Raw genomic sequence first — 57,830 nt, forward strand, 5'->3', positions numbered from 1 at the left:
AACATCCCGTCAGAGGAAGAGAAGACAAATGTTCCTCTGATGTTCGGCGGCGGCTCCTCCCTGCTGCTGAACATCTGAGGATAAAGCAGCCGCCGTCTGGAAGGGGCAGCTGTTTCCTCCTTCACTCGTGATGTATGAGCTGGCCGGGGCAGCAAACACAGAGGTCCTCCAGAAGTTCAAGGCAGGAGGCCACAGTAGCTGCTGCCTCTGTGCTTCCGTCTCCTCTACAACCTCCAACCGGCCACACACGTGGGAGAGATTACAGCCGCGGCGGCTAATCAATAAACATCAGGACACATTCGGGGTGATGGATGCGCGTTCGCGGCCCCCCGAGTTCAGAGCATCATTAGTTGTCACGGCGCCGGCGGTGATCCATCGCCAGGCGTCAGGCGATGCCACGTGAAAGCCGACCCTGGACGGAGCGCTGCAGCCGGGTTCGCCCCTTCAACGCCGCTTCCTTTTCTCGCCCGACCCGCGACGAAGCTCCCTGGGCGAGCGAGGAGAGGATGTCTGGGTCACGGCGAGGCGTTTGACTGATGAGGGCAAGTTTTTACCAGCAGCCACACGGCAAAGCGTCCAGAGTCACGAACCATGTTGGCGATGCCTTTAAGCTCCTCCCCTTTGCCGTTTCCTGGCTTCCCCGACCTGATCTTGATGCTCTTTGCTCCTGCGTCCCACCTTCAAAGATTCAGGTGGCCTTATTTAGCCATTAGCTTTAGCTGTTAACCGCAGATGCCCGCGGGAGCTTCCCTTTAGGGAAACACGAGGGCGCCACAGCGCCCCCCTGAGGCCGCCGTGCTCCAGGAGGAGGCCTCGTTCACGACGGGACGCCGCATTGGCTTGATTTACGGGGAGGCTAACAAGGGGAGGAAACCACTTTGCTTCGCGTGCGTCCGAGGATTACGGCTGGTGGTGAATGGGAACATTCATTTGGTTCCTGAGTGCAAACTGACACTGATGCGGAGGCTCCTGAGGGGCCACGTGCACACGCCTCAGCAGGCAACGCCGCCTTATTATGTGTCAACTGCTCGAAAAACAACAATTCCCAGGATATTGGACTTGATCCAATTATGCTCGGCATTTTAAGTCAGTTTTTATTGGAAACTGAAGGTTCCTGTGTGTCTGAGGGGCAGTTTGAGTGGAAAGGCTCAGTTTGGGATAATTACATGTGATTTTTCACTCAGCTTGGTCACTGCGAAACATTCGTCAGCTCTTGAAAACGCTCCGAACGATCCCTTTAAAGAGCGTAACCGTGATTAACTCACTTAAAACTGTCTCGTCTTTTAATCGGCTTTAAGGCAGCGGCCTAATTGCTTTGAATATTTAGCTCTTCGCAGCGTTTCCAGGAAGTTTTATGAGTCTGACGTGAGGACAAATCCAGCGCTTCAGAGTTCGGCGGGTTCGCCGGAGCCTCGTCTCCAGTCAGCAGCTGCCTCCTCACAGGATCAGCTTTTAATTGTTTTTCCTCTTATCTAGCCGATATTTTTAGGGCCCTAATGATGAACACACAGATTTCGCTGGCCGAGAGTCCGCAGCTTGGTCTAATTCGAACAAGATGCCTCCTCGGGTGTCAATCCTCCACCAGTCAGTTGTTTTTCCTTCGACCGCGTTCTTCCACATCATGGAAAAATGTTAGAAATTCGCATATTAATTAGTAACAGTTTGGACTTTTGGCCGGTCGAGCTGCTCCGGCCCTGCCAGGAGGAGTCAGGGTCGGATCCCCGTTCGTCTGGTGGCGCCTTTGGTCCTGTACCTGCAGAGCGCTCAGTCCCGCTGTGTTTCTGACTCCGCCCACTCCAGGTGCACTCCACCAGTTAGAAGCCGTTAGATTCCCGATCCAGTCGTCGGAACGTGTGTGTGTTAGCATCCTCTATCAATGTGCAACCCTAAAATATGTCCCTCCCACCCCTCCACTCTCTCTCTCTGCAGTCCCTCTTGGTGGTCACTTGGGGATTCTCCAGCGTCTCTCCGACACGATACATTATCAATCACGCGGATGCCTCCACCCGAGGGACTGCCGACCCCTGGCCGACCGTTTCCTGCTCCCTCCATCACATGCGGAGAACATTCTGACAGTAACGCTGATGTGAAACCTGCCAGGGACAGGAGGCGGCGACACGTCCTGGATGCATCCGAGCTGAGGTGAAACACGTCCGACCGCCCCCCGCGGTCAGCGAGATCCCACTTCCACATGTTCCTGTCAGGCATGTGGAAATTCAACACTTTAGCCCTCATCTGCAGGAAGAAGCAGCCTGGTGCTGTTAGGGCGACGTGGAATCCTCAACTTCTTCTGCGGTCACATCTTTTTAAAACACGCACAGATGTTCTGCAGGATCTTTGAGGGGTTCTGTGAACCTGTTCCCTCACCTGAGCTCCATCACGGCTGAACAGTTACAGCCTGTCGACCCAGGTTCTGACAGCTCGTCTGGAAAACCCACAGACCTGCCTGTTCCTGAAGGCAGCACTAACCAGATCCCTCCAGCGCTGTTTTCCTGCGGTTCACTTTATATTCTGCTCCTTTTTTTCCCCTCAAATCTGTTTCAGTGGATTTGTTATTTTCATTTCACCATCCAGCTGTGCCCTTTTGATGCATCATTCAAGTTTCTTTAATTTCTTTTTTGCTAAAATAACCAAATAATGTGCACAAATGGGGCCTGAGTTTTGTGCTAACTCAGGAATCTTGCAAAATGTCACTCAGTATTTCCCGTCTGTACATAACATTTGGGTTTAAAGTCGTGCCGGTGTTTGCTTAAGCTCATGTATCTGCGCGGAAAATGTTTTCGCAGAGGTTAAATAATACCGAAGCCCAAAAAACATGACAGAGTCCCCGTAAAGTGCCGACCAGCCGTGACAGAGCTCTCAAGGAGCTTCAGCCTCTGAAAAACTGGCGCTAAAGAGCCCAAAACCATGAAGAACATGGAGTTTGGGGATTTCAGCCGAGCACCACAGAGGAAGAAAAGCGTCCCAGAGATGCTGATTCATGAAAAAAAAAGCTGGTTATTGCTGAGCTTGTCGAACAACTGATCATCCTGTGTGCCAGTCGTGAGGTTAAAACCAACAAAGCCGTGTTTTAACGAGTTGGAGATCTCCAACTTTCCAAAACATACAAAAGATGGCAGAGGAATATTTTCTCTTTAAATATTTTCTTTACAGATTTTTCTGATCACCACATTCCCTGAATCATCAGGGGCTTTCTTTTTATTTATTTATTTATTTTTTATTTTTTTTAGCTTTTTTTCACCCTAATTAATTAGCTATTTTTAAAAACTGGATTTAGCGCTTTCAAAGTGCATTTTAGCACATTAGCTTTTGGAAGTATACTAGCATGAGCTGTTAAAGATAATAAATGTGACCAACGCTAACGTGGGTCAGTAAACACGATGTTTACCTGCATCGCCTGCTCTGCTAACACAACTAGCTTCAAGACTTTGAAAATGTGGACCATCCACAGTTTTTCCTGTTTCTGTAGAATTTCTAGAGTTTTTCTTTGCTATTAAAGAAAAACAGGCTTTCATCCATCTCTCATTGTTCATCACTTCTTTTGTATCCCCTGTTTTCGCGACCCGCTCCTCTAAGCTAACTTGGCTAATGCGTGTGTGGCTCAAGATTCTCTTATCCCCTGTGGGAAACAGGAACATCATCTGTATCAACATGCTCCTTACAAACCGCACAGAGGGTGAAAGTAAAGAAAAGGCCTCTGGGTAACATAACGCAGCTGAGGGTTTACTGCGGCAGGCGCGTGCTGACAGTTGGCTGTGGAGAACCGTACCCGGGATCGTCACCAGATGTTCTCGTATGCGTGCGACGGATGGCGCCCTCGGGCACCAGAACTCATCATGGCCAAACTGGTTTGGGTAATGGTGGCCTGAGTGGGCAACCCTGTCCAGCGGAGGTCCTGAGATGACCTGTTTCCATGCTCGCTGACAGAAAAGAGGAGGCGAATGGGGCGTGATTGTACGGAAGTGAGTTTTTATGGGCTCCCGGACCTGGTGTTCAATGTGGAAAGTGACTTCCAAGCAGCGGAAAACTCTTTTTTTTTCTCCTGAAGATAAATGCACGATGTGACCTTGAGCCCCTTTCATCGCCGCCGGCCACCCTGAGGCTGTTGACACACGGCCGCCGGGGCCTCCGGATCGCACATTCACAAACAAACGCGGCTCATTTGTCTTCAGCCGCGCTCTTTTTGGTCCTTGTCAGCCTCAGCTTGTTCACACAGAACTGTTTTTCATGTAAATCCAAATTCCGACCCGTCTCCCTGTCGATCAGAGACCCAACAGGGACCACCGCGTCCCACGTGTCCCACGAGCGGACGCTCCAGATAACGTCAGGACTTTAGCTTGATAAAGGACCTGATTGCTACAGTCTTGTGCTGTTCTCCCGTCCTGGATTTCACCTTCAGGGCTGTAATTTATTGCATCAATTAACTGCTACCTTTGCTGCACGGCAATTTTGGTTTTCACTGTTTGGACAACTCGGCCTTGCAAACATAAAACAGGGGAATTTATTGGAAGCTCAAGGTGGGGACAATTATCTTTCGCCTCTGGAATGAGGCCTCACTAATCAACTGTACGGCTATTACCGAAGTGACTCCGCTCTAAAAACGACTCCCTAAGAGTCCCAAAGAGACAGCTGGAAGCCATTGTGAGAGCCTGGGCGGCGGCGGAGGGGCGGCGAACCGCCCGCGTGTGCGTCTGTGTGATTGTTTTGTTCAGAAACAGCCTTGGAGTGAGAGCGAGGGGAGATGTTGGAGATGGTCGGAGGAACCGTTTATGAGGCACTTGTTTTTCCTGGCAAGTGCAGGAGGAGACCTTGGAGGCAGCACATGTGCCACCGCTGCCGTGGCCTTTACTGGCACAGACGAGGAAAAAAAAAACACAGGTGACCTTGAAGGATGCCTGGTTTTTCCGTCGTCACCCCTCCCACGCACGCCAGCACCACCAAATCACTTCGCACTACATAAGTAATCTAATTACGCGGTGACATGTTACACCGGCTGCTGGGAAGAGCTGGCGAGGCCACAGCCTGGTCGTCTCCGCTACAGTCGGAGGGTTTGGTGAACGCTGGCGCGTCGCCCCGGGGAACGCCCCCACCAGCCTGCGCCGTAAGCCGAGACCTCTCCTCGTAAACGCCAGCTGCTGATCTGCAGCCACGAGCTGTCAGATGGCGTTAAGGCTGAGGGGCACCTGGCGGGTCCCGCCGAGGCTGCCGGGGCCAATATCGCGATTGGCCACTTCGAAACAGGGTTCTCTATTTACCCCCCCCTCAGGGGGCAAAATTAGACTGAAGCGTGGGGCGGCTGTCTGCGCTCAACCCTTGCTGGCCTCCCTGTGAAATTAATTAAGTGTAATTTTACTACTTAATGTGTTACAGTGCCTTCACCAGGGCCTGGTCGGCCGTTCTGCTGCTCAGGGTCATCAGACGGAGTTAAGCTGAACTCCTTTTGACCCCCCGTTACCTCGTCTCGCCAGCCTCCCGTCACCACGATGTCGGCGTTCACGTCCTTCTGAATGATTGCACAGAAGGAGCCAAGCGGCTACCGGAGGCGCGGCGTTGCTAGCGTCAGCGCGTCCAGTAGCAGCGCGAGCTGATGCCTGGGAGCGGCGTTTGTGTTGGACCGGCTCCACGTGGCCTCATGTTGGAGATTACAGCACATGCCCACCCAGACGGCAGCATCCAGGAGGAATGTTTTGATAAACGTGTACAGCGTTGTACAAAAGTGGTATTTGTCTTCATCTCCCGGTTGTGGACTGGCCGGTTCGGCTGCCGGCTCCTGATTGGGACCACACCGCCGCTCCCTCTCTGAAGGCGTCTACAAATTGTTCGAGCATGTCCTTATCCACCATTCGATCGGAGCCGACCTTCAGTCTGAGCTCCCGGCATGCTAATCTGTCCCTGCGGAGTGCGTCGGTTTGTGGAAGGGGACTGGAACTGTTTTTAACCCCAAGTCTCTCTGGGTACTGGTGCTATTGGGGGACATAGCATTAGCCGCGGCTGCCACGGTCTCTGCCGTGTGTGTGGCCTCCACATACCTACAGGCTGTGCTCAGGTACCTTAAATCTTCCCTCTAACATCGACCTCCTGTCAAAACAACCAGGATTCAGCGTAACGCATGAATCTCCAGTTCGGTTCAAAGGTCGTGTGAGTTTAAGCGAGACGCGGTGGCATCGCTTTCACTTTCTGAGCGAAGGGGAAAATCTGTTTTTCCATCTCTACTGGCGCGAACCTTCGATTTCGGTCGCACTTCTCAGCGGTTTCCACCCGGCAGCCGGAACCCCGATGCCGCGTCGCCCCGCAGGGAACATTCCTGCAGGTTTAACCCAAAGCCCGGCGACATGAGCGACGCCTGAAAGCAAAACCCGCGAATGCCAACGATTGGTTTCGGATTATTCCCGCCGCGAGGGTCCGAAGGCGCGGTGGTAACGCGGCGATGAGCCCCGCAGATGCTCCGGGAATCGAATGGCCCGGGCAGTAATTTTACCCCCCAGATGAAATTCTAGTCCTGCCGGTTGACTCGGTGCCCCCGCCTCAGTGTTCCATCGCCGCTGCCGCCAGTTCACCTTGGTGTAATTCAGCGCCGCCACCTTGAAGCCTCGTGGCGAGAGTCTGAGCAGACGGCGGGCGTCTGGTTTCCCGCCAGCTGCGGACCACCTGTCTCCACGGCGACGCTACGCAGACTGACCTGCTCGGGAAAAGTGTCAGGATTTATAGCGGCCGGCGCCTGATTCATGGCTGCTGTCGGGGGGGAATAAAGAACCTGCCGCCCCGCGGAGCTTTATCTGCAGCACTTTATGATGGCGAACGAGCTGCGAAGACCCTTCGCACCAGTAAGAGGCGGCGTTTCACATCGTGGGCGGACGCCATGGAGAGGTCACGTCTGCAGAGGCCGCTCGCCGCCATCAACCGTGGCCCCAGCAGCTGTTGTGGCTCTGGTGGGGGGGCGGCCGGGGGGTCTCCGAGGTCCCTGACCCTCTTTCACTTTTGTTGTATCAGACTGTTTTTCTCGGGTTCGCTTTGATAAAACGCGGCTGATTCTCTCTGTTATTTCATCGCTCAAAAGGCTGGATGATTTTTTTTAAGGAATTTGCTTATAAATCTAGTTTTCTTCTGGTTTCTTCTTCCTTCTCTGGTGAGAAGACAGCAGATCCAGGTCGACGTGTGAACCATTTCGGTTCTAAAGGGGAGCCCCTGTTGGTTCATCTTCATGGGCTCCATTATCTCCAGAGGTATCTTATCTCTTCACGGTGTTCCTACTGTAGTTATCATGGGTGAGTCCAAACGTGGCTGGTAGTGGTCAGGTGACCGGAACCGTGACCTGACGTAAATAGGAACAGATTGCAAACGGGTTTACCGGAATAATTGAATATGGACTTCACAGAGCGCTGGCTGGAAGCAGAGAAAACTCAGGTTTCTCTGTGGAATCTGGAAGGTTTACGGTCATAATTAAATCAGGTTTCATCCCTGTCTGGACAAACAGTCCAAAGATGAAGTCAGACGGTGCTACCGGCGGAATTGGGTCATTTGGTTGAACATTTCTCTGATGATGGAATAAAATCCCCAGCTGCAGTGGCAGTAAAATGAGTCATTTCAGTCAAACTGAAGCGCGTTGCTTCTTTATTGGTGTTTATAAAACACCATCGCTGTAAAATGTTGCTCATCGAGAGGAACCTTTTCCCCTGAATTCCAGAGGAAGCGATAAACAGCACATCCCAGCTGCTGCCGCTCCGTCACTTACGGCTATCTGGAAGATGTTTTAACGAGGCAAAACGTGACGTTATGAGCCTTTCTGGCACCTCCAGACGTGGAGAAACAAGAGCGTTCGAAGGTCTTTATGTGTGGAGGCATCTGTCGGTGCGTCCGGCTCCACGGGAGGAGGAGAGGAAGCCGGAGCGCTGCTGCCATGACGGATGTGAAGTCAAAGCTCCCGCAGACCACAGCGCTAAAAGGCCAGAAGGGAAACGCTTTGTTTTTATTTTTGCTACTAATCAGCATGCGGGGGCGGGGGGGGCAAAGTTCTGGCTTTGAATTCCAAGTGCAACAGGAAGAGCTGATTAGGTTTCAAAGGCGGAGAAGTGGAAATTTGTGGTCGGGATAAACGGTCAGTTTGGACGATAACGGGGAGGGAATTCGCTTGACCTCAGCCGCACGTTTAAAATGAGTTTATGGGGATGAGTTTGGGGAACAAAGACCCTCAGACCTGCGTCCCCCCGCCACTCAAGCCTCACCACGAGTGTCTCAGGAGAGGGACAAGAGTCGCTCGGACACGATAAATATCCGTGCTCGGAGCTGGAGTTTCCTGTTTCAGTGTTTCTGTAATCAGGCTGCACCAGCGTGGAGAACAACACCTTATCTCCAACACCAACACGTCTTTGACACGTAAAGCCAGCGGGAACGTTGGGTCACACAGCCCTCGCTGGACGCTGGAGGGCGTCTTCATCGAGCAGGATTTAGGTCTCAGGTCCAGATGTGGTGCCAGTTTTTCTCTGGTATCAGGTTCTTCCAGCTTCTAAGAATAGATCCACCTTAGTGTGGACAGGAGGTGTGTCAGGAGTTCTGATGGATTCCAGTTTTGGAACATTTGTGTGGTGGAAAGAATCGATTTAGCCGCTTTATCTCTGGAAAGGCCGAGTTGCACATTTTAGCCAGCGGTGTGGAGGAGGCTCGGACTTCAGCGGTGCCTTCAGAAGCACCCTCAGAATCTCTCCAAAAACATTCGGATACATCTGAAACCTGATAGGGCTGCAAATCAGGCGACAGATGTGCTTATCCGAGGTTCTGTTGCTCGCCGTTTCTCATGGGCAGGATCTATTTTTGATGGAAGCCGCGGCAGATCGGACCAGATGGGAAGTTCCCGCTCCGATCAGACAGCGAAAGCCGTTCATTTGAATGTTCGTGGGATTGAAATGTTGTCAGGTCGGATCCCAGCAGACCTTCAGTTGTGTCCCTCACACAGAATAATGAGACCCGGCTTATCTGATGGGGAAAATCTGAAAGGTCCAGCTTGATCCAAACGTGCAGGATTTACCTGCTCTGAGGAAATGAACAAGGTGCTGACAGCTCTGACACCTTCAGGCTCAAACCTTCTCAGAGGACTCATATTTCCCGCCCGTTAATGAAGCTTAATGGTGGAGTCCAGAGCCAAGAGACGGCAGCGTGGACGGCGTCCAGGACGAGGACAAACACGTCTGAGACGTCCACGTGAGAGAAGGACGTGTCAAGTGCGCACGGGCCTCTTTCTCTGAACAGAGGAAACACTCTTCTCTGGAGACCTGATCCCTCTGGGGCCTTCAGAGGGATCTTCAGACTGTAAAATGCTGATTCACGGAACGTCTCTCACAGCGTCCTTTGTCCACACGAGGCAACAGGACATGTCTTCTCATGTCCACATGTCTTCTCGCTGATCTTCTGACGTCCTGCGGCCCTGACGTGCTCCTTTGCAGGAGCAACAAGCTTCTATTTCAGGTTTGTTCGCCTTCAAAGCCTGATGAGAAGGAAAACCGGTTCCTCGTTTCTGGGAATTTTGAGACTTGGCAGCTCCAGAACGACCATCACAGCATATTTATACATCCGTGACTCACCAGCACCAGGGACTCGATGTGAGTTACGCAACATCACGGACAGGAGCAGATCCTGTTTATGGGATCGTTCAGCCCAGTTCGTGTATTCAGAGCCGGGCATGAAGCGATAGTCATGTCCACAGCCTCCATCAGGAAGCTTCAAGATGTTTCCACCCCGTCCCAACACCCGTCAGAGGAAGATCCTGCTTCAGTATCTCCACCTGCTTCCACTCCTCCCTCTGACCTCCATCAGATGAAGGAAGCTTCTTCACGTCAAACCTCTGGTGTCAGCTCTTCAAAGAGACCTTCTTCAAAGGTCCCGATGCCATCTTTGCCGCCTCGGAGTAAACGTTTCTGTTCCTCTGCAGATGCGTCCGGGCCCAGACTAAACAGGCTCCTCGGCTGTGGACGTTCCAGGTTATCGCTCTTTCCTGGGGAGGGGTAATGCAACGTTTACATGGCAGGTCCTTCAGCTCTGGCTCCCTTTACGTTTCCCACCGCTGTGAAATTGCACAGATTTAATCAGCGTCCCTCTGCGTTACAGATGTTTGAGCTCCTTCTGGATCTGCTGGGAGTCGCTGGTGCGCCTGAATTCGCTGTGGAAACATCTGCCGGGTTATAATGTGGTAAGATCCAGGATTTATACTCCGACGGAGCTCAAAAAGGTCGCAGACAAATTGAGAGTCTTCGCTTGGCTTCTGTTCTGGCAGCACAGCGATGAAACGGCGCCGCGTTGGTCCAAGCGAGAAGGTTCCAGGTTCTCCCTGTGTCTGCACGGCTTCTCCAGAAGCCTCCCACATTCAAGACATTTGGGGGGAGTTGGTGACTCCAGATGACCTTCGGTGTGAATCTGAGTGTCGTTCCAGCAAAAAGTCTCCATCTCGAGCTTGGAGGCACCTGGGAAAGGCTCCAGCTTTCCCAAAGTTCTGGAAAATGTATTCAGCTCATGCTGGTTACTTATCAGGCCCACGTTGGTGGTCCTTCACCTTCTCATCTTGGTGACCTTTCTTCTTAGACCTCAGTTGTTTTGGACCTGGACCTCTTTGTCCATCCACTTTTTTTACTTGAACACAAACAATCTGACTCTTATAGAAATTAACTCACGCGGCATTTTTCAGACGGTTCAGGAATTCCAGGCGAGCCGGACTGAGGTACTTTTTTGGCGAAGAGATGAGACGATGGGAGGAGTTTTTCCCCTGGTGGAAACACGCTGAGGGTTTTATAGTCCTGCATGAATGAGGGAAGATGTTAATGTTGATAACTGGAGTCGGACTCTGACAGAGCAGGCAAGCTCCAGCTGTGGGCGAGTCCGCCGTCCGCCACCAGGAGAGTTTTGGGAACTGAAATCGCCGTATTGCCGTGTGAAGGCAACGTGGGGAACCTCGTAACGTTGACGTGCTGGACGAGGCCCCTGCGGCAGACTTTAAGGATGCGACGCGCTGGGCTTGTAAACGATTATATGGACCATCAGGAACCCAAATCTGCGCTCAGTCAGACGGCCGCTGCCAGAGAGCGTCGGATCCTCCACCTCGTCCAAGAAACACAGGCTTGAAGGCCTCCAGCTTCCCTTCAGGTTCTCTAAAATAGATTTATTCAGTGTCAGATCCTGAGCGTCCTCCGCCTCGGCTATAGCTCGGACTTCCTAATTTGTGAGCCGTGGAGGCCGCGTCTGGCGTCCTGACATTTGAGGTTCCCGAGGCCGTGACCACCAGGGTAATCGCTCCCTCTCCTCTAAGACTGCAGCCATTGTCTGACACCGGCCGCGGTCGTAAGTCTTTGGCTAATCATGGCGAACGCATCCGCCTAGTTTATGAATCTTTGGCGCCGCCGCGTTTTGACATCATGTTTGAAAGCAGAATCTGAATTTAAAGGAGCCAAAGTGGAGGAAAACGGAGCCAAACCCAAACCGGAGCGTCCAGAATTCATTTTGTGCGCAATTGTTCTCAACAAAACTGGAGTACTGGACTGACCCGGACCGACCCTCCATCGGGCCAATCCCTGCTAATGTTCTGTTCTGTTCTGTTCTGTTCTGTTCTGGTCTAGTCCACTCTCACAACCACGTGTCTAGCGCAGGCCTCTGTGATTAGCGTAGCTTTGCGTTAGCATGTGCCTGGAAGCAGGTATCCTGGCTCCCCGCCAGATGACACGTAATTAACAGAGTGCTGTGTTTGCTTAACCCTCACACAGCCGAGCGGGGGGGGGAATCGGGTGCTGGAAGTGTTGCCGGTGATTGACAGCTGCGTCTCCGGCTAGCGCCGGCCGCCAGATGCAGATGGTCGAACCTGATTTTCGTCTGCACGTCAGCATCTGCGGAGCGTCATTAACGGAGCTCCTCGCCGATGAAGTCACGGCAGCTGTTCCGGACTTCCTGTAAAACCGGTGATCGGGGGACGAGAAGGTGAACAAAGAAGGGGCAGAATGAAGAGTGCAAGACGGGATTAAAGGGATCGCACGGAGGAGAGGATCACCTGTGGAACACCAACACCAAGGTGTCAACCCTATAAAGGAAGTTAGCTTAAACCAGGGGTGTCCAAACTTTTTGCAAAGAGGGCCAGATTTGATAACGTGAAGATGCCCGGGGACCAGTAGATCCTTCTGATGTTTTTTTAACCAGAAAAGTTACATGCAAATGTACACTATTATAAAACAATTATCATTGTGACAATTCTCTTTATTTTTCAAATGGCAGTGTAACCAAATATAAGCCGCTCAGGCAGACGTGAACAACTCTAAAAACACAATTCTGCCTTTAATTCATATCTGGAGAGTCAGATAACATTGAACACTGAACTGTATGGAATACCTTAAATTTCCATGAGTTTGATAAATCTAATGCAAAGTTGTCTGTTATCATTCAAGTTTAAAACAAGTAAATTTTGCTCTTGTCTTTTACAAGATCTACAAGAAAGGAGGAATTACATTTTAGTGATTTATTTATTCTGTTAGTGCCAGCGGGCCATAAATAATACATTGTAAGACTGAAGTTGCGGGCCGTATGAAATCTGACCGCGGGCCGTGATTGGCCCCCGGGCCGGACTTTGGACATGCCTGGCTTAGACCCAGTCCCGACTGCTAGCAAAGCAACGGCTGCAGACTGAACAGTTTCAGGCTGCTTCTGAGAAACTTCCTTGGAAATAACGTGACATCCCGTTACTGGTGCCAAGGCCATCGGAATGTGAGCGCAGCCCCAGTATTTGCCCCCCCCCCCCCCGCCAGCCCCGACCCTCACGTCTCCACCTTTTGTCCCTCTAATCTGTCAGCTGCTTGAAGGGCTTCCACCACCTCCTGGTTTGCGGTCGGAGGGCTGCAGAGTGAGCTCACTCGCCAGCCTTTTTATTTTCAGAGTCCAGATGAGGTGAAAACAGATGGTTACCCCCCTCGCAGTGAAAGGAGGCGGAGCCCGCCATGACTCAGCACCCCCAAGTCCAGGTTCTGGTGGAGGTCGGGAGGAGTGGGGGGGGGGGGGGACTACCCCACAGAGGAACACCGGGGGATCAAATGTTGCGCAGAAGAGAGACTTTTTTAATTAAAATGTTCATCTCGGTCTGTTTTGGAAACTCTTGGAGTCGCTTTGAGTCGACACGGTTCTGTTTTGTCAGTCGGGGATTCGTTTGATGATGAACTCCGTCAAAAGTGCCAAATCTTTTGATTTTCATGCTATTTGTGATAAGCGCCTGGACATGCTAATGACGTCCTGAGAGATGGACGCAGAAATGGGAGAGATGGTGTCCACGTTTGTGGAAGTGAAGACAAGCTGCTTTCTGTTGTAACAACATGTTAGCTCAGTTAGCTTCTTTTCCTCTTTTGAACCTTTGAACACGATGCTAAAACTCGCTGCTGTGTAGCGTAGCATGCTAGCTTTTGCCCGTAGGTGAAAGGGGGAAACAACTAGGCGCCTAATTCACTGTTAAATAGGAAATGTAATTTTCATAATAACCCCAAAAATGTCGAACTTTTTGACATTAATCAGCCAGTGTTAGCGTTAGCATGTGGCGCCAGCTCAGAACAGGAGAGCGTTGAAGGCTGAACTCCAGCAGGTCTGCAGGCGAGGCAACACGATCCAAAAGCAGCGATGCGCAACTCGGCGGGACGATGATTAAACGAACGCGCCGCGACGATGTCCAGACGGTGAAGCGGCTCCGTGACGGGAAGCAGAGCCGCCGACTGAGACGCATTACATGATTGTGCTGGAGCAGAGACGCGGACGGTTCCGCAGCCCGAACCGGGACGACTCCGCCGTTCACACGCGGCCTCAACAACGAACCGTTACGGACGCAATCAGGAATTCCAGCTGCTTCCAACATCAGATCTTTCCCCCCATCCGATGGATGGAGGATTTCTTCCGTTATTTATTTATTTCCTTGTTTTAAGCACCGTTGCCTAAATCACCGCAGGTCTACGATCGCCGGATTCAGGCGTGTTCGGGCGCCATCGTCTACTTTTGGTTATTTTCTGATGCTCAGAACGGCGTGAGGCCGAAGCAGCGAGGCGGACGACGATTTCAAGTCTGAGACCGAATCAAACCCACTTTGGATCCTCTCAAGTGGAAGAAGAATGAAAGAAAAATAGGTCCAGAATCGATGCACCACCTGAGGGCACCTGCTCAGCTGGAGACCAATCGATGGGCGCCGACCGTTGGCGACGGTGGCGAATCGCCGTGAAGCCATCAACGCGCACGGGCTCGTTTCACATCCCATAACAGCCGCCGTGACTCCACGGCAGAAATATCTGCGCTCGACGTCCCCGGAGAGAATGGAAAACGGAGTTTCCAGGAGTCGGCGTTGATGTCATTGAGCGTCGACGCCAGGGTCCATCCATCCACATCGGGATGGAGACAGACGCAGGACTTAGAGCGAGAAATGGAGGTTTTCCGCCTTTCTGAACGCCGAGAAGTGACCGAGTTCTTCAGCCGAGGCTGTGTGGGAGGAGTCTTCAGGTGATTGTCGCCCTCAGGTTAGCTAGCGAGGCGAAAAGTACATCAACAAGGTTCCAGGTTCTCATCATTAACTCCCTGTTCTCTGGAACGAGTGTGTTAGCGCGGACGCTAGTGCTCTGCAAACGGGTCTGGCGGTATTCCAGGGTTTATGTTTTAGCTAATCTGGAATTTGGCCTTCCCTCCGAGCTGGATTACGCTGCGGCGCCGCAGGGAACCCGCGGAAGGGAACACGTGTCAGCTGGGACGGATGAGGTCAGGCAGACCCCTCTGGTGGGGATCTGAACGTCGGAGCGAGCGCTCCGGTCCGGAGTTAGCCGAGGGCAATAAATCGAATGAAAACGGAACCAACTCAAAGGGGAAACTATTCATCCCAGCCCCATAACTCTTCCCGCTCCTTCCCCCCATTATATTTTACGTCTGAGCTCCTTTTTTTTTTTTTTTAACGCTCTGATTGCATTAGCAGGCCTCAAAGAGACCTTGGAAGAACAAAGCTGCCATGGAAACGGGGCCAGCTGGGAGGAGGGGGGACTCTGGTATCGCCGAGGGTCTTGATGAGAACAGGCTCGGCGTGAATTACTCCGCGCAGGTGCTGCTTTTACTGCCGTCGAGCGACGGAATTCATTTATCCCGAGATCCTCCTGCTTTTTTTTCCCTGTACTTTTTATTCCCCCCCCCAAAAAAAATATTTGTCCGGTTTTTATTGGCGATATCGGCGCGGTTGCAGTTGCAGCAGAGCACGTGCGCACAGTTCACGGCCTTGGGGATAATATTTCTGTCACAATGGGTGCACAGGTAGTAAACGTGCACAGCGTGTCCGCGCACGTGGGTGGAAGGAAGAGAGTTTTTAATATAAATGGAGTCGCCTCGATTTCCTGTTTTATTGGAGGAGGTAAAAAAGAAATCTGTGTAAATTGACCATGTTGGATTATTAGTGAAGCAGCAAACTTGGGGGGGGGGCAGGATGTGTGGGGGGGGGCAAGTTGGGTTGGGGGGGGGGGGCAGGATGTGATTCCAGCATCATGAACCAGGATGAAAATGGGTTAATTTTTTTTGTTATTTTCTTTACGAGTCGTTCGTATTTTCCCACTTTTATCTCGCAATGTCCTCATCAAATTATGTCCACCTTCACAAAGTTATGAATAAATTGGAAATAATGACACTAGAGCAGGTTTTTAGTCACTGCGTTGCTATAGCGACGGCGCTCTTCTGGTCTCAAGCTGCTTCTCCAACATCTCTTGTTGTTATTTTCTTGCATGAACTAACGTATATTAGTTAGCATATAAGTCCCTTTCACTTAATCATTTAACCTAATCGCTAGCTAAGCTAGCTGGCTAGCTAGGGACGGGATCTCCACAGCAGCTCATCACTGTCCATCGGGAAATCGTGTGAGCGCCGGATCCCTTAATCTGCGACGCCGTGTTCAGCCTCGCCGCGGCCATCCGCTGAACCCGCCGGTTAGCATCCGCTAAAGGTTATTTCAGTGACAAGTGAAGCCATCTGCTCGTCAGAAAACTGCACAAACCTTTAAATCAGATCAGACAGGAGAAGCTGGAGGACGTTAGCGAAAACCAGGAAAATCTTTTCTCTATAAAATATAATCCAATTTCTCCAGAAGTTTGTGGGAAAAGATGTTTTTTTTTGTTTTAGGCCCCACCTCCAGCTGGGTCTCTGACATGAAGTATGATGCTAACCGATTAAAGAATATCCTGATATGACTGGAAATGGCTGCTACAGCAACAAAAAAGAGTCTGTCAGTGTTGGAACAAATGTCTTTAAAATAATCACGTTAAAAAACACGTGAGAAAAAATGACTAAGCTAATCACTTAGCTGTAATTAGCTTCGTCATTTTGCTAAAATAGTCCTGCAGACAAAGATTTGCTGTTGATTGAAGAAGCGTTTCCCTCCCTCCCTCCTTCCTCCTTCCTCCCTCCCTCCTTCCCTCCTTCCCTCCCTCCCTCCCTCCTTCCATCCCTCCCTGACTCCCTTCCTCTCTCTCTCCCTCCCTCCATCCCTCCCTCACTCCCTCCTCCTCCCTCCTTCCCTCCCTCCTTCCTCCCTCCCTTCTTCCATCCCTCCTTCTCTCCTTCCTTCCTCCTCCTCTTCCATCTCCTCCCTCTTCCCCTCTCCTTCCCTCCCTCCCTCTCCTCCCCCCTTCCCTCCCTCTTCCTCCTCCTTCCTCCCTCCCCCCTCCTCTCTCCTCTTCCTCCCTCCTCCTCTTCCTCCTCCTTCTCCTCCCTCTCCTTCCCCCTCCTCTCTTCCCCCCTCCTCCCCCTCTCTCTCCTTCTCCTCCTCTCCTTCCCTCCTTCCTCCCTCTCCCTCCCTCCCTCCCCTTCCTTCCTCCCCCTTCCTCCCTCCTCCTCCCTCCTTTCCTCCTCCCTCCCTCCTTCCTCCCTCCCTCTCCCTTCCTCTCCTCCCTCCCTCCTCCCTCCCTCCCCTCCCTCCCTCCTCCCTCCCTCCTTCCCTCCCTCCCTCCCTGCCCTCCTTCCCTCCTTCCTCCCTCCTCCCCCTCCCTCCTTCCTCCCTCCTTCCTCCCTCCTCCTCCCTCCCTCCTCCATCCTTCCCTCCCTCCTTCTCCTCCCTCCTTCCTCCCTCCCCTTCCTCCCTCCCTCCTCCCTCCTCCCTCCCTCCCTCCTTCCTCCCTCCCTTCCTTCCCTCCCTCCCCCCCCCTCCCTCCTTCCCTCCCTTCCTCCTTCTCCCTCTCCCTCCCCCCTCCCTCCCTCCTTCTCCCCCCCCTCCCTCCCTCTCCCTCCCTCCTTCCCTCCTTCCCTCCCTTCCATCCCTTCCTCCCTCCTTCCCTCCCTCCCTCCCTCCCTCTCCTTCCCTCCTCCCTCCCTCCTTCCCTCCATCTCTCCCTCCCTCCAGGCCTCCCTCCCTTCCTCCCTCCTTCCCTCCATCTCTCCCTCCCTCCCTCCAGCCCTTCCTCCCTTCCTCCTTCCCTCCCTCACTCCCTCCCTTCCCTCCCTCCCTCCCTCCGTCCCTCCCTCCCTCCCTCCTTCCCTCCCTCCCTCCTTCCTTCCTTCCTCCCTCCCTCCTTCCCTTCCTCCTTCCCTCCCTCCCTCCCTCCCTCCCTCCCTTCCCTCCCTCCCTCCCGTAGCGATGACTTCATCAGAACCCGTCCGTTCCGTTCCATCACTCAGTGTCGTGGTTGCGGCGCAGAGTTCACGGACGTCCCGGACATGCTGTTGCTACGAAGAAGTCGAGGAAATTACGGCAATTATCGCTCAACCGGATCCTGGTCCTGTTTACGGCCTCACGGCCGGCGTTTCTCCTGGTTGCCTCCATCCAGAGGAGAGGGAGAGGAAGTATCAATAAGGCCTGAATAAATTATTTCTAATCGGTTGCAGAGAGCGCTAATGCTAGAGGGCGGGAGTCAGCGGGGGGGGGGGGGGGGGGTGAAGAGTGCGCTAGGTCGGTAGATGGTACTGTCACAGAGCCACAGAGCTAGCTTGAGCTAAACTCACCTTGCTAGCGTTGATCACTGTCAGCTGAGAGCTTGTTTCCAAAGGTTCTACCTCAACAACTCTTATTTTCCGTGGTGATATCAGTTTACTTCGTTATGTCTTCTGGATTTTCTGCAGCCGTTAGCATTTTGCAGCTAATTGTCTTGTTTTTGGTCGGTTGTCAGGTTGATGCGAACAGTGATTAATCTGAAAAATGATTCCTGCTTCGGTCCGGAATGAATCGGATTTAAAGGCGGCGTGTCCGCTGCTGTAGGGCCGCTTTAAAGGGAACAACATGTCCAGTGGAAACAGCTAACCCAGAAAAATTAGACTCATGGTTAAAGCGAACAACTGCCCCCGCTGCCAGAGGGGGTAATTACACTGTCTGCTCCACGCTAGCGACAGAGGTAGCGTTTAATAAAAGGCCCGTGCTTATTTCATATTTTTTAAAGAAGACGTCTTTCAACGGCGGCTAATTTGTCGACTCCGACGGGCCGAGCGGCTCAACGGCGGTTTTGTTTATTTAGCATCGCGGCGCGCGGCCACATTCTCGCCAACCGCAAGATGAAATCTTGATTTGCAGTTATGCGCGGGGCTGCGCAGATAATTGGATATGGAATAGTTTCCATCCAAGTGGTAACCGGAGCCGAGGCCTGTGAACCGGGAGGAGGGCTGGACTCCTTCGCTCCCCAGAATTTACGTGAGCTGCTGCTCCCAAACTGCGATTCCCCGATAATTTCTCCTCGTGTATTATTGTTGTCGGCTGGACTCGGACCAGCGCCAAGTGGCACCGTCCGCCGGGTTAAACGCTAGCCGTGGCAGATTTACGCTCCTTGAGCGGAAGCCCGGGCAGCTTCTGTCTGTCTACTTAATGTTATTCCCTGTTAGCCTTCCAGGTGGTGCTGGAGTCTTTCCCAGCAGTGAGGAGCAGGAATACACCCAGACAGGTCAGGCTGGACACACACACCTCCATCCTCCACAACAACACACACACCACAACACACTTACAGCCGCACAACAAAAACATTTGGTTGGGAAAGCCTTCAAAACCCCCTCTGGAGGGCAACTGTCGGGCTAACTTCTTCCATATGCCCTGGAACCGGTGCTGGAAGAGCATCCAGCGGCTCCTGATGCACCGTCATCGGCTCTTTCGCAGAGGTGCCCGCGAACATCTGGAAAACCCAAAGTAAATCCACCTCATTTTCTTCCTCATCTGCTTTGATCTTGCTGCCTTTTATTCTGCGCTGACTCCGCCCACTGCGGCGCTCCGATGGGGAGGTCCGGGAGCGGCTCTAAAGTTCACGTCTGCATCTGGTGACATTTGATAACCTGCGTCAGTGCGCCTGGACCGAGGGCGACGCCGCCTGGCCGACGCGGCGGTTAGCTTTGGCGGCTACACCGGGAGCTGGAACGACGCCTCACGCGTGGAATCGAGACGGCTTAAAGTGGCGAGACCGTTCGTGCTCCTGGTTCTGTCGGGCAGAGCGATGAGCTGAGGCTCAAAATGTCTGTCGCTATGGCAACCCAGGAGCCGGCAGCTAACGCTGGCAAACCTTCACGCCCGGAAGGGGCGGGGCTTTGACACCAGAGGACGCGGTGAACTTGAACTACCAGGTCACCTTCAGGACGGGCCGACGGGGGTTGACGAGGCGAATCACTTCCCCGATGACCTCACGAGCGGCTCCTCTTCCGTAATAACGGAACGTCGCACAGTTTCATTTTTCCGGCTCCGTCTGCGGCCTCCGTTGCATCAAAGGCAACGAGAGACGAACACGAGCTGAACAAACACACGGGGGGACGTGAATGAAGAGAGAAGCCGGACCCGCTGAGGCTTCCTGTCCAACCCAAACAGACAGTGTGCCAGGGCCGGGGCCCCGGGGCCCATCCGTCCTGGAAGGGGACGTCATTCCAAACGCCTTTGATTCCCTACAGGTGGTAATAAGGGTGTAATTACAGAGGGATACCCTGCTGGTGCCCAGCAAACAGCCAGTTGGAGAACGGAACCAGTAGGCCGGTGTTTGTCTTTAGGGTAAACAATGGGTTCACCCACATTCTCAAATATTCCACAACTTTTCCTGGGAAAAAAAAGGGGGATTTTTGCACAGAGCCTGGTGTTACAGCGATTTGAAAAAGCCCCCAGAACTCTGGAGCCATCTCCCAGATGTGTCTGTTGGGAAGGAGTCTGAAATACCAGGAGGTGGTTGTGGAGCGTCTCCATTGGACAACAGTTGGTATTCCCAAGATTCCATTCAAAGCACACGGATGTCACTGTGCTCTCATCATCACCATCCCGTCCAGGGTCCAGTCAGGAGGGGTCTCCAGGTCCCACGATGAGCACGTCTCCATCCCCGTTGCTGATCGAGCTTTTCCGAGAACCTTCCCGTCCGTCCGCCTACTGATTGATCGTACGTGTAATTCCGTGTCCTGGTCCCTCGGCGTGGTCTCACGCACACGTCCACATTTCTGTCTTTTCTCCCCCTTTTCAATATATCTGGAGTGTTTTAAACACAGCTGCAAACAGGCGCAGATACAGACGCACACACACACACACACACACACTCACCACACACACACACACACCACACACACACACACGGTATGTATCGGTATTTATTAGCAAATGTTTGGGTTCAAAGGCAGTGACTCATATCTACACCCTCCTCGTACACGTCCACCATCCGTCCGTCCGTCCGTCCGTCCGTCCCTCGCTGGGTTTCGTCAAACTTTTATGGTTTCCATGTGTGAATGAGGTAATTACACGCCGGCGTTCGCCGCCATCACGGTTATACGTCTCTTTGACTCTGGTTCACTCCCCAAAACGAGATACCGTCGGCGCTGAAACCGATCATCTGTCCTCCCCCTGACGGCCAACGACAGATTCTCTTTGGATTTAGCGTCTGTGCTAACAGATACTGTGGTGCAGCATCATAAGCTAAGCTAATAGCGTCGCAGCTTTTTTTCCCCAGGAAAGCCTTTCAGAGTAAACCGCAAAAGACTGACGGGCTTGAGGTTTGACTCCAACATTGTCTCCGGCCACGGCAACAACAGCAACATCTGGACGGATGGGGAAAAACCTGTGGGAGAGACATCAACGACATGTGAAATCAGCTGGAAACGAGCAGACAGCTCATAATAAACAAAGGCTAATATGTCAGCCCGGCGTTGTTGAATGAACGTTTAAACATATTGCGCAATATTACTTTCAGCTTTCTTTCCGGTGCTGTAGCCAGGAAGCTATTAGCATAGCTTTGCCTAAAGATGGTGAGGGGGCTAGCCTGTCTAGGGTCGACGTTAAGACGCACGTTTAGGAACATGACGTGTCTCGAACGCAACGTGCGGATTACAGCCTGGCTGGATTTACGGTCGGGAATATTTGTGGTTGGGATTTTCTCCACGGGTTGAAACGCTGGAGGTGATCGCCGACGTTTGTAGCGGGGACGTCTCTAGCGTCCCAGGAGTGGAGGGCGGCGACGAGATGAAACGACGCACGTCTCCTCTGTCTCCTCCGCGGGTCCGTCCCCCTCCGACGGGCCGCAGGCACCGAGGTAGCGGCTCCGCGGCGTTCCAATTCGGCCCATATGGGACGGACCACAGAGCTTCTCACGTCCTAAATCAAGGCTGCAGAAATCAGCCTCCTTTCACGCTTTCCTGGGGCCACACAAGGCGGGATGGCTTCGCCCCGCCGGCGGATCGTCTCCCAGCGCCGTTGAGGTCGGCTGTAAATCCCGCTGAGGTCAGAGGTCAAGTGTTTTCATCATCCGAAGGACTATCGTTTACAGGTCGCTATTGACGGCGGTCTCGGGAACTGGGCGCAGATTCAAGGCAGGAAGTGAAGAAGAGTCGGACTTAAGTGGCTGGTTGCCCGGCTGTGGGGTTCTGGCGCTGTTTCCACGTCCCGCCCTCGATACCGTCCGGTTCCACCCAGCTGCTGCGGGTTTGATAAGATGGGAGGTTTTCGGGCCTGGACGGCCGATACTTCTCTCATCCGACCAGCCTATCAGAGGAGCCGGAATGTTCCCGTCATAGTAATCCCACACAAATGGTCCGATAGAACCCTGCGGTCTGGACCCGGACCCGGCACACACCAGTCACACCAGTCTCCCCCACATGAACTGGTGTCCTCTCGTTAGCATGTGAGGGATGTTTGTGTTGTTATTGTCTGTCCAGCCAGTGGGGACTAATGTAGCCGCTAGCAGTTTTATTTTTATTCTTTTCTGTGTCATTTCATGTTTCTGATTTAATTTTACGAGGACAAAAGCATGACGGAGGATATGTGGTCGTAGCTCAGAGAAACAATGCTGTTATTGAGGAAGTGGGGGGGGGTTTACAAGGTCGGATGTTGTGTTTGTGGCTTTGTCATATTATAGATCACAAAAGCAACAAACTTGCTCCAAACCCGGGACGTCAGATTCAGACAATCTGAATAAAGAAGCAGAAAAGCTTTAAAAAGGAGGAACGAATCTGCGGCTTCGTCTCAAACTCTCAGTTCTAAACGATGTTTCTCACATGGAATTCTGTTCTGAGCGCTGTTTTTGGAATCGCCTTCCTTTGTAGAGCCAATAATGTGATAAATGACTTCCCTCACGCGTTCGCTGCCCTCGGAGGAGATTTCCTGCCCGACTCAAAATAACATCTCAGCATTTGGAGGCTCTTCGGGGTCGCGGCGCTGGCGTTAGCAGTGCTGGCGTTAGCGGTGCTGGCGTTAGCGATGCTGGCGTTAGCGGTGCTGGCATTAGCGGCGCTGGCGTTAGCCCTGAAGATTGACGCTAATTGCTGGTGACGTTTCTAAGGGTTGGGAGACATATCAGAGCTGCCCCCCCCCCCACACACCGTCCCGTGACCCGGCTCACTTAACGTATTTCCGCTAATCGATCCCCAGCCGGCACCAGAACCCCCTTTATTAGGGGTGTGGAGGATGTTGCGCCGCCGTTACCAACAGAGGGCTCATGTGGTGGCCTTAAATGACCCGAGGGGGGGGGGGGCAGAGGGGTTAATAAAAGCAACAAAGGATGAAACTGTAGATCGCTCAACGAATCGAATGTTTGTTTAGCGCTCGAATGGGCCCGCCAAGTTGCTGGGGGTCAAAGGTCACCGTCCACCCAGAAGAAGGAGAGGAGGCGTGGAGGATCAGTTGGAGCGTGGCGCTCCGGTCCTCCGTTGCTTCGGCGGCGTCATCGTCGGTGTGGAACGTGTAAAATCTGTGATAAAGTGAGACTAAAGTCTGATTTCGAGGGGGGAAATGATCCGGGTGATAAACGGCTGCCAAGCTGAGAAGCTTTTTCCCCCCAAAATGAGAATCTCACCGCAAAAAAAAGCTGTTTTCGCTCACACGTTAAACAACTGTGACAAGGTAATATTTCAGCCCCACGATGATGATGGATGAAACGTCCACGAAGACGCCGCCGACGTCTGACCGGGTTCTGCGAGCCGTGAGTCGGGTTTCCAGAGGAACGCCGCCGGTTGTTCCAGTCAAAACCGCAAGAATCCGACCTGGAGCACCGACGGAGCCTCGGGGTTATCGGCCAACGGGGTCGGATGCATTTGATTGGTCAATACGACGGGGGCGGAGTTTGACACTTTGACCCGCTGCTCATGCTTTGGGGGGGGCTTCATGTGAGGTGTCGGGTTCATAGTCAGGCACATGTTGGCCTGATTATCACAACCAGAACTGGATAACGGGTCGGTAAACTTTCACCCAATTTTTGTCTGTTTTTAGGGGGGATTACCCATCAACCCCTGCAGCGTCACGCTTATCCCGTCTCCCTCCTGCCTCCTCAGGTCTGTTTGTTGCTCTTGGTCGGGCTTCTGCTCCGGACCCGTTTGCGTCTCCGTCGACGGCCACCAGCTGGACTGCGGACCAGAATACACAAACGTCGCCGGTCGGGTTCCGGCCAGAGGTGCGAGGCAGGTCCGAGGGCCGTCAGGTAAAAAGTCTGCGGCTTCTTTCTGTTTAACTTTCCTCGGATAAAGCGTCGCGGACGTTCAGGAAGACCCTCCGTCGTGTGTATTTGTTCAGGGAGCTCAGACAGAACCGGAGGACGGCAGAACCTTGATTCAGAAGCTCCGGGGTCAGTTTAAGCAAACAAACACAAACTCGGGCCGGTTCTTCATCTAGAGGAGAACGTCTGAGGCCGAGCGAAAGTGCTCCGTTATGTTGGTCCGTTATGAGGTCTTCGGGATGAACTGGTTTGTGCTGGAAACCATTAAAAAAGCCCAACATGAGGCGCGGAGCTGTGCTTCTGGTCCTTAAACAATTAAATATTTTTTCCGACAGCGACATTTTCGCCGCTCAAATCCCCGAAACTACGACGTTCTCTTCCTACCATCGTTGGCTCGCTGCCGTTTAATGTGGAAAAAAAACTGACCAGCACGTTAGCTGACATCAAAAGAGAGGTTCAGCAGAGGGAAAGTAAAGCTAATGTGGTTTGTGCTAAATGACCTAATCACGGCCTCTCGTTAAAGAACCCATGTTTGCAATTCAAGCGTCTTGTCATCTATAATCGTTTCCAGTCCCCCTTTTTCATGGTATTAATGTGGAGAGGTTAATTCGATGAACAATATTTTAGCTCTTTTTACTGGTACTTTCCTCTCCGCTTGGGGGAGGAGCAGCATTTGGTTTGCATTTGCTCATTGTATAAAACGCTGCCTTGTTTATGGTGTTTATCACATTACGGCTACGCTAGCTCCCACCAACCAGTTCCGAGTGGTCGAGTCGAACCTAAAAATACAACCTTTAACACCCCGCAGGCTCGCTCTGGCCCCAAATACCAAATAAAGACCAAAACCTTCAAAAGAAAAAGGGCTCGTTTGGCCAGAGAATGAGGTCAGCTTTTCCCTCTCTGCCACAGAACTCCATTGTTGTCCTTCACTAATAAAATCTATATTAACGTGCTCTTTATTAACACGCAAAGTCCTTCCACGTAGCCTGTCAGTGCAGATCTGCTGTGCTATCATCAACATTCTCCAGACGTTATTCAGTTCCAACGTCGTCTTTAAAATATAAGCCAGAATTTATTAATTAGTGAGTGAATGCTAATGTTGCCAACAGAGGTCGCTCAGTAATACCAATTAGTTCCTCTAGGGGCAGACGCTTCAGTCTTTTTCTGTAGTTATTTGCCTTTTTTGCTGCTAAAATGATGTGAACGTTTAAACTAAGACACCGGTTATGAGCTAATCTGGGTTTGGGTCTTTTTGTGGGATTATTTGACAACATAAATAATGCAGTTCGACGTGTCTCCGCGATGGCATCACCGGGTGAACCTGAGCCAGCAGCTTTGGTTTGAAAGGTCGCCTCCCCCTCGTGTCTCCGGGTGTTAAACACACCACATTTCATGCGCCAGAAACCCCAAAAGCCGACGTGCGTTTAAAACAAAAAAAAAATCCGTCAAGTATTGTCATCAAATGAAGTTGTTTGCATTCAATGGAAATCCATAAACTGTCATCTGGTCCAGCTTAAACCGCTTCTGCACCCAACCAGAGGAAAGGTCGGATACAGTTTCACTTTTATTTGACGCGGAGGGAACCCCGCGAGACATTTGGAACCTTCCAGCCTGCAATTTATTTGGAAATCACTGTGAAATTTGTGCCTTTTCCAGCTTTGATTCAGGGGGGTTAGAAAAGATCTGGAACGTTTTCACACATCATCTCTGATGGAGGAGAAGTTTAAGGCCACCCGCCTCCCTGGATCAGCCTCCATCTTTCCCCCTTTAATCTGCCATCTTCTCTAAAGCGCACCCACATAAGTGAACACTTATTCCTCCCAAATCAGGGGCCGGCTGGTCGCCATCACCACCGAGTCATGTGGCCCCGCTTTTCCCATCACGGCCTGGTGACTCTGCTCGTTTTATTGTTTCCGGACTCCTTTTATGCTTCTGCATGAGTCGTTTTCCATCCGTGTCACCAAAGCAGGATTCTTTGAATGACCCGGTCGTAGGTCTGCAATTACGTACTTAACGTCTTTTAGACTATTTGCTTCCGAGTAGCTTATTCCGATCTTCTTTATTTGTGCAGCAGCTGTTAGAATAAAGATTGTCTCTAGGTGAGCCGAACAAGCAACAGTGGCAGGTAAAACTCCCTTATAACAGGAAGAAACCTTGAGCAGGACCCTCCTGATGTTAACTATGTTAGCTGTGGTCCTGATCCCTTCTTGATCCGAAACGCTCCTTTTGACCAAAATAGAAAGTATTTCCCTATTTTTGTGTGTGCTCTGCTCAGTTTAAAGACTAAAACAAACACAATATTTATATTAGCGTCCCCAGAAAGCTGATCAAAACAGAGAAACAGACCAAACGATCACAGTTCTGAACGTATTCTTTCACAGCAGCCAGCCGTCCAATCAGAGGACTGCAGAGAGTCATGTGACTCCCCCCCCCCCCCCCCTTCCCCGGTCACAAATCAGCCCAGAATCCTCCTGAAACCATAAAAGCAGTATAATATAACCACAGCGTTGACTGTAAAGCACAATGTGGCACGGTCCTGTTTCTGTTGCGCTGCTTTTACACCGTCCAAATTTACCTATTTATTACGAATGCTGGGGAGAGGGTCGGTTTTCGTGGCCCCCCTGAAAACACTGCAGAAGCCGTGACCAGAAGACCAGAACCTTGTAAAACACACACATGCGCTCAGACTCAACTCCACGCCCAGACCCGCGGCCCCCTCCGGCGAGGCCCTGACCTGTCTGGGGTTTCCTAGACAACCAGCATCCCCTGGCACCAATCTGTTTGGCTTAATTGACAATGAAATGTCTGGATGGGGGGAAAAAAATCAAATTTTAGACTCGGTCATAAAGGACTCTCTGAAAAAAAGAGCGTAGTGCCTGTGCAGATGAATGGCTGTGCTTTCTTCTTCTGCGGGGTTTTGTTTTTCTTCGGGGAGGCTCCGGAGTTTTTTGGACTTTGCCTCTGAGGCAATTTAATGGATGTGGAGAAACAGCGGCGCAGAAAATAGCATCGCAATATGTTTTCCTCGTGTCTTGGAGCCAAATTTAGGTCACCGGCACAAATCGGGCCTTCTGCGGCTTCTCTGGCGGGGCAGAACCCGAACGGCGAGGAGCCGTCTGTCCCCCGGGAAACACGCTAGCCGGCTCGTGACGCTGTCCGGGGTTGGACTAGACGCATATGGTGGGTGTGAGGACGGGACTCTGCCGCGTCCATCGGCGTTGTGCTAGCCTGACGGGGCGGCGGGTCTCGTCTCGCGCTCCGTTTACTCACGCCGGCTTGTTTTGACAGCGTTGCTTCGGCTGTTTTGACAGCGGCTCACTTGCTCCAAACTCTGCAGCCATTCGGGTCTTTTTTTAATTTTCCGTTGTTTGTACGAGAATCGTCTGCTAATTAGCCCGCTGGCGTTCGTCCCTTTGGTTGTTTTAGTCTCCGGCGATGCTGAGCCGACCCGTGCTGGACTTGGAGGAGGGCGCCTCTGCCCGGTTCTGCACGTTCAGACCCAAAAGAGGACCTGGATGATTTAGAACCTTAAAAATCGACCTGGACCTGGATGCCACCTGTCTACAGGGTCTTCCTGACTCTCCCGGTGACCGGCAGGATGGCTTCCAGCCCCCTCTGTGACCCTGAGGTCAGCACCACTTCACCACGTGGGTCCAGGTGGAAACCCAAGAAAAGTTCCCGGTTTTGTGGTAAATCAGCTGCTGTCACGCGGGGGTGAAGCTGTTAGATCTAATATTAGTGGCGTTTTCAGGCCGTCCGTGACCTCGGGTCCACGGCCGTCAGCAGAAAAACAAAGCCGTGTAACAGAATACTTTAATCTGGCTCCACTCTGGGCCTCCGTCACTCTCAGAACCACCTGTCAGTCATCGGACCAGCGTTTCAGGATTCAGGGTTTTCAGGGCGGCGGCGCTTCACAAAGAAATACACGACTCCAAAACACAGCGAACGGAAGCGGAAGACACACGAGGGGCAGCTCAATTCCAACACCACCACGTCGACTCGGGAATTACCTGCTCACATAACGACGGACGCAGACGTAGCGATTGTTTACGGGACGATCCCGTCGGCCATCAGCCGGAATCCTGGAGGGAAACATGACGAAGGACAGAGCAAAGAAGCCTAAGAAAACGCATCTGTGCATAATTAATGAGCCTAATGTAAATGTTTATATGTGACTGTCCCTTCAGAGATGCATAACGCATTACTGGCTGCCCCCCCTCCCCCCACACACCCACACACAAGTTCATGGAGAGTGTACGAAAGCAAAAACACACACGTGTCAGGCATCTATTCCTATTTACCTAACTACGAGCACATTTATCCGCTAATATCATCCATGGCTGCGCTGCAGACTGCGCTGATTCAAAACACACGTTTGGAAGTGTTGTTCCTGGATGTGAGGATGGTCTTTGGAGACGCTCCAGCAGGAGTTTGGGGTGAAAGCGAACCTTGGGCCTCCAACTGGGGACGAGCTGGGCCTCGATAACTGCTTTTGGGATGCTTTTACATTTGTTGTCATACCTCATTCTGGTGGAGGACCTGTGTGTGTGTGTGTGTGTGTAGCGTCTAGTATCTGTTGACAGCTGCAGACAGGTGGGAAACCTCACAATCACATCAGGCAGGGGCCGTGGGTCCGTGCACGTGCATTCTCCGGATGCGCGTGCACGTGTGTGTCCTACACGTTTGGCTCGGCTGAGGTGTAAAATGATCATAACACAACACATAACAGTTAGTCGTCGTGGCGACGCATCTGATGGTGGTTTACCTGCTCCCAAAGGTCGTGTGAGGAATAGTTGGAACCCGGTTTTTGCCTCTGAAATCCGATTTCACATCGGCGGATTCCTGTAAATCGCTTTCGCTCGCAGTTTCCTCAAGAAAGAGGGCGTTCCAGGTCAAACGAGCGGGTTCGCCGTGGTTCCTGCAGAAGCTCTACCAGCAGCTTCTGAGTCTCCAACTTCAGACCTGCTTCCCACATTTCCCGCCTGTATTTTGGGAACGCGTCCGTCACTGCCTGCTGCGTTTCATATACATGAAAACTTGTCCCCTGAAGTGAAAATAACCCCAGGAGCAGTTCTCTGAATACAAGAAGCTTCTCAGGAACTCCTCTCATGAGTTTTATCCCCCTCACAGAACAGAAGAGTCATATTTGTGGGTATTGCGATTGTGCGCTTTTCCTGGTTGCTGTTTATGGGAGTCGTAAATATGGAGTGTGGAGATTATTGCCGATGGGTAGAAGACGCGGCTTTGCTCCGTCCCTGGGTGGTTGTTGGTGGAGCAGCCTCAAGTCCAGGCTCCACGGCTCCCATTTGATGTCACTCAGTTTGATGTTTTGTGCTTTTAAGTGCGGCACTTTGCTGATTTCTGCGGGTTTGTCTGCTTTGAAGAGGGAGCAAAGGTCTAAAGTTGGCCTGGATTTCAGTCCCTTGATGCCCTTTAGGGGAGGGCGGCCTTTTCGTTAGCTTTGCCTGGTGTGAGGACGGGTGTCAGGTGTCAGGACGAGAGCGGCAACCACTTCCAGAGGCTGAACTGGGACGGACAGATGTGTTTCATCCAGGCGTCCTGCGGCAGAAGAATCCTCACCTGCAACCGTCAGCATCCGTCTTCACGTGGTCGGCGCTCACACGCAGGGGGAAGTGCGAAGCATTCGCTTTTCGTGTTATCTGTAACTCAGAGCCGGCCTCGTAAATGTCCGCCTCCCTGGGGGGTTATTTTACGCTGAGATAAAAGAAAATCATGAAAGTTATCTCAAGCCCGACTCACATTCCAGCTCGGAGGACTGTGCCGAGCGCTGCTCCGCTAATGGAAGACACATTGGAGAGACGCGTCCCCTGTGCCAAATGGGTTATTTGCTCATGTGACAATCCTGGTGCAACAGCGCCCCCTAGTGGTCGGGCAAACTGCCGGGACCGTGAAGTTATTGAAGTCATACTTCGCATTAACGTGGTCCACAGGTCTTCATTCTCCATCCCTGAGCGTCCAGCGCCCGTTGATCTGTTGGGGGGTCAAGGGTCTTCCTCAAGGACCCACGGCTGAGGTGTTGAGGACTGGATGGATTCAGGAGACCTGAGCAACAGGTTTCAATGCCCCAGCAGGGAAAATGGACCCACCCCCATTGTGTTTTTTTTCTTTTTTACAGCACTAACATAACAGCTGGGTGTCTAAAACAGGCAGTGAATGAAGACAAGAGGCAAAAAGTCCAGGAAATAAATGGCCTGGCACACAAGAGGCATTTCAGGGGAAATAGATCGCAGATGTAGCTGCCCAAACCTAAAAAGGAAATGTTTACAACCTGGTGCACCTTGTACACCAAATTGGTGCCAGCAGTCAGGCCTGGGATCCCATTATTCTGGGATTACGTCAAAGCAAAGAATTCCACGATGGTCGAAAGTGCCTCCAAACACAAGCTGAAAGTCATCAGCTGGCTGGAGGAGACCTGAAGCAGAAGGCTTGTTGGTTCCCAGGGGTGTTGTTGTTGTTGTTGGCAACACAAACACAAGCGTATCCTCGTCATTTTCAGGACACACTGGATTTGTTCTCAGAGTTCCGTGAAGAAACCACCTCAGTCACCAGCAGTCGGGGGGAAAAAATCGCCATATTTCCATGAGAAAGATGAGAAATTCATCCATTTAGTTTGGAAAGAAAAGCATTTGGGGATCGTCAAGTCATTCACGTAGAAGAATTCCTACCTGCTGTCAGATGGAATTACACCGTTTCTGAGGAACCGCCTGGAACCGGACTGTCGTTCTGTGATAACTACATCAAGCAATTACCATCGAATTCATGTCGGTATGTTAAAGCAAAGCAGCTGACTGTTGGTCTGCCAGGAACGTTCACAACGATGCTCCTCGTGCCCAGAAGGTTCTCATCCGCAGCTCATCGGATAATGATGATATAACAGGACCTCTGGAATCTCCTCGGGAGCCGGGGGCATCCTTTCAACGTCAGCCAGGCCAGAGTTCACGTTCCGTTCCACCGGAGCCGGACCTTTCAGCATCTTCCGCTCAAGGAGCGACGCGCAAACACGAAGCAGTGGCTCGTTCTTACGCCGTTTCAGGAACCAGCCGCTGGTTTTCCTGGAAAAAAGGGACATTCCGGCGCAACCGTGCGAGGCGGCGCTTGGGAACGGGCAAATTATGGTTTGTGGGAGAGCAAACACGCATTCGTCAAAGGTGATAGTCAGCAAATTCTTTGTTTTTTTTATCCAGATTTCACAATTAAAGTATTTTTTGCGACGCGATGGAGTCATTTCTCGTCGGAGCGCCGCTGCAGACTAAACAGGGCGCCGCGGCCGCGGCTCGGCCCGTCGAGGTTTCCTCCAGGACACGTTTTGGAGGGAGGTGGCCTCCCGAGGAGGAACTCTCAGAGCGCCTGTGAGGTCCGGATGACAACATGATTTGCGGCGACAACTCTCCTTGTCTCGCATATTTGGCTCGATTTTTAAGGTTCTAAAGTTTTTATCTGCGCTTTCGTTTTTCGTCGAGGTTCCTTCGGGTGAGATCATCGAAAGTGGATTTAATAACTTGAAGATCAAATTAAACTTTCACACGCGTCCATCTGGAGCGCACATCTTCCTGGAACTCTCCCGCAATTAATCAAAACATTAGCTGGTGATATTGACAATCTAACAACAGTGAAAAATGGCGGCGGCGGCGGCGGCCAACGAGCGCCGCCAGGGTAAATACGAGCTTGTTCCTCAACGTAAAACACATCTGTCTTCTAGAACATCGCTGCTGGGCTCCGTCAGACAGTAAAGGGAGGACGGTCCTCCCCTGAGACGGCCTCGGTTCTGTGTTCCACCTGTTCCACTGAGCGTCTCCGTCGTCATCCTTCGGTCACATGGCCAAGGAGGAGCGGAGGGCTTCACAGCTACAGGGACGATGAAGAGTCGCTCTGAGCTGTCAAATCATTTAATCGTCTCCATGGAACTTTAAATACAGAATCCTCCCTCTCTGCCTTTGTCGTGCCGACAAATCTCACGTCAAACAGTGCAGACCATAATAACCGTGTTTCACGTGCCAGCCATCGTCACGCGCTGTTTCCAGATCTGTGTCCGGCTGCTCCTGGCAGGTTCCACCGGTGCCCAGCGGTTTCATAAACACCCCGACCCCAGAATGGGCTGCGGCTCCTGGAGCTGATCTCAGCAGCTTTGAGGAAATCCTGGAATTCCAGCCTGGCGTAGCGCTCAGTAGCGCCTCCTTCCTGAGTCACAGCACCTAAATTGAAGATGGCAGCCTTTGTTTCATCTCCCAGCTCGCTGCCAACCTCAGCTGCTCGTTCAGTGTGAAACTACATTAACTCCGTGTTGCTAAAGCAGCCGAGCCACCCACAATTACAATTAAAACAATTAAAAACAATTACAAAGGTTAGTAGAGCAGAGACGTTTATAGCGTCGGTAACGAAACATTGTATATCTGAGGCTGTTGTTGAAAGTATGTGCAGATGTTGCCGAATTGCTGTATATGTAGTGCAACACTGCCCCCAGCGCCGCTGGTGGTACTGCAGCTGAGGAGCTTCTGATGTGAAAACTCCACCCAACTCTGTACAATATCTAAAAATAAATCTTCTAGAAAAAAAAGACACTGGTAATTACCAATAATCCATTTGAAGTTACCAAGAAAATACGTGATTTTTTTTTATCTTTATCTTTGATATATGGTGAGTTTAACTTTCCGACCCTAATAACATCACAAACACCTCGTGCTGTTTGTGCTGCTTTATCCTTTCCTGCCAAAATAAGAAAAGAAAGTACCTGAACTCCTCACGCTCCTCTGCCAGGTTTGCATTTTCTCTTATCTTTGCTATCGCCGCGGTTCGCGGTCAGGAGTTCAGCTTTAAGGGTTGTTTAAGGTAAGAATTTCTGCCGGTAGCTGCCAAGACCCTCCTCTGCCGAGCAAGACCCTCAAAATCCTGACACCTAACCCTTGTGTGTGTTTACTCACACAGCTCTTAAACATTTATATACTCATCCAAACAGTGTCAGGAGGAGAAACCACATTATCCCCCTCTGGTTCGCATTAGCATGCGGCCGAGCCGTTTGCCTCTTCCACCGAGGGAGGGAAAATAACGTCCCGAAACGTCCACAGCAATCAATTTGACAAAACCAAACAGTAAATACAGTGTACACAGAGGACACGGCAGTAAACAGCAGCTGGAGGAGCTGGATTAAGCTCTGATCTCTGAGTCCGTCTCTCGCATCGACTTTGTTTTTCGCTTTAAGCTTCGGCCCACAAACAACTGCCGGTTGGACAAATGCGCCGCGGCTGGAGACAGACAGATATTTCCCCACACGGAGTCGCGGCTCTCGTAAATATTTCCTGAACGCTCTCCATTCGCAGTGACGGAGCCTTTTCCAAACCCATGTGGTGCCATTTAGGGTCCATAGAAGCTACTTTTGTACAAGCGAGTGTCCCACAAGTCAAGACTCGCAGTCTCGGTTTTAACAGTTCTCCCTTTCTAACGCTCATATCCTGGTGTTAAATATCTATAATGTGTTTTCACTGGCTGTGGTGATGGAGGGCCATAAAAATGCTCTTCTTGTTACACCTATAATTGTTCTATTAATAACAGCTATAACTCCAGAGGCCCGCTCTTCATGGAAAGGTGAAACTGTATTTATTGTTTGAAGATGTGACCTGTTTCCAGCCGCCACACACTGTTAATCTCTGGCTACGCCTCTGCCAGCCCGTTTATGTCAGTCTGCAGGCGGGCCGGTGTCCCCGGGGCGCCGCCACAAATCCGGGGCCACACCTCTGTAACAGGATGGACGCCATCGCCGTGGTCATTACCCCTCCATCAACCCTGCAGCCGCACAAACCTCAAACGTACGCACGCACTTTTCTTCAGCGGCGCCGCTATTTTAGAGCCACTTCAAGGACCACCTCAAGTGCTACCTGAAGTCCAGACCTCAGATGGCGTTTTAGACCTTTATGATATTACTGCCGGAGCCAGATCCATCTGGTTCACGGACCATCAAGCTAGTTGGGGTGCTTTTGGAACATGCTAAGCATTTTCTCCTCCCTGATGTTTTTTATGTAAGAATAAAGCAGTCTAACAGAAGAGGGATGAAAGGAGCTGCTAAACATGCTACCAGTTTAGAGCCTTTAACCTAAACTATGCAACCTTTGAATTGAGGCCGGGATTGTACTCTTTGCCAGTGGTTCTCAACTGGTGGGTCGCGACCCAAAAGTGGGCCGCGGGCCCGCTCTGGGTGGCCCGTGATGTCTTATTTCTGACAAAATAGTGCTGCTGAGGGACTAGCCATGGTAACCAGCATTTGATTGATGCTCACTGCTCGTTTGTGATCCTCGGAGGTCAGAGGGCAGAGTGAAATGTGACCCGGAGTGCTCACATGTGCCAGAATGTGTGGGACCGGTTGAGAGCCCTGCTCTCTACGGACCTTTACGGCCGAAGACTTTGTTTCTCAGCCTTTTATTTATACCAAAATGACTCGTCCAGAAGTTTCCACACCCTCATAATCCACGAAAGCTTTATATATTTGACACACATGCGGCAAAGTGAGTGTAAAAGAGGAAACTAAGCCGAGCGTGTCGGTTTCGTGCAAAGGCATCTTTCTTAATATCAGGGATTAACGTTGCTGCTCACTCACAGGATCACACGGGGACAGTTAATGAAATTCCGAGCTTCAGGAGATGACGAAGGTCCCGAAGTAAATCCCAGACCGAGAAAACTTCATCTGGCAAATTACAGGATGGAAACAAGAATTTAGCATTTTTAGCTGCAGTAAAGCCTCATAATTGATTTTAAGTCCTCGGCGCGAAATTTGCATCCCGCCTGCGACTGGCAGAGTTTTGGTTCGGATTAAGGAAAAAGGTTTTGGTTTTTATTAAATATGTAAAACGCAGCCTGCCTTCGTGACTCCGGCCCTCGTCGCCTTTATCAGCCCGTCATGGAAACTCCAGCTGTTGGTCAAACAAATTCAATTCATTGGACGGGACATTTTTCCCCGTTTGTCTGAATTCAGAATCTCATTTTGTTAATGTGAAACGAACAAAAACATCCCACAAACTTCCTTTACTCCACAGATGCGTCTTCAAGTCCCGCCCCAGGAGTGCCGCTCCAGCCAATCAGAGAGCTCCGGAGGCAACTAACAGCCGATTTGCTTTCAGACCGTTGACGAAAGTTCCTGAAGATGCAACCGAGCAGAAAATGGGAGTTAAAAGATCTCAGATGTGGAAACGGTCAGAGCGCCTAAACAACATGTTTGTTGTGTCCTCTGCAGGCCAGCTGCTGCTGAGAAGATCCACTGGCACCACTACAGACGGAACATTCTCAGGTGGCCCTGTCCTGGTTGTAGGCGATGATTACAAGGTCTGGAGAACAGACAATTACAGGGGAACCAGGGGAACATGTGAGGAACACGTGTGAAGGCTGAAGGGAGGCAAGCTGGTTCTCTGCAAGACAGGTGAGCAGTTGGTGGGAAACACATCCCTTCATCTTCATAGCAGAAGGTGGAACACGGCTCTCCTGGACGTCGGTCGGGGCTCGGGGCTGGTCCAACAGGAAGGACCAGTGTGTGAGGTCATCTCACGTCCTCTCTGTTCTCCTGCTGACCTCCCTCCATGTCCACTAGATTAAGGTTGCAGTAAAGGAGGATTCTCTTGTCTGCAGAGTGGGAACCATCTGATAGTTTTATGCCGGCTGCTTCCTCCAGCAGCTCCCGCTACTCCAGCCCCCCCTCCCCTCCCCCGAGCTGCAGAAACCTGCCTCATCTGCACCCAATCACAATAATTATCCCAAGAAATGTACTGCTGAGTCCGTGAGAGATGAAGGGAACGAGGCGCAGAGGCACCGTCGCCTCCCTCCTGTCCTGATTAGTCAAGGGAAGAAGATGCAGGGACGGAGACATCTGCAGCCTCCACAGAGAGATGAGGGAGGGGGGGGGGGGGTGTTTCTGCAGCCCAGGAAGGAACAACGACCTCTGAGGGTCCCGTCAGGCGTCCAAACCGCCCGTCCTGCTTCTCCAGGCGCTCAAAATTCCTCCTGTGGGACATTTTCAGAAACGTCCGTCAGAACTTTTACGCCAAACACACAGAACCTAAGTAAGGCAGCAGTGCACATCCTCCAGGAACCGGCAGCTCACAGGCACGTCTGTGTGGAGCTGCGGCCCCTGGGGGCCATGAACATTCATTAATGAACCCTGATATTGCACAAGCACCATCATCATCATCACTCACTCACTCACAGGCCTCTCCTTATTAAAAAGACATCAACTAAGTCAGTAAATGTGTGTTTAGGTTCAGATTAGATGTTTCTTGTATTCATTAATCCGCCCTCGCACTGCTGTGACTTTGGCTGCACTTCCACTGATGAGAGAATCTAAATCTGCTCAGTTCTTGAGGTTTTGGAACGTTAAAACCCCCCAAACAAACATCAGCTGCAGCCGCCCTGAAGAAGTGTGGTCGGTCCAGCTTTACTGCCCCCTGGTGGCCGCTCCCAGAGGCGCCTTTAACCTAAATAGGTGGACAAAAAACATTTTTCTGTCACTTTTTTGTCCTCCTGCTGCTCACGTCTTCATTTTGGGGTCGGTTCCAAGACCGGCTGTTTGGCTGAGTGTTTGATGGATGAAAAAGGTGACAGGAGTTAGCAGCAAACAGGAAGTTAGCGGCTGATGTGACCTCACCGGCACTTTCTCAGACAGGCCTCGCTTGACCTGATTACGATTCGGACTTTTCTGTCTGACCACATCAGAAGAGGTTTCTCTGGTTCCTCTGGGTTTTGGTAGCTCCACTCAGATGAGTTTTAAGCTTTTCCTAATAAACCTTTTCCAACTCTTCAGCCCCCAGCGCAACTTTTGAAAGCTCCTAAAAGCTCCAAATTTATCCAGCAGCTAAACTCCTTGAACACATTTCAAACAGTGGTCAGAAGACGGCGTTCCGAGGTGTGGACAGAGCCGCTCGGCCTCTGCGTCCCACCTCCAGGACGGCGGCTCAGACGTGCTGTAAATTCCTGGTGAACGGTGACGCCTGTAGCAGGGGCCAGAGTGGAAAATGTCTAAAAAGTAATGGGAGATGAGGAGAATTTGGATTTTAAAGCAAACGGGAGTCCAGACCTGATTTCTGGAGCTCGCCTTCTCTTCCTCTGTGGACTCGGAGCTTCTCTTCATCTGTCAGGGATCCGTTTGCACCCCCCTCCACTGAAAATATGCTAACTTGCGCCGCTGACGATGCAGCGACGTCGCTGTTGGCGACAGGGTTGTTTGTTCAGATTGTCCTGAGACGGTCGAGCTTCTCCAACCACCTTCTCCTCACAGACAGGATGTTGCTTCTCTCCAGACCAGGACGCCATCAGTGAGAAAGCAGGAAATATTGCTGGCAGCGACTCCCAGACATGCTAATAATTGTTCTCATGAATTCTCGCTCTGACAGGTGTGTTTTGTTCTCCTGGAGACTTTTTTATTTCTGGAGTTGGACTCGTTGCCTTTTGATGGACTGGTTAAAACGGGGGCCAGTAAAACAGCGAGTATTGGAGGCCAAGTGTAAATAAAAAACCCTGACAGGCTGCAGGAATGTCTCACTAATGCCCAGACTCAACACACGTTCATAAAAACCAGTGCCAACACAACCTGAGTTAGTGTGTGCTCTGGGGTGGGGGGCGTTTTTTGTTTTTTTTTAATGGCTCACATACATAAATCTGAACTTTGTGGTTTTGGGTTTCGTGAAATTAATTGTTTGGAATCCAGCAGCAGACTCGTTGTTCGGCTCTGGCTTTTTTTTTTATTATTTTACGTATTTTTTTTGCTTCCCCTGAATTGGCTGGCTGACACAGTGACCTAAACTGGCCTGAGAAAAGCAGCATTCATCCATTACTTGTGATGCGGAGCGGCTGCCAGCACCGGGATGCTGCGCTGCACCGTTTCAGGGTGGCTGCACAACATCTGCAGCACTGACGCAAGAGACATCCTCCACATTCGTTCTAAAACCATTAAAGGCCGATTATTCATCTGCTCCCGACACCTTCTGTCCAATCCTGACACCTGCTGGTCACAGGAGCAATTACAACGTTTACGAAGACCAACTTTGACCTTTGTTGATACTTGTTGACACATTTTAACCATCAAACGTGTCGAATTGGAGCCGAGTTGACGGTCACGTGTCCATCAATTGTGTCGGATTAACTGTCAGTTGTTAAACTGGTTCAGAAACCTTAAGACCGCACGAGTGTAAACCAGGTTCTTCCATAAATCGACCATCATCCAGTTTGACTTTGATCCAAAAGGAGTTCAGAGTGGTGGTTTTCATCACAAATTAAATGTTCGAGCTCACAACAGCCACAGGAAGGGAGCAAAATAACAGATTCTGTGAATTACTCTGTAGAGTCGTTCAGCTCCTTCAGTGAGCAGCCAGAATCCCAGAAAAGGTTGGAGACCGTTGCCAAGAGCGTCACATTAACCAGTGTTTACTGGGAATTCCAGGATAATTTCAGTGAGAGGAGCACAAGCGAAGCGCCTGAGTGGTCAGATTTAAATGACCAGATTATAATTAGGGTCTAACTCACGGAAATCTGTATTTTCTATCAAACAAAAAGTCTATTTTCGTTCCATCAAACGTGCAGTTCCTACGGTGGCCGGTAGGGGGAGAGCAATCAAAAACAAACCAAATTTAGGGTTTGATTATTCAGGCTGAGCTGCTCAGAGATTATTGGCTTTAATTACCCTTTTGTCTAATGAGACATCAGATCCTGTGAGGGACCCTGAGGCCAGCGGAGGGTCGTGGAGGGTTGACCTTGGTGACCTTGGCTGCTCCTTCCCGCCAGAATAAACGATGGTTGGCTGGTTTCCTGGTCAAGTTCTTCAGAATCTCACGTCATGGCGAAATACCTCATGTTCTCACCTGCACAGGTGCGTTGGCTGTGTCACGCCTGTTGACCACTGAAGGTCACAGCAGGGCGCCACCAGCTCCCGGAACCCCACAGGAGGCCAGAACCCTGCGCAGCTTCCCGTCCTCTTCTCTGGAGCGGACCCAGTCGGCTCGGACCGCCAAACCACAGCTTTCATTAAAAAGCGAGCGCCGCTTGGACGGGTTCTGGTGAGAGGTAATGAAAACGCGTGTTTCTGTCTCCGCAGCACCAAATAACCGTCGTGTTTCAGACCGCAGCTCTGAAAGTGGAGGCTCGTCTGTCGGCCGCTGACAGTTCTGGCAGCGGTTCTCCTCTCCGGAGCCGGAAGGCGTTCCCAGCAGCGCCCACCTCATCACCGGACTGGGGGGAATTTCATTTCCGTGACATCATCATCAGCCTTCGAACAGCCAGCAGCAGTTTCTGTACGTTAGTTATTTCACCTCCGCGTCACCTTCGCGCTTGTTTTCGTCCGTTTTAGACTTGACCTGTGATAAATTAACCTCACCTGTCTTTGACCACGCCCCCTTTGTCCAGAACAATCGCTTCTGTCATGTTTTATTAATTTAATCTGTTTTAAAAAAGGGACAATTTGAGTGTTTTATATTGTAGTTTCCGGCGGCTGCGGTTATATTTGACACCAGCAGGGGGAGACAAATCCCAGCAGCGCTTTTGGGGGCGAGCAAACGTCATTCTGGCATCTTTAACCACAATAAAAATACCTCTACGGATATTTTATAGGATTTTTGACACTATTGAACCTTCAAAGCATATTGTGCTCGTAAACATTTCAAATCTCATCATACTCAGTGCTGCTACGTGCTTGCTGGCACACTTAAATGAAACTAACAAACTAAAGAATCACTGCACTCGTTCAACAGAGGATGTTTGAAAATGCTGTTTATTTTTAAAAAAAAGAGAGAGAAGAAAAAGGAAAAGAATCGACCCACCATGCTGAGCTCAGCCGCATGAACACAACAGTCGCAGATGCTGCACATCAACACAGAAGCATCAGAAATAAATAAATATCAAACATTCGCCAGAACCAGCGAGAACAGAGTCAGAAAGGGGACAAACCCGTCCGAGGTTCTCGGGAAGAACACTGAAACGGAAGGAAGGGAGCGCCAGGGAGGCTGGCGCCCGGACAGAACCGGGTCAGATCTGCGGTTCAGGGCCGATGAGCTTTTAAAGTGTTTGTCGGTGAACTAAAGAGCTGCTGCGGTCGTTGGCGCCGCCGTAACCATCAGCACACGTTCGCTGCACATCGTTTCGTTCTTAATGTGGATCCTTAATGAGGAGCAAAACCCCTTTTAAAGGCCTCTCTCGCAGCTCCTCTAAGCTCCGCCCACTGGGATGGTGTCAAAGGTGAGCAATGAAATCTGTCTTCATTCGTCTGAATCTGGGTTCATCGTGTCGCGCTGATGCTAAAATGAACTTTAGAGGCGGTAGAAGCCTTTCAAAACCATCAATGAGCCAATTTTATCATGCTAAGCTATGCTAACTAATACTTCTATCTGCTCTGATCCAACAGCAAAGTCACGAATCTGACAAACAGGAAAAAGCCGCCTCGGCAGCGCTCCACGTTTAGCCTCCGCTAATGAAGCCAAGCGGCTAACGGAGGAGCTGCAGAAGAACCCGCAGCACCAACGCTAATTCACAGGCTGTAAAAGAGCAGAAACACCTTCTAAAATAGCGACTGCCGAGGAGATCGAGGCCAAAACCGGATGTATTTCTGGAGACAAACGCGTCAATACTGAGATTCCTGTCACGCTAAAAAGCTTAGAGGCTGATGTAAAGCAGCCCGGGTCCTGTCCTCCAGCTAATCCTGCACGAGCTGCCAGCGACGGCGGACTCTCCAAGCCTTCCTGACCTGACGGGGCGGCGCTGATCCAGACTGGGACTGAGGTAAGAGCTGTCATGTGCAAACTAACGCGCTTCATCCTGCGGGCGCCCGGGTCATCACCCGGCCAGGTGAACTGGTTCTGGGTGGAGACCAGAACCTTCGGCCCAGAGATGTGGGAGCAAAAACTAGAGTCACATTTGGGCTCGGAACAGGAAGCGGAGGAGGGGGCTGGTTTTCTGTGCTATCACGTTAGCAGGAAGCTCATTTTAAGAGGTGTTGGGAAACTCTTCCGTCACGTCTCTGCACTCGGCTCATCGCTGGGACTCGAACCCACATCCATCCGTGCATCAGAGCAGCTTCCTCAGCTCATCCCTTAGTGTTTGTCAGCTTGTCCGATTCTAGTCTAACGTGACGTTTAGTGTTTGTTCATTAGCGCTCGTCAACACTGAACTGGTAAAACATACAAAATGAGTAAAAACCCAACACAAATCTGCAGTTTTTTTCCCTCCATCCCACATTTGTTGGTTGAACAAACGCGGGTGGTAGAAATAAAAGTATTGCACTGGTTTGGAGTGTCTATGGATGGGCGACCGCCGTATAAATAAAAAGAACCAAACAGTAATACCATAATAATATTCATTTTAACGCTAATAAAAACACCGTAAGCTAACGACTCCTTCTCTGCTCTTTTACCACTGCTGCCAGCTGAAGTCGTCGTTGGAGCCGAAGACCAGGAAGAAGCCCAGGATGGTCCCGAAGATGACTACGTTCCCCGTTAGCACGAGGGCACACGCCCCCCAGGCGATCTGCAACACATCAGTGATTCAGGTCAACACGGGGAGGGGAGGGGGGGGGGGGGGTCAGACCCAAGTCAAGGACAACTAGTTCCCCTTTGTTCTGAAAGAGCTGCACTTGGTCCCACAGCGATGAACACCGACGACTTACAACGTCAGCTCTGGCGAAGATGACGGGGAGGCCGAAGGCCGAGATGACGATGCCCGTTGTGAGGAAGATGGCCAGCTCCTTGCAGGCGTTGCTGGCCGAGTCTGTGTCATCCACCACTCGCCTGGAGATGCAGTACGGGATCGGGGAGAGGATGTAGAAGAAGAGGAGGAACAAAGGCCAGTATTTGCTGCAGACAGAGAAAATCCAGAACGGGGTCTTCACCAACTCAGGGGTTCACACACGTATGTGAGCCTGATCTACAGACCGGAGCTGCAAGATTAGATCTGTCATGTCTGTTCCTAGACCAGTGTGTGTGTGATTGTGTGTGTGCGTGCGTGTGTGTGTGTGTGTACTTACTCATACGCAGGCAGGGCACATCCCAGCATGAGAAACATGAGGCCAATGGCTCCTCCAAAGGACAGGCTGATGAGAGCTTTACAAAGACAGAAAGAGGGGAAATAATCCCAAGCATCCCTCTGAACAGTGCAGGAGAGCATCACCCTGGGAGCCCCCCCGACCCCCCCCCCCCCCACCACCACCACCACCACCCCCTCATCATGTGATGAATCTGCTGATTTCACGTGTTAACAGCCACGTTAACGGTGGAAACCCTCGACTGTGTCGCACGGAGCCGCAATAGACTCATATTAGCGGTTCAGCCTGCGCGTTTGCGCGTTTGCGTGCACGAGCGCAGCATCACACACGGCGCATGTGTTATTACTGAAGTCAGGTGCAGCTAGCATTAGCATCGTACATGTAACTACCACGCTGTTACATTATCAGGAGGAAGGGCTGAACTGCTGCAATATGCTGGCGGGTTTGGCGCCGTGGGAGGTTAACATATGCAAACAGTGGCACTTTTCTATTTTAAGAAAGCTAAAATCTCAGCTAATGCTAGTGTCTACTGGTCGTAACACAAAGTACTTTACCGCTACAGCTAGCTAGCTAGACACCACAAACGCATATACTTCAGGGTTATTCTCAACCTAGCTGAGGTGGACTTGGTGTGATAAAAAAAAAGTGGGGTGAAAAGTGTATCTGCTTTACCTTTGATCCCAGCCATTTCTCCCGGACAAAAGCTCGACACGCAGCCCCGACGAATGACAACAGAGTCCCGACGCTCAACTGTCGATCCCGACCAACCTCCAACCCTTCATGCTGCCTTCAGGTGCTGTCGGAAAACATAGCACCATCGTCGAATTGTAACACCAAATTGTAGTAAGTGATCTGAAATGTTAGGAGAATATCCCTCAGCTAGAAGCGTTAAAGCATTCAAGTGTTTATGAGTCATATTAACGTGTAAAAAGATTTTTTTCTAAAAATAAAAAAATGCTGTTTAATATAATATGGCGTTAATTGTTTTGCTGGTATTTTTATTGCATTGGAAGTGTTTTTCCTAAGTTTCTAGAGTACTTATTTCCATAATGATATGTTCCCTTCACATCATCACTGGCCGTATTTGACAATAAGCGTCGGCTGCGTCACTTTAGCTTTACCCTATTCAGTCTCGTGGCCGCGAACGCATCACTTTAACGCCATCGCTACCTAAACATTCAGTCGGAGTCCAAAAATGCAAGGAAATGGACATCAACACCAAGCCAACGTCACGCTCAATATTCAATTGTTATAGCTAAATTTGTATATGTCCAGGGTGAAAATAAAAACTCATATTATGTTAACCCGGATGTGCTTGCCATCCACTTCCGTTTTCCTGTCCAGACCAGTCAGCCAAGATGGCGAGCGCAGGGGTCTTGGTGGCCTCGCTGTGGACTGAAGTAAATCGCTGCGGACAGAGTGGCGACTACACGAGAGCCTTGAAAGCTTTGACTAAAAGTAAGGGTCCGTGGGGGACTTTGTTAATGTGAGGCACCTTCAAAATCCTCGTTCGACGCACATTTTGTTTCGGCTGTAGTTTGTAAAAATCCCCGGCTAAGCTAGGGCCAGCTGCATGACCAGCTGTTAGCGTGCCGCTAGGCTAACGGCGCCGACACTTACTTGTTGGCTCTTGACTACTCTGCCGAAGCATCTATTTCATAAAGCTACCTGGGGCTTTATACGTCCACCTGGGATCTTGTAAACTAGTGGCTGACTTGTACAAGTTATGAGGGAATTTTAAAAAGTTTGGCATTAGAAAGGGGCGACCCATTCTGATAAGTGACGTGTCCCTAGCTTCTCTGGGAACTTCTCGTCGGAGGCTCTTCGTGGCTCTCTCAGCGGGCACCAAACCTCAACACCTCACGCATTCCTTTCCTTGGCTTCCTTTGAAACGTTTCCTTTGACGCATGTTGCTGTTTTAATTGCTGCTGTGCGTCTCTTGTGTCGTAGTTTTGCATGAAAACAAAGATGACGTGACGGCCCTTCACTGTAAAGTCGTCTGCCTTGTTCAGAATGGGAGCTTCAAAGAGGCCCTGAATGTCATGAACACCTACTCCAAAGTTCTTGGCAGGTAAACTGTTGGTACTCACCCTCTGAGACATTTGGTTGGGACACTTTGCTGCATGTCATGTGAGGCACGACCCAAACTCCCCTAATATAATATGCTTTTCATCGGTCGTTCCCTCAGCGATGTTGTGTTTGAGAAGGCGTACTGTGAATACCGGCTGAACAGAGTGGAAAGTTCTTTAAAAACCATCGAAAGTGCTCCCGAACAAACAGACAAGCTGAAGGAGCTCTATGGCCAAGTGGTAAGGCTCTTTTTTATTGGAATAATGCCGAGCGTGCGTGTGTGTGTGTGTGTGTGTGGACACAAACTGATGGGAACCAACGGGGACCGTCTCCGGGTTTGTGCAGCTCTACAGGCTGGAGCGCTACACTGAATGCAGATCGGTTTACACGGACCTGATCAGGAACTCTCAGGATGAGTATGAGGAGGAGAGAAAAACCAATCTGGCCGCTGTGGTGGCCTCAGTCAGTCAGTGGGAGAACGCTCCAGCGGTGAGCCTGATGCCAAATTCATGCTTAAGTTCTGTATTTTGAGCGTCAGCTGGGATGTTTAAACACCTGGTGGGTTTTTATGTGTTTATATTGTTTCCTCCAGGGGATTCTGGACCTCCCTGAGTCGACCTATGAGCTGTGTTACAACGCTGCCTGCGCTCTGATTGGCCAGGGGAAACTCCCAGAGGCCTTCAGCAAACTACAGCAAGCAGAGGGTCAGTGCTTCCCGTCTGTCGCCTTTCATCAGGTTATGAAGCAGCGTTAACAGGAATTCGCATCTCTTCCTTTCACAGAGTTTTGCAGAGTCTCATTGGCTGAGGACTCGGTGAGTGTTGCCCTTTTGGGGTTAGAAGTTTGGTTTTCTATGAGAAAAACAGCCCAAGCGAACGTGATGAGAGTGGCGTTAAAGGAGGGAGTGAAACGAATGTTCATCCTGCTTTTGTTCCATCCGAGCCTCCCAGAATTGACGCCGCGCTCCTTGATTGTCCTTGCAGGACGTGACGGAGGAGGACATCAATTCCGAGCTGGCCGTCATCCATTCTCAGATGGCGTACATCATGCAGCTCCAAGGTCGGGCGGACGAGGCGCTGCAGCTCTACAACCAGGTCATCAAGCTCAAGTGAGTGTCGGGTCGGTGGCGTTGAGACGTGTTTTGGCAAAAGCCGGGCTCCATTCAGCGTTGTGTCGCCTGCAGGCCGTCGGACGTGGGACTGCTCGCCGTAACCGCAAACAACATCATCACAATAAACAAGGTGGGTGCCGGTGAAACGCGGCAATTATCATCCTGTAGCCAAACGCCTCCGCTTTATACGTCTGTGAGACTCGGAACACGTTGCAGGTCACGGTTAAACTCTTGTTTTTCGCAGGACCAAAACGTGTTCGACTCAAAGAAAAAGGTCAAACTGACAAACACCGAAGGTGTCGAATACAAACTGGTGAGGAAGCAGCTCCAGGCCATCGAGTTCAACAAGGCCCTCCTGGCCATGTACACTAACCAGGTATGTCTGCCGCACGGCCGCCGGCGGGGCAGATTTCACCGCTGACGCCCTGTTGCTTGTTGCCCCAGGCTGACCAGTGCAGGAAGATGTCATCCAGTCTTCAGGCCCAGAATCCAGGTCACCCGCTGCCGGTACTGATCCAGGTGGCTCAGCTGTGCCGGGAGAAGCAGCACGGCCGAGCCATCGAGCTGCTCCAGGTAGACCCCCTGCTGGGTTAGCTTAGCACGCCGCTTTAAGGTCAGGCTAACTCGTTTGTCTCCGCTCCTCCAGCAATTCTCAGACAAACATCCGGAGAGCGCGTCTGGCATCAAGCTGACAATGGCACAACTCTATTTAGCACAAGGTGACCCGAGACTTTCAGATGGTCGTTTTAATTCACCCGGTCGCGTTTGAATGCTCCTCAGTTTGGCTTTTGGATCGGGGCTCGACGCTTTGCTGTGTTCTGCTCCTCAGGCCACGTAACGAAAGCGTGTGATGTCCTGCGGTCCATCGAAGAGTTCAAGCACAAAGCAGGAATGGTGGGTGTGAGAGACGCTTCCGGTGTGCGTGTCCAGGATCTAAACTGTCGTGGGTCTGTAGGTTTCAGCTCTGGTGACCATGTATTCCCACGAGGAGGACATCGACGGCGCCATTGAGGTTTTCAGACAAGCTATCGAGCATTACCAGTCGGAACAGGTTCGTGCCGCGGGTTTATGAACCCTCCACCATGATCCCGACAATTATTCAAATGTCTCTAATTCTGTTTGCTCACTCCACCTGAAGATGGGTCGCTAACGAGTGCTGCACTAGCTAGTTGTGTTAGCAAACTAAAAGAGTCTCGGGAGAATGTTACAGGTCCTCCACGGGTTAAATGTCGTGTGTTCTCTTCTCCACAGCCGGGGTCTGCTGCTCACCTGGCGCTGGTACGAGAAGCTGCCAATTTCAAGCTAAAATATGGGCGGAAGAAAGAAGCCATTAGTGACCTGGAGCAGCTGTGGAAGTGCGTAAGAGCAGAAGAATCTAGTGAACAGAAACATGTTAACTGACACCTTGGTTCTGTTCCACAGGCAGAACACTAAAGACGTTCACACTCTGGCTCAGCTCATCTCGGCGTATTCCCTGGTGGACACCGATAAAGCCAAATCGTATCCCTTTTCCTGCCGCCCCTTATCACAATCGGTTGAATTTTGTCGCCGTGATGTCAGTCGTTTCTTTAGCGCTCCGCTCCAGCCTCAGTAAACACCTCCCTTCTGCCGACACCATGGCTCTAAAGATCGATGTGGACGAGCTGGAGAGCTCCCACGGAGCCACCTACGTCAGGAAGAAGGCTGCCAAGGCCACAGGGGAGAATCCTCCCAAAGAACAGGGGTAACGCTTCCACTCGCAGGCGATCAAAGAACCGCCTGACTTTAGCATCGTTACGCTAACGGCCGCTTCTCTTTACAGCCAAGGGGAGATCAAAAAGAAGAGGAAGAAAAAGAAAGGTACGGGAGACCCAACGCAAACCTCCGGCTTCGGACGCTTGCTGTGTTTGATCCAGTAAGATTCCTCCTGATTTGTTTTAGGAAAACTGCCCAAAAACTGCGACCCCAAGGCGACCCCTGACCCCGAGAGGTGGCTCCCCATGAGGGAGCGCTCCTACTACAGAGGCAAGAAGAAGGGCAAGAAGAAGGAGCAGATAGGAAAAGGCACGCAGGGAGCGACGGGAGGAGCCTCATCGGACCTGTGAGTGACCGCCGGCGCCGCCGTCGCTGCCGCTTCCTCCGCTGCTGATTTACTCTCTCCGTCTTTTCCAGGGACGCCAGTAAGACGGCCAGTAGCCCCCCGACCTCCCCCAGACCCGGATCTGGATCCACTACAGCCGCCGGCAGCAACGTGGTGCCGCCTCGGCAGCAGAAACCTGCCGCTCCAGGAGCCACGCGGAAGAAGGCACCACCGAAGAAGAAGAAGGGCGGCAAAGGAGGCTGGTAACGGGACAGACGGCAGGAGGCAGAATGTAGTCCAGACGGGATGGAGAAATGAGCTTTTTTATGCTTTACTTTCACTGGGTTTTTTTTTTTTTTTAGGCCATTTAAAACATTTCCCTCTTTTCTTTATCGTCAATATTTAAAGGACCATTTTTTTCACTTGACCTTTTGAGGTCACAACAAAATGAACTATATGAAACTAATAAAACCTCCACCCTCCATTAGCAGGACGAGAAGTACAGTTTCTGTATTTTCCCTCTTTTTGGCTGTCGTCATCATCGTCGTCGCGGTAACATCTGTTTTTCAGATCCATTTTAATAACAATTGCATTTATAACCCTCCGGTCGTCTCTCAGTTTCACTTATTCTGATCAACTTCGGTGAGTTGAAGTTCAGTTTAGCAGAATTGACTGAATATTTTCATTCTGAATCCTCCCCCAAAGATTTACAGGTCGGACTTTATTTATTTTGCAGCCCACGTGTTTGTCTAGATTTAATCAAAACTGATTTTAGTTGTGCATGTTTCATGACAGACAGATGTCCAATTTTCTTAAGTCTTAATAAAGCAGAAAAGTCCGAAAAACCTGACGTTTCATTCGTCACATCGTTGGCAATCTAAAAACTTCCTGCCGTTTTTGTTCCACTGTGTCCAGTGAATAAGAGAGATGGAAAATATTTACTTCAAAATATGCGGTTTCCTTTCAAAATAAAAGCACCTGTAATTTTGTCAAACAAAATCTCAGTGTCTATTCAGACAGTGTTAAAGTACCGGTAAATTAGCTGGTTTGTTTTGGGGGGGGTTTTAACATCAGATTTATATTTTTGTACATCATTACATCAATAAACAAATATATTATCTTGAAAAATCCTGGAATAAACCTACACGGTCCAAAATGACAAAAGCGATGGAATAACAGATTCGACCTAAGTGGTCAAATATCCGACGCTGTGACGCTGCCCGCGAACGCATCGCGGTGGGTTTTTTTTTTGATTGATTAGTTTCCAATAATCGAGGTCACCTGCTGGGAATCTCAGCCGCCGTTTGGTCGCCATGCCTCCGAAGAAGCTTCCCTACTCGGATTTCTTTGATGAGACTCTCACACGGGACGTTGAGGAGCTCCTGTCCCGGTTCCAGGGGGCGGACTCGGTCCGGTACTCGGACTTCTCGCTCATCTGGAGAGAGATGCGCTTCGCGGACGTGTTTTTAGGTATTTGCCGCTCTGGTGAGGCGAAGAGCTTCACCAGGGTGTCGCTGGCCACGGCCATGAAGTACTTCCTGCCTCCTTATAGCTTCCAGATCCGAGTCGGAGGGCTGTACCTGATGTTTGGGTTCTACCACACCCAGCTGGTGGTTCCACCTGTGAACATCCGCTTGGCCCTGAAGGACATTGCTGCAGTGCAGAAGTTCCTCGTGGATTCCCTGGACGCTGGTCATTATGACATCGTTTATATTTATGAGAAGCTTGTTGCAGCCAGAGCCTTTCATTACACCGCCATGCCGCATCACCTCCACTTCCAGAAGCAGAAGAAACCAAAGAGGGACCCGGTGTGCTCCTCGTTTCTTGGAAGGACCTCTGCAGTTCATGATCTCTTGTCTTTGGACCTCCTGGAGGAGCTGAGCAACGTCCACATCCATTACACCAAGCTAAAGGAGAGCACGGTGGAGGTGGGCTCCAGCGTCAACATGAGCCAACGAGACTTGGTCCCCCCCCTGGAGAAGTGCATGAAGGAGTTTGTGACGTGGCAGCAGAAGACCTTCTCACAGGGCCAAAATGACCAAAACACGGATGATGAAGGTGATGAGAAGCAGGAGAAGAAGAAGAAGAGACAGAGCAAGGCAGAATCCAGCAGCAGGGTTCGTCTCCTCCAATCCATCAAGCAGAAAAGCTTCCAGAACCTGCAGGTGGCTTCAAAGTCCAGGAGGCACCGCCAGACCCAGGTGGTGGACTCACCTGGCTCCGGTGCAGAGCAGGTCCCAGAGGGGCGGAAGAAGTGGCAGAGGCCCCCGTCTCTGCGGGCTCGGACCTGGAAGAGCCTCGGTGTTCCAGAGGAGGAGACAAAGACCCAGGCCTGGCTCCTGAGTGCTCCGGAGGAGTGGGAGAGCAGGAGACTGAGAGGAACGTCCAAACGCCAGCACGCAGACGCCTGAATCTCCATTAAAGAAACATTTTGCTTTTCAAAACTTCTGTAAAAAAAATTTTAGTTAAAATAAATGTATTTCTTATTCAGCACATTTCCGCTTCTTTTGTTTAATTCACCCCCCACCCCAAAAAAATGGAACGATTTTCTAGAATTTGGACGTTTTTTCTAGAAAGTGAGTTAAGTGTTTTCATTCCACTTTTAATTTCAGTCATTTCGATATAATGCAAACAAACCGTAACAATGCAAGGAAATATTTTTTTTTAAAACAGAATTTCGGGGGACAATTATCATAAACCTAAGTTTGAAGGCAACATTTAAAACGTTTAAAATTCCATATAAAATGTAATTTAAGATTTCTTTAAACGCTTCGTCGCAGTGGCGCCACCTTGTGGTGGAGATCTAAAGCACAACAACAAATCTACGACCGGAAGTGTGACTCGGCGAACTTCCTGTCAGGTAATCCACTTGTTGAAGCGCACGAAGTGGGTGGAACTTCAACCGAATCCAGGCTATGTGAGTTAAAACCGGTCATTAAATCCTCAGTTTGAAAGCAGAACCGAACGCGAGCGCCATGTTCGGTCTGAAAGGAGCCGGTCTGGCCGGAGCCACCGTCGCTCTCGCGGGGGGAGTCGCCTATCTCGTCTGGGTCTACGCGACGTCTTCCCGGGGGAGGAGGGCGGTAAAACAGCCGGGGGGAGGAGGTGAAAGACCCACAAGGAAAGGAGAGAGGAAGGAAGAAGAGGAGCCGCTCGTTGCCGCCGCTGCGGCACCTGTTGCCGCTTCAGCCCCGGAAACCTCGGAGGTGAGACGGCGTCCGGAACCCGTGCACGACCTTTCAAAAGAACCGTTAAATCTGTTCGTTCTGCGGCGATTTAAGGAGGGTTTTTCATCCGTTTTGTTCTTGCCTACGCTTTAGTCCAGACCCCTGAACTCATCTGCGACCCAGGTCCTGGTTCTCGGCCTGGATGGAGCCGGAAAAACCAGCCTGTTGCGCTACTGGTCCACCGGCGGCCTGGAGCAGGACGTCCATCCGAGCGAGGGCTTCAACGCCGTCTCCATCAACAGAGACGACGTCCACGTGGAGTTCCTGGAAAGTGAGCCAGGGACTTTGTGTTGGATCAGAACCAGAGCAGGGTGTGTGTTTGACATCAGAAGTCACGTGACTCTTGTGTTCTTCAGTTGGAGGTAGAGAGGACCTGCGGCCCTACTGGCGGATGTACATGCCCAGGGCTCTGATGCTGGTGTTTGTGGTGGACGCCTCCCGCCCGCAGCTCTTCCCCGTCGCCAAGCAACACTTACACGAGCTGCTGGCGTCCGACCCCCGCCTGCCTTTAATGGTTCTGGCCAACAAACAGGTGAGCGTGACAGGGAACCACTCCATTCAGTCCGTTCAGCCTCCGTTTGTCTCGTGTGGAGATGAACGACGGTGAAATAACGTTTCCAGGAAGCAGGAAGCTCCGCGCTGCTCCCGAGTCACTCAAACACATCTTGTCTGTCTTGTCGCGCCTCTTTCAGGACCTCCCGGGGGCCTCCGGCGTCACCGACCTCCACGACGCTCTCGGTCTGTCGGAGGTCGGGGAGCGCAGGTTGTTCCTCATCGGCACCCACGCCAAAAAGGGCCAAGCAGAGCCCGGCTCAGGCACGCGGGACGCCTGGGATCTGATCATCCAGCTGGTTGGGGACGCCAGATAATTCCCGTCTTTGCTCTCCGGTCACGCGTTCACTTGATTCTTTTTTTTTTTTCTTCACTAAACTGGTGCCTACGGGAAGATGAACCCGCCTGTTTTCACAATTTCTCTCCACCAAAGAGTTCTTTGTTTTCCTTCCCTCCGTGTGTTCCGCTTCAACGTGTCTGTTACTGTATCTTGACGTAGAGCCGGTCCTGGCAGTCCGGCCAGGTTTCCTCTTGTACCAGGCAGACCAAGGACCTGGGACCCAGGTGAAACCGGCTGTCTGGTGAGACAGAACACCCGGTTCGGTGTGGGACCGGGTCACGGCTTCGCTTCAGACTGATTCAGGTCACCTCAGTTCACAGAAAAGTCTCTTAGAAGAGATTTTTGAGTCCCAGGAGATGTCAGATCTTCCATAAATGTTGGACTGTGATTTTTCCTGAGGAATTGAAGCCACCTGAGACCTTTTGGTGCATTTTTGTCCCTAAAGTCCAAAGAAAAGCTGCAGATTCAGGTCAGTGGTGCCTTTGAAGGACACCTCCTCTCCTAATCTTTATTCCTAATCAGGGTCATGGAGCGTGCTGGACACCTTCCCAGTACTTGAACTGGTCTGGTCCGGAATAAACCACTCCCGACATTTCAGTTCCCAAAAGTTCAACATCTGAATTTTAGCTGTGAAACTGTTTCAAGGGTTTTTTTGTGTTTGTTTGTTTGTTTGTTTGCACTTAAATACGGAGCCTAAAAGGGGAATTTACTTCCAATCAAAGGGAAACCTGTCGGCCTTTCCTCGATGTCCCTTTTGATGTTTGCACACCGTCTTTTATTTCATCTTAATTCCAGCTGTTTGAAAAAGCACATTTTACCAGGTGTGTTGTTTTCTTAATAAAAATGTCCCACCTGGTTGAACCCGCGTGTGTTTGTGTTGTTGTGCACCAACGTCACATCTTCAGGCCACCACAGAACTTTCAGATCCGATCCCCAAGTTTTCCTGCTGACCTTCGAGTCCAGTTTCAGGGAGTCGCTAAGGCCTCCGTCTCCATAGCAACAGCCGGAGATTACGGCGACACGATCAGCAGGGGAGCCAGGTAACACGCGGGAAAACAAAGTAAACTCTGGGGTTTTGTGCCTTTTAATGGCTTTTGATCTACTTCTCAATGCAACCTAATGGTTTTTGCTGATGCGTGCAGGGGTTCGGTCCAGATTTGGTCCAGCAAATAGGTGAAAGAACTTTATTTGAAAGAAAGTGCCGGGACCCGCTCGCGATCTTCGCGTCCTCGATGTTTCTATGCAGCGCGTGCGCAGCAGGGGGCGCTGTGGGGTTTGATGAGGTGAAATAAAGGCCGAGTTCTGCCCCAACATGCAAGAATTCGATTCTTTTGTCAGAATAATGATGAATTATTTGAATTTCTTCAGTCTGAGCCTAAATATGATGTATTGAACAGCTGCACATCTGCATAGAAACAACAAACAACGTGTTTTTATTCAGGAATCAAAGTAATTGGCGCCTAATCTACAATGTTGATATCGGTTACGCGCCCTTAACGTTTCAAAATTCTTTACTCAGGGAGGTCCAGACCCAAGACCCAGTCCCCCAGGTTTGAATCCAGCCGGGTTTTCCGTCCTACCAGGCCGACTGAGGGAGGCGGGATCCAGGTGAAAGCGCGGTCGGCCTGCTAGGACGGAAAACCCGGCTGGACTTTCTCCTGGAGAACTGGGTCTTGGGTCTGGATCTGCATAAGACTCAGTTTGTTTCTTGCCAGAATCTTGGATCTGGCACCGCACAAACCCTCTGGGACAGAGGGTGAGGAGAACCCTTCCAGCTTCTCCAAACATCTGCTCAGGTCTCCTCCAGGTAACCGGAGCTTCTCTCATCACTGGTGATGTTCCATCAAACACAAGAGTTCTGACCTTCGTGTTCTGCCGGGCCCAACATCGAGCTGCTGCGTGCGAGTGCGGCGCTGGCCTGATGCCACAGCTGGAACCTTCATTTTAATGTTGTTTTCCCAGACAGGAAGTAATAACCGTCATTCAGTGTAACTGGAGACGACACCAGTCTGCTGCGAGGACGTGCGGTTTGTTAGCTAAATATTCAGTTGTGAGATCAATGTAATCTGCTGCTGTCTAATTACATCCTGCTGGGGTCTGTTAGTGGGTTTATAATCTATTTATGGGGACCGGCGGCTTCTGCTGTGCACTTTTACCCTAAATATCCAAAGCAAGGTTCAGAGGAACTCTGGACAGCAGAGCAGTAAAGCAGAACTCGTACAGTAGGTTAGAAATGTTGCGCTACAAATGCTGCCTGAATGCAGCTGGGCATTTCAAAATAAAAGCATGATCGAATCGCTTGAGCTTAAAAAGCCACAGAATGTCTCCATGGTTACCTTCTCTAATCTTGGCAATGCTGGGTGTCCTTTTATTAGTATTATTACAGCATTTCCTGAGCTTATTTTTGATAAATAAACACGTTCCTTAACTATTTTCTTCCATATTTCCTCTGAAGACATAAACAATGGGTTGAAGTCAGACATCTTGGAGCAGCTGACCTATTTTAGTCTTGAGTGGGACACTGAACTGTTTTGGTGCTCCTGCACTGTTTTCCACTCATCTATTGTTTACACTCACCCCTCTTCCTCCCCTCTTCCTCCCCTCTTCCTCCTCCTCCCTCGTCAAGACATTCTGTGACGCTCATAATGCTTTTAAAAATGACTTCCATTTTCCTGCAGGAAAGACAAGGAGGAGGCTTTCTACAGGGAGACCCAGCGTTCCTCCTCCGAGGGGGGGGGGGGGGTCATTGTCCGACTGTCAGCACCCAAAATCAGGAGCATCCAGGAAGTCGGGTAAAAGCCTGTGAGTGAATTCACCAGTTTCAGCTGCAGCAAAGCAACTTAACTGTGGAGGAACTGGTTTCAACGCTTCTAATCAGGTTTCACTTATTTTAAAATAAATGTGCTTAACAGCGCCGCCTCGTGGAGATTCATGGAAGCACACATGCACAAAAAAAAAAACGGGACCATTGAGGGTCTCGTTATTTGCTGAATATTCGTATTTTTTAAGAAAACACACGCAGAGTCGCCCATTCCAGAGTCGCCGGCAGGAGCTGACGCAGGAACATCTGGAAGGTTCTTTCTGCAGGCCGCTCTTATCTGATGCACGATCTAAAGTGTCGTAGATAAATACATGAAAGCTGACTCCTCTCCGCTGGGCCAGGAAACCCACGTCGAGACGTCCGAAGCTGTTGTCAGACTGTGGCGGAGCGACGCGCAGAGACAATGGAGCCCATTGTCCAGAGGTCACGACCCCGGGGACGCAGACAGCCGCAGAAGTCTTTTTCAAACTTGAGGACAGGCTGGCGAAGGCAAACATCAAAGAAACGTGTCAAAACGGAAAAAAAGGGATTCAATTTCTCCACCTGATGTGAGGAACAAAGGTGCTTTCCAGGAGTTTATGTTCAGCTGAATTAGGTCCTGCTGTCAGACCTGCAGCACCTCCGGGTTCTGGAGGGAGACCCAGTGTGGTCACAGCGCCACTGGAGCAGCTCTCCAAACCCAAACGGACCCACCCGGGCTTCCAGAGCAACAGACAGGTTGGATCAAAGGAGATTTGGCTCAGTTAAAATGTAAAATAATGACAATGTATTTCCAGATTCACAAGAAATTCTTGAAACAACAGTAAACACGGAGCAAATGAATAAATCACTTCCTACCCGCTCTTCGCATGACGCTACTTCCTGTTTTATTTTGTAGTTGTGCATCACTTCCTGTCTGTCATTTTCCACCCTGATTACTTTCACCTGCCTCTTCAGAGACGGATGTGTTTCATGTTTCAGGTGTTTCATGTTTCAGGTGTTTCTGGGTGTTTTCAAATGAATAAATCATTTCCTGAAAAGACTTTTTTTTTCTTTTCGTCTTTTAGTTGCAGCCTGTTTAGATTTGTTGGATTGTTTACATAGTTCAGACTGACTATCTGCTCCTCTGCGCGCGCGCGCACACACACACACACACACTCATACTAAGCTTCATTCTTTCGGTCCAAATCTTACATTTGATCATTAAGGAAAACTCTGAGACACATCTCAAGTTTGTTTGTTTCAACTCAGTTTGTCTTTATCCATGTTCAGATCCTCCCTTCCTCTCCTCTCCCCTCTCTCCTCTTTTTCCTCCTCTCCCTTCCTCTCCTCTCTTTTCCTCCTTTCCTCCTCTTCTCTCCTCCTCCTCCTCTCATCTCCCTTCCTCTCTCTTTCTCTCCTCTCCTCCTCTCCTCTCTTCCTCTCCTCTCCTCCTCTCTCTTCCTCTCCCCTCGCCCCTCCTCTCTTCCTCTCCTCCTTTCCTCCTCTCCCCCTCTTCTCCCCTCCTCCCCTCTCCTCCTCCTCTTCCTCTCCTCTCTTCCTCTCCCCTCCTCTCTCTCCCCTCTTCTCCTCCTCTTCCTCTCCTCTCCCCTCTTCTCCTCCTCCCCTCCTCTCTCTCCCCTCCCCTCCTCCTCCTCTCCCACTCTAAACATCTACCTACGACCCTGCAGACCCTCCCATCCTTCGTCTCCGCCCCACCAGGACTTCGATCTCACGACTCCTCGGGCTGAAGCAGGACGCCGCCCGGCGCCCGCTCGAGCCGCCCGAGGACGCCATCTGGACGGTAACGCTCGTATTCATCCACCTCTTCCTATAAAACCTTTATTTGCATCCGGCTGAAGAGCAGGAAGATCCGCCTCGATGCTCCTGGGAGATAAACGAGTGAATATTTGATCTGAGACGTGTGATTTGTTGGTTTTAACGACGTGAACTCTCAGGTCTCCAGAACCACCGTCAGACCCAAGCAACCCTGCGGGGGCCACCGTCCACCACGGCAACCAGAGTGGCCCAGGACAGCCGGTCCGTTGCCACGGCAGCCAGGTCAGTGGTCAACCTGACGACCATGAGGTAGGAGGTCAAGCTTCAAGCACAGGTCAGAAGCAAACATGTCACATGATCCTGACCTTCGCTCGTGGTCGCTGCTGCTGTTTTCACACCCTATGTCGCGGTTCTGACTGGTGCTGCTGGACCCAGCTGGACCCTCACAGGTCCCAACTGGCCGTGTTTACGCCTGCTGCTGTGGGAGCGCCCACGTGGTTCCACTTCCTGGCTAAATGGCCCAAATAAGCAGAACCAGACGAGCACAGACTCTCAACCCTTTTTGACTGCAGCTAACGCTAAGCTAGCACGGTCCCCAGGGGTCAAAGGTCAGCCCCACATAATCAGAACCTCCTCAGAGTTTCCTGTCAGTGTCGTGTTGTGACGTTCTTCTGGGCCTGGGGGTGCCGGAGCGGTCGGTGCACGTCCAGACGTCCTGTTCGTGTCTGCCCCAGTCCAAGTTCAGCCACTGGTTCAGCTTCAGTGAGGCTGAAAGGAATTCTGGAGCCGAGGTTCTGATCGGATCAGCGCCACAGAAGTCAGGTGACTGCGAGCGATTCTGGCAGCCTGTAAATGGCAGATTCTTCCCGGGCCTGCAGAACCTCTCCTAGCGACACGCTAATGAGGCTCCATTCAGATTCTGCTCACAGTCCCACTCTCATGGAAGAGCCTCGTTCAGCGGAGAACGCGGATTCAGGCTCGCTGGACTTCCTGCCTCTGATCCACTTTCACAGGGAAGAACGGGAAAAACACGATTGGTCCTGGGAAAACACGCAACTTCCTGCGTGACGGAAGCGTTCCGGGTTGGTCCATCCTGACCAAAGTGTTCGCGTTCGCTCCTAATTCCAATCGGCACCTGTTTCCCAGGCTGGATCCCACTTTTTAATGTCTGCATTTTTTCCTTGTGCCAAAACGTTCTGGAACGTTCCCGTCAGGATTCCGTGTCCGATATCCAGACGGTCAGATCATCGTTCCGGCTTTAGGAGCACATTTGTAGCATAAACAAATATGTTGCTCTTCCTGTCGAGGAGGGGAAAACACCCCCAGGCTCAGGAAGTGTGTGTGTGTGTGTGTGTGTGTGTGTGTGTGCGTGTGTGTGTGTGTGTGTGTGTGTGTGTGTAAACACAGCAGCCGTGTGCTTTATGAGTGACTGAATTACCTGTCGGCTCTGCGCTGGTTTCTGTCTGCACGTTCCTCACAGAGCGTTTTGGCAGGAAAACCGTTTTTCCTTTCCCACCTTCTGCTCACAGGAGTTCCCTTCCTGATCAGAAATGAAGATGTGATCCGAACATCTGCTCTACTGTTGCAGAAATGAAAACGCACGTTTGTTTTCGAGGCAGCGTCGAAGGTGGCTTTTATTTTGAAAGGCTGCTGCCTTCCTGTCACCCAGGAGGCCCCTCGGGTCAACCAGCAGGTCACAAAAGAGACTCCTGTGCAGCTTTAGAACCAGATGAATGCCAGACTTCCAGCTTTTACTCTGTGCCGAGATCAACGGGCCAAACTGGGACAATGTGATGACGCCACCTGTCATTTGTTTGGCCCGTGGTTCTGTTGTCAGCCCCCCCGTCCAACCCCCCCCCCACTCTACAGGACATGTTCCCCATTTGTCTCTGCGGCTGATTCCAGCAGCATCGACTGTGTTTTCAGCGTTTCCTTACGTCTTTTATGGTGCCGCTTCCCGCTGACACGTTTGTGTAAACAAGGCTGAAAACGTCACCCCCCCCCCCCCCCCGTCACCCCCACCGTCC

General features: G+C 51.1%; 4 protein-coding genes across 4 annotated transcripts; 3 read left to right on the forward strand and 1 right to left on the reverse strand.

Annotated features, from left to right (window-relative positions):
- Positions 1-41,191: 41,191 nt before the first annotated feature.
- On the reverse strand, positions 41,192-42,651 carry leprotl1 (leptin receptor overlapping transcript like 1). The gene is made up of 4 exons (NM_001136150.2): positions 42,559-42,651; positions 41,869-41,944; positions 41,512-41,698; positions 41,192-41,372 (listed from the first exon to the last, which is right to left on the reverse strand). Exons 1-4 carry the CDS (start codon positions 42,572-42,574, stop codon positions 41,256-41,258), a joined length of 396 nt encoding a protein of 131 aa, NP_001129622.1. The 5' UTR covers positions 42,575-42,651; the 3' UTR covers positions 41,192-41,255.
- A 560-nt stretch (positions 42,652-43,211) lies between these two features.
- Positions 43,212-48,120, forward strand: srp72 (signal recognition particle 72). Its single transcript, XM_003970665.3, has 19 exons — positions 43,212-43,344; positions 43,837-43,957; positions 44,075-44,195; positions 44,302-44,445; positions 44,549-44,660; positions 44,739-44,770; positions 44,940-45,064; positions 45,140-45,197; positions 45,312-45,443; positions 45,512-45,640; positions 45,714-45,786; positions 45,897-45,961; positions 46,023-46,118; positions 46,319-46,422; positions 46,490-46,567; positions 46,653-46,790; positions 46,869-46,906; positions 46,988-47,147; positions 47,219-48,120. The coding sequence occupies exons 1-19, from the start codon at positions 43,245-43,247 to the stop codon at positions 47,391-47,393; spliced, it is 2,001 nt and encodes a 666-aa protein (XP_003970714.1). The 5' UTR covers positions 43,212-43,244; the 3' UTR covers positions 47,394-48,120.
- Positions 48,121-48,439: 319 nt separating this feature from the next.
- LOC101072938 (snRNA-activating protein complex subunit 1-like) lies at positions 48,440-49,537 on the forward strand. The gene has a single exon (XM_003970685.3). The coding sequence runs from the start codon at positions 48,440-48,442 to the stop codon at positions 49,535-49,537; it is 1,098 nt and encodes a 365-aa protein (XP_003970734.1).
- A 424-nt stretch (positions 49,538-49,961) lies between these two features.
- On the forward strand, positions 49,962-52,106 carry arl9 (ADP-ribosylation factor-like 9). Its single transcript, XM_011610999.2, has 4 exons — positions 49,962-50,332; positions 50,447-50,624; positions 50,710-50,885; positions 51,046-52,106. Exons 1-4 carry the CDS (start codon positions 50,102-50,104, stop codon positions 51,220-51,222), a joined length of 762 nt encoding a protein of 253 aa, XP_011609301.2. The 5' UTR covers positions 49,962-50,101; the 3' UTR covers positions 51,223-52,106.
- The last annotated feature ends 5,724 nt before the right edge of the window (positions 52,107-57,830 follow it).

The sequence above is a fragment of the Takifugu rubripes genome, chromosome 14 (genome assembly GCF_901000725.2).
Source record: "Takifugu rubripes chromosome 14, fTakRub1.2, whole genome shotgun sequence".
NCBI lineage: Eukaryota > Metazoa > Chordata > Actinopteri > Tetraodontiformes > Tetraodontidae > Takifugu > Takifugu rubripes.

What these genes read in the sequence shown, in the direction of transcription:
- LOC101072938 (XM_003970685.3), top strand. Translation starts at nt 48,440, where the DNA reads ATGCCTCCGAAGAAGCTTCCCTACTCGGATTTCTTTGATGAGACTCTC.
- arl9 (XM_011610999.2), top strand. Translation starts at nt 50,102, where the DNA reads ATGTTCGGTCTGAAAGGAGCCGGTCTGGCCGGAGCCACCGTCGCTCTC. An exon ending in CAGCCCCGGAAACCTCGGAG is followed by an intron (nt 50,333 to 50,446) that starts GTGAGACGGCGT and finishes CCTACGCTTTAG; the next exon opens with TCCAGACCCCTGAACTCATC. An exon ending in CCACGTGGAGTTCCTGGAAA is followed by an intron (nt 50,625 to 50,709) that starts GTGAGCCAGGGA and finishes TGTGTTCTTCAG; the next exon opens with TTGGAGGTAGAGAGGACCTG.
- srp72 (XM_003970665.3), top strand. Translation starts at nt 43,245, where the DNA reads ATGGCGAGCGCAGGGGTCTTGGTGGCCTCGCTGTGGACTGAAGTAAAT. An exon ending in AGGAGCTCTATGGCCAAGTG is followed by an intron (nt 44,196 to 44,301) that starts GTAAGGCTCTTT and finishes GGGTTTGTGCAG; the next exon opens with CTCTACAGGCTGGAGCGCTA. An exon ending in GAAGAGGAAGAAAAAGAAAG is followed by an intron (nt 46,907 to 46,987) that starts GTACGGGAGACC and finishes GATTTGTTTTAG; the next exon opens with GAAAACTGCCCAAAAACTGC.
- leprotl1 (NM_001136150.2), bottom strand. An exon ending in TGTGCCCTGCCTGCGTATGA is followed by an intron (nt 41,699 to 41,868) that starts GTAAGTACACAC and finishes CTCTGTCTGCAG; the next exon opens with CAAATACTGGCCTTTGTTCC. An exon ending in TCTTCGCCAGAGCTGACGTT is followed by an intron (nt 41,373 to 41,511) that starts GTAAGTCGTCGG and finishes GATGTGTTGCAG; the next exon opens with ATCGCCTGGGGGGCGTGTGC.